This window comes from Hoplias malabaricus, chromosome 8, assembly GCF_029633855.1.
Source record: "Hoplias malabaricus isolate fHopMal1 chromosome 8, fHopMal1.hap1, whole genome shotgun sequence".
Lineage (NCBI taxonomy): Eukaryota > Metazoa > Chordata > Actinopteri > Characiformes > Erythrinidae > Hoplias > Hoplias malabaricus.
The window spans coordinates 40,966,751-41,038,839 of NC_089807.1; positions in this window are offsets into that span (position 1 = coordinate 40,966,751).

Here is a 72,089-nt window from a genome sequence, read left to right on the forward strand (position 1 = left end):
CTGGAATAACGTTAAATAGTGAAATTAAGTTCAAATGTTTTACAGCCGTCGCTCTGTGTTTAGTCAAATGTGTAAAACGTGCACCAGCAGCGGTTACCTGCTCTTTAACGTTTTAATTCATTGTGCAATTAATACAACTCCATTTACCGTCTCTAATATCCATTTTACATTCTCCCAATAACATCCATCTAATCCAAACATCTGGATCAGATCTCCTCAAATGTGTGCGTGTAGGAAAAGAGCGGAGGGGCGTTCCTGTTAGATATTTGTGAACCCTGCACTGAATGGATCTAAACCCTGCGTTGGAGAACGTCCTCCTGGTGCCGAAAGCTTCTGCAAAGATTTCACACGGTGTAAAGAGCAGCTGGAATCCTTAAAATCTGTTAAAATCTGATTCATTCACCACTCTTATGTAAACATATGATGCAGATGAGTTATTAGACCTCAGACCTCCAGAGCAGGAGATTAAAACGAGCTGCGTTTGAAGTTGGAGTGACCTCTAGGGACAGTCTGGAGACTAATGTGACCAAGAGCCATCAACTACAGGAAGACGAGTGTAAAACCATGCAGGAGTAAAAGCATGCGAGGACAGGCAGAAGGGCCGACAGCCAATCAGAAAGCAGCTGGCAGAATCCTGATTGTGGAGCCAGGTTAATGGTCTAAAGGTATCAGACTCTCCGTCTGCGTGTGGGTGGAGCCTGTGAGGCTGAGACTTCCCCAGACTGCACTGTGTTTGTTGTAAATATGCAAATATCATGTAAATGAGTCTATAATTAACTCTTTGGTCATGCCTCCCACTTAAAAATATCCAAATAAATAATATAAATCACACGATCATCTACTGCACAAAATGACCTCGCGTTGACAGTTCACACACACACACACACACACACACACACACACACAGAGGCAATTACACTGCTGATGTCATGCCTTAGTGTATGTCAAGATGAGCGAGGTCAGACACACACACACACACACACAAACACACACGGCCCTTTACAGCCAAAGAGTGGCACAGTGGAGCCACTGCTGCTTTCTGCGCTCCTCAATTATGCAGCAGAGTTTTTGACCTGCTGCACGGATCTCTCCTCTCCTGAATTATGAATGCTCCTCTTGATTGAGGTGGGTTACTCTCCACTCATCCCTCTCTCCCTCCCTCTCTCCGCTCCTCTAAAAGAAGAGGCGCCACCGCTCCTGCCGGCCCAGAAACGATTGCACTGAGTTTGCAGTGAAAGGCTTTGGAAAATTAAAGTGTTGGGGAAGGGCATTAGAAGCGATTAGCGGTGGTAATTTTCATTTCGTACCATTTCTTTTTAAAGGAGGGATGGGCGTGTGAGTGTGTGTGTTAGAGAGTTGGGGGCTATGGGGTGTGTGGGGTGGGGGGGGGGGGGGGTTACGATATGGAGATGTTGCTAAATAATTTAGGGAGTGGCTCGACTTGGAGAGGAACAACCTTCTTCTGAAATCCAGGCTAAAAACAAAATATCAAAATAAAATCTTTTTTTTTTTCTGAGTTAATTTCCCTTCTTTTCAGTAAAATCCCACTGAACTGAAACAGACCCTTGCAATAATAACACACTGTATTAATAACCCCCCCCCTTCGCCAGATAATATCATACCTTTTTTAATTAGGTTTCTTTGTTAGCGCTGGCCCTATCAGTGCGGGGACCAACCAGTAATTAATTTGATTCAAAATGGCGTTTGAAATGTAGTCGCGTGGCTCTGAAACAATCCCACCATCTCAGAAACATCTTCAAAAGTGCAGCCGAAATAAAGGCGATTTTCATCTCCTTTCAATTAATTGACTTTTTATATATTTATTTGTTTGAAACAACCAATAATTTCAGCTGGATTTAGATCTACATCACGACAGAGGAGGGCTTCTCCTTCACTGTATATGACTTTAATAATAATAATAATAATAATAATAATAATAATACATTTACATGTCAATTATTATTATTATTATTACTATTACTATTATTATATTAATTATATTAATAAGCACCTACCATTTCATAACTGCACTGTGTTTCATTTAATGCAAATTTTAATGTAAATTGATGAATTAAATGCATTAAACCTTTTGAACAAATGCATAAATAACACCAGATTTTACACAGGATTTTAGCCGTTATTTCCATCACAGTATCATTAATTAATGCAAATAAATAAAGGAACCAAAGACGTAAAACTGACATAAAACCTTAATAATCCATCGTCTGGACAACATTAGTGAGGTCATGGAGGGGTGGATTTTGTAAAATACTACTATGTGAAAACCATTGTTAATTATCATAATTCAAAGCAATGCACAGACATTAAAGGAATAAACATCTAAAACCAAACCCTGAAAGTGATGTTAATGTTAATGTTAAACATCAGAGAGATAAGAGCAAGGTCTGCATTTGAGAACTCTTCAGTTCCTAGGTTTTTATCACTTTGAGTTCTGTAATAAATTGTGTGAGATTTGAACTGATGTGTTCAGTTTGTGTAATTTATAAACAGCATTTAGTTATTATTTTTAAATACAGTTCAGTTAAATACAGTTTTTTGAACACAGTTCAAAACACACGAACAAAAAAGATAAACCTATAAACAGTGTCTGAACGTTATCAATTACTTTAAATAAATCCGACGCCCTCAGGAACGACGTGCTCTGTGTTCGTACGAAGGGAAGTGACTGGACGAGCTGGAGATATAAAAGTGATGCAACACTTACACCACATTTACCACAGGGATATTAGCCCGATCTCCGAGGCGCAGTAAAAGGCATCACACGGTGGTACTGTAGCAGCTGTTTGGACTTGGGTGGGGTGGGGGGGGGTCATGTTTCCTCACTAAGATCTCTCTGTTCTTTAAGCAGTGGAGCCGTGTCTCAGTCTCAGAGCCGAGAGGAAGTTATCACTGACATCGGCTCCGAGTGTTTATTATTAGCAGTGAAATGTTTGCTGTAAATCATTATTATTATTATTATTATTATGTACAGTTATATATATTTAATGAGGCACAGTTTATAGAGAAAAGAGAGCATCACTGTTCAGAGAGATTTTGAAAATGAGTGTCATTTTTATCTACATTTATTTAGTGAAAAAAATGACTGACTTTTTTAGAAAATATTAAATATAATTTAATTTAAAAATGTATAATAAAAGAGATATAAAAATGTATTTTCAAAACAAAGACCTTTCCAAATAATAATAATAATAATACTCTATTTTTATTAATTTTCTCAAAAATGTATTTGTGGGAAATTATAAAAGGTTTTATTTATTTATTTATTTATTTATTAATTTATTTAAATGCATGTTTACAGCAGAAATGTCACTGTTATGAATGAGTAAATACTTCATTGGTTCATAGGTTCTGTGCTGTGCTTTTTACAGAGCTTTTTATTAAGGTTCAAACTTTAAAAATGATATTAATAACAATATTAAAAGGGCCTCTTTTCCAGTCTGTGAATTTACAGCAGGGATATTTCACTAACTTCACCATTCAGAATAGGAATAAAAACCTGAGTGGCTCATGTTTTCTGCTCAGTGAATTAACAGCCGCGTTGAAGGCTACTTTTCATCGCAGTCGAGTGCCTTCGGCTCATGGAGCATTAGTAACAGCTCCAAGGGTCTCAGTGAGGACAGAAACATCTAAATCAATTCACTCTGGTTCCCTCCGTGGTCCCCCGGACCTTGGCGTGCTGATTCTACCCCCCCACCCACGATCCCGCAGGGCTGATCCCAGCCTTATGAAGCCTGATGAACACAGCTGACTCGGCCTTAATTGTGATTTATAGTTTCGGCTGGAGGATGATCGCGGAGGATGAAATTAATGAAGTTAATTGGTCTGTTTTCATCAGGATATTTCAGCATCATCAAAATACTACATTAACATGGCCATCTCAGAACTCCTAGTATACATTCTTCGACACACTTCTACACACACACTCCTGATTTTCCACACTGTTGGAGCCGGTAAAGGCCTCAGGAACAGAGACAAAGTAGCCACGACAAGCTCCGTCAGGATAATCAGAGGCAGGTGCTGTAGCCTAAATCCATACCCAGGAAAAGTAAAAACGTACCGTCCCCAGAAACAGTTTGAGTGCAAATCTGAAGTCCTGGGAGAGTCTGCTGTGGTCAGTGGAACATTCTCAGAACATCCAGCGTGTCTGAGAACAGGAGCCCAAGTGTGTTATGGATCATTCTGGTTTTAAATAAAAAGCTACATCTTCAGAATCAGTGGTGTGACCCAGACAAGGCACGAAAGTACAGATCCCTGAGTATTTCCATGGAGTTCAGCTGGAATTTTACACAAACTAACTTCTGTTTTTATAGATGTTTGGTTTCACATAAAAATACTTGATTATACATTTTAAATAACATTAGCAGGCAACAAATTATTCGTATTTTGTGTGTGTTGGTTTAACCCATTCCAGATCTCTCCTCGTAACATTTGAAAGGTTTATAAATGACATATGAACCTTAATTGATTAAGTTGTAAACACATTAAAAATGATTAATAATCATTTGTAGCCCAGCGATAGAAAGGGCAACAGTGACCTCTTTTTTTGGACTAAAACTGAAAGTATCAGTTCTCACTGAAAACGTCAAGGTCAAGAAAAAGCTCAGACCTGAGAATGTGAGTTTATTCATTTCACATTTTAAGGTGCACACCACATTATAATTAACGTATAATAAAAGACACTGCGTTGACGATTACTTTATTAAACCTGGTGGTTAAATGGTTAAACTCATTAACAAATATATGATGAAGACGACAGGATTAGCGTCGACTGATGGAATAAACAATGCGGGGTCAGTATTCGGCAAGATCTGAGGTTTAACTGTAGATGAATGTGGGTTCACTATTTGGCAAACAATGTCAGTGTTGCCCTTTCTGTCAGTGTGTTATAGCTGGTTATTAATGACTTTTTAATGCATTAATAACATATTTAATAAATAATAATAACAATTTATAAACCTTTACAGGTGTCTTCTCATTCTAAAGTGGTGTCAAAACCCTCTTCCCTCTCTTTTCTAGTGTGAAAGCTTTTTTCTATTTATTTTTCTCAATAAGGGTTTGATGGTAGCTCTACATTCTTTTAAGACACATATTTTTATAGTGAAAATTAACATAAATAACATAACAATTTATAAACTTTTATAGGTGTCGTCTCATTCTAAAGTGGTACCATTAATTGTTTTATGTATTTATTGTAATTATTTCAGATATTTTTACAAGCAACACCCTTTCTGAGAACATCAGGAATAAACTTAATTCAGGAGGCAAACTTTGTACGGTGATTGAGATTTTACTGTGACATTAACTCATTTCTCCTGTGAGGACAACAGTCATAAGGGACACTATCTGAGTTTAATCAATAGCAGTGAACTCCAGATGTTGACAGTTAACAGTGAAGCGACGGTCAGATCGGGAACTGAGGTTAGGTTTCAGGGTCCTACATGTGGTTTTCAACACACTGTTTTTCTCACTCTGTCCCGTCCTTCTACACGTCTTTAACGTGAATCAAAACCAGGGGAAACCAATGAACATGAGCTTCACCAGAAAAAAATCCTGTTTACATCAGTTTTATTCTTTTAACTTAATACTTTAACTCACAAATATCTTTGACTCTACAAAACCAACACTGACGGGGACTGACTTTAAAAAATCTTTGAGTAAACACCGAAGTAAATGTGGGCCATCTCCTGAGCTCAAGGTCAAGGCTTATAATCCTACAGCTGTGAATAATACACATCTTAATGTTTATGACGATACCAGCCCTGGAATAATTGATATTTCTAAAAGCCACAAATCAGTAACATGTTTCTGTTGTGTTCTGTGACTGTGATCAATCTCAGACGTTATTGATAAATGTCGTAAAGAGTTTATTAGTAACTGGAAGCACGGAAAATGACTTTAATGAGCGGTGGGAAATCATTTGAACAATAATTCACACCACCAGAGGGTTTGGGAAATACAAAGAGACAAATCCCACTAAAATGAATGTAAAATATGAACAGAGTTAATGCCTTTAACAAAGTGGTATTTTAATGCTGGGAAATAAAGACCCTGTAAAATGAGTTTAGTCTCAGTGTAACTTCATTCCAATTCAAACATTTGCTTTAATCACAATAAAGGGGCAGTTTCTGAGCAGCTGAGGGGCAGTTTCTGACTGGTTCAGGGGCGGTTTCTGACCAGAGACAGATGTGTACAGGAACTGTTCGTGACATGAGGAGGGTCAGGAGTGCAGTGGGGCAGCTGGGAAAACAGGGCTGTCTGACCACCTCTCGCTTTAATCTCACTCATCCCTCACACACACACACACACCTGGGAGTCTGCCTAATGTCAGCTCAGTGGATTCAGCAGTGGATATTAACTACCGCAGGAGGAGACAACACAGAGACAGCACATTGTGTGTGTGTGTGTGTGTGTGTGTGTGTGTGTGTGTGTGTGTGTTCATAGTGCAAGGGCACAATGCAATAATATATAATAACATTATATATTAATAAACAACCAACCAACAAACATCAATAAATAAATCCCTAATCCTCATATTTATGTTAATTTTCACTATAAAAATATGTGTCTTAAAAGAATGTGGAGCTACCAACAAACGCTTACTGAGAAAAAGAAATAGAAAACAGCATTCACACTAGAAAAGAGAGGGAGGAGGAGGGTTTAGACACCACTTTAGAATGAGACGACATCTATAAAGGTTTATAAATGGTTATACAATCTGTTCCTTAATGGTTATTAAATACGTTATTAAAGCATTAAAAGTCATTAATAACCAGCTGTAACACACTGACAGAAAGGGCAACACTGACGTTGTTTGCCAAATAGTGAACCCACATTCATCTACAGTTTTAAACCTCAGATCTTGCCAAATACTGACCTCACTTTGTCTTTTCCATGAGTCGACACTAATCCTGTCGTCTTCATCATATATTTATTAATGAGTTTAACCATTTAAACACCAGGTTTAATAAATTATCTGTCAATTCAGTGCCTTTTATTATACATTAATTATAATGTGGTGCGCACCTTAAAATGTGAAATGAATAAACTCACATTCTCAGGTCTGAGCTTTTTTCAGTGAGATCTGATACTTTCAGTTTTAGACAAAAAAAAAAAGAGATCACTGTTGCCCTTTCTATCTTTGAGTAACAAATGATTATTAGCGACCTAATTAATTACCATGTATTAAAGCCATTTACAAACCTTTATGAATGTAGTTTTAGTTTAAAGCGTCTAAAAAGTGGTTCTATCTGAGGTTAATTGATTAAACTTTCTGTTTAAAGGGTTAAACTCATTAACAAATATGTGTTGGAGCCGACAGGGTTAATATCGAATGATGGAGAAGACAAAGTGAGGTCGGTCACCGTGTAGATGGACGTGGGTTCACTATTTGGCAAAGAGCAGGTCACTGTTGCACTTTTATCTAAGAGTTATAAAAGATTATTTATGATTTTCGTGCATTTACAAATTAATTAATGACCACTGATAAACAGATAGTAAACAATTCATGAACCTTTATAAGTGTAGTCTGATGGTAAAGTGGTACTGGGCTTTGTTAACAGAGGAGTCTAAACGGGCCACAGGGATTATCTACAAAATGCAGCCCACCTCCACTGCACTACTGTACATTTAAAGATGAATTAATACGGTGTACAGTTATGTATCTTAGGTTTGGTCTAAATCCTCCTTCCTGTCGTACAGCAACAGAAAATATCTTACAACACTTAAAGGAAAAGTGAGATTTAAAGCTTAGACGGAGTATGGAGTTAATAACGTCACGCCACAGTGAATTATGGGGCCGCTCTCCACTGTGAGAGGAAACACTGAGCTCTGTATTTACTCTGTTAGCCTGAGGTTGTTGCTGTTTGAATGTCGGTGTGTTAGAAAGCAGTGGAACTAAACCTGTTAATGCAGCTTTAAACTGAAACCTGTCTGTCACTGCTGCAGCCAGACGACGCCAAAACCCTCTACTGTAGAAAACACTGTAGATCCTTCAGCTAACACTTTATTCCCAGCGCCCGTGTGCAGATCATTAAAAAACCCTCAGTCTGAGCACCAGTCCGCATCTGAATACACTGTGTTAAATATCTAGAGCTTGTGCTGCTGATACATTGCGTTAACACATGTAAAAGTAGATGTAATGATGTTGTATTACAAGAATCATGTGTGTTGATTACATTGAACATATTCACATTAATTCTCACAGTTCTCAACCTTAACCCAGGCTAATTTCACCCAGCCATAACTCTCCTCACCATAACACAGCTAACGTAATCTAAAGTATGTGGTTTATAACAATGTGGTGAATTCCTCTTGAATTTATACACATTTCACCAAAAAAAATCACTTCCCAGGATTCATACAACCTCTGCCCTAACCTTAAACTCAATGCCAAACCTAACCCTACCCCTAACCCCAGTCTTAACCCATAAATAACCCCATTCCAAGCCCCGTTTCATTGTTCCCAGCACCGTGTCTGTGATTCTTCTTCGTGGAAATAAAAAACAGCGCCACCGGTGGACAGGAGCTCATTTAGAGATCATAAATTAACCAATGGTCAATACATTACAATGTTGTGAATATTCATTGATTTGTTTATTACTTTAAATATGTATTTATTTCCTTTTTCAATGTGTACACACAATTTTCTATTGAGGTCTTATCCACTGATTTCTCAAGTTAGTATCTGAAATGTATATTTAATAAAGCTCTTGTGTTCAGATCTTTCACCACCGCTGTTTTCATTGTGACTTTATTATTATTATTGGCTTTTTAATCTAAAAAAAATGATTGTAAAAATCAATTTGTATAAAACCTCTGCAAAACAGTTTTCAGTAAAATGTCAAATCTAAAATGATCACTGGAATAATTAATTCATTCATTCATTAATTTAGATATTTCTATGTCCAAGTACATTGGAGGCATTTGTAATTTATCTTTTCATCATAAAGTTAACCCACGTATTGAGTGTTATATCGTGGCATACACAGGGCAAGGCAAATGCACGTATATTTTCTCTCAAGCGTAGTGTCAGATCACAACACACATTCTATCTTCTGTTCATGAAAATGTCAAGGACAAAACACTGACTAAAGGTGGTATCAACACTGAACGAGCAGCCGTTACAATGAGTTACTAAACCAGACCTCCAAAAGTGACATGGCCTCATTTTAAATGTGTGATGCATGTGCTATAAGCCATCGTCTTATGAGGCGAGAACTCGAGAGCATGTATTTGTCAAAGAGCCCTGGCTCTGCTTCTCGTCCTGTCTCCAATAATTCAAAGAAAATGACAAGAAACACAACATTCCTCGCGGGACAACAACAGTGTCCCATAACTCCACTCTGTCTGCTTTTGGAACAGCTTGTGTTCGCTGATGGGGTCGAGAGACGTGGCCACAAAACGGAAACACCCCAGGAACCGCAGCCATTAGAGTCTCTTTTCTGCTATCTTTCAAACTAGCGCCCCTTACACACACACACACACACACACACACATACAGATGTACAAACAAACACAGAAGCACGTATGATACATGACCTCCATGAAGAGAGCTGTAGATGAGGAGAGGCAATCTAGAGAAAATGCACAAACACACACACACACACACACACTTGTCGGGGCCGCACAAAACTCCTGACGTTGATTTGAAATAAATGGAGACTGATGATCAGTCGATGACAATTCCCGTAATCATTAAGCTGGGAGTGATTCATCAGGGGAGTGGGACGGGGGGCTCCCGTGTCACATTTATCCCGAGCACGCTGTGATTTTTAAAAGGATTGATTACAATCCAGCTGCTTTTTTCCCCCCACGCTCCTAAATGTAGGATAATCAGGTATTTAGCCCCCCTCCCAATCCCAACCCCCCCACTCCCACCCCCCAAAAAAAAGATGTGAGAGAAAAAAATATCCAAAGTGAAGAGCTGAAAACCACAGCATCTAATTCCCCCACACACACCTCCCCCAGCCAACTTTCTCCTGCGCTCTGATGGCTGTCTGGGGGACTGTAATGACGTTGGAGAGCGCTCTGTTGTATTAGACAGGGGAGGATGTGAAATAAGTGCTTTAAGCTGTTTTAACTGTACCACCATCTTTTATTATTATTTCTTTTTACCCTGACAGGGTTCATCTAGTTTACACAAGAATTCCCCATTAGAAGTGTCACTCAGCGCCAGGCTGGATGGTGTTTTTCCCTCCCTCAACCCATAATAAGCTTCTCTGAAGGCTTATAACACATGTGCGTTTTTGTTTTCGAACATTTGTTAAGCCGACTTCAACATTACTTACATTGAGCTGTAATAACGCAGGCATGAGTTTAACAACTCGTGTATGTGATCAGAGACTGACGTACCTGAAGGGTGTATCATTGTATGTGACATTTAATACACGGAGCCTTTATTACACATGTATAAACATTGACTAATATATCGCGGCTGTCCGGTTAAAAACACGTATCTCCAATTTCCATGTGTTAAATGTGGGCATTAATCTCTGTCTCTTCAGCAGCTGATATCAAACTGACCAATGAAAAGCTGCAAGATCACAACTTTAACGAGTTTCTCCATTGGCTGCTAGAGCTGTCCGTCAAAAACACATATCCCCCCCCTCCCCCGTTCTCCCGGCGCTGTCCGAGTGTCCGCGCTAAAACTGACGACTGATCTCACGCTTACTCATCACAATAGACTCTGCTTTTGCTGAAACACTGATTCACAGCGGCAGTGCTGGAGGAGAATACACTGCAGGGCTGTGGTCGCTCTGAGGTGGACGTGGCTCACTGGAATCCACTAAAAAAAATCTGTGTTTGTCAGTATTCGCTGTTTACAACACGCAGCTCCATTTTACATATGAAAATTTCTAAGCTGTAACGGGTGTAAATCACATTATCTGTCGTTTATTTTTATTGTTACCCTCAGAGAAATACAGTCTTTTCCTGCTTATATATGTGTGTGTATATATATATATAGAGAGAGAGTCCTGGCGGCATGGTGGTGCATCAGGTAGGTGTCACAGTCACACAGCTGCAGGAACCTGGAGGTTCTGGGTTCGAGTCTCGCTCCGGGTGACTGTCTGTGAGGAGTGGTGTGTGTTCTCCCTGTGTCTGCGTGGGTTTCCTCCGAAAGCCGTTGGTAGATGGATTGGTGACTCAAAAGTGTCCGTTAGTGTGAGTGTGTGTCACCCTGTGAAGGACTGCCAACCCCTCCAGGGTGTGTTCCCACGTGGTGCCCAATGATTCCAGGTAGGCTCTGGACCCACCTCTGCCCTGAACTGGATAAGCGTTACAGACAATGAATGAATGTATAAAAGAGTCTTTGAACCTATAATGACACACATTTGTTCTGTTAATAACACAGTGTAATATAACTTAAATCAAACGTTCATAAATGTTAATTTAATAACCTATTCACCACGGTCTAGTCACACTTTCCAACAGAGTACATGGCATATTTCAGTGTTAAATACTGTTATGAGCTGTGTGCAATGTTGGATATATGTACCATATACACTCTCAGACTCAGCACATGCAATAAAAAAGCAGTATGTAATAATAACTATGACATTTGTCTCTATAAACCCGTATAATAACTTTTAGTTTGCTTTGCTGTAAGTATATAGAACTATAAACCAGGGTACATTTATGAAGGTACTGTATTTTATCTTCTGTGTTGATTAGGCTCTGTCTGAATGTTATGGGCTTTCTGTATAATCAGAAATAGACACAGATGCACAACAGGCAATTACAGCTGAACTCCGCACTCAGGCTGGGAATAAAGGGTCCAGCACTGAAGGAGATGGATGTATTGAGTGAGAATTATACATGTTTTTGTAAAAGAGTAGATGTTTTCTGCAGTCTTATTCAACTACCTGGTCAATTATAGAGCATTTTACAAGATATTCCATCCATTAACCTAATAAAAAGATAAATAAATAATGTAACATTTACACAATTATCCACATTTCAATTATGTAACAGTTGTAGGTGAATGCATTGCTAAGATTCTTGGCCAGGACTTTTATTATAGCCATGCAAGGAAGGCAAATGTTGTTGTCTAGTGGTGTGCTGCTGAACGAAAGCTCAGGTTCAGAACTAAACTTTTAGAAATAAAGGGGCTACAACGGGTTTTTTGAGGGATGCCATAGAAGAAAAACGAAGATGATATGTTTAAATGGGTAAAGAGTTAACGATGGATGGATGATGGATTTGAAAGGTTGTTCACACACATTTTTTAAACAAAAATGGTTCTTTATGGAACCAAATTCTTTTTTTTTAGTGTGTAGACGTCCTTCAGCATCTGAAGCAATTAAAGAAGTTTTATAAGCGTCTATTACTTGTTTCTGTTCGAGGATGTATTTCTAAATGCATTTACTTACAGAGGAGGAGTAAGAGTAAGGCAAAACCTAGTGTGTTCATTCATTCATTCATTCATTATCTGTAACCGCTTATCCAGTTGAGGGTCGCGGTGCGTCCAGAGCCTACCTGGAATCATTGGGCGCAAGGCAGGAATACACCCTGGAGGGGGCGCCAGTCCTTCACAGGGCAACACACACTCACACACACACATTCACTCACACCTCACCCGGAGGAAACCCACATAGACACAGGGAGAACACACCACACTCCTCACAGACAGTCACCCGGAATCGAACCCACAACCTCCAGGTCCCTGGAGCTGTGTGACTGCGACACACTACCTGCTGTGCCACCCTGCCGCCTCTAGTGTGTTCATCTATGTTTAAAAGTCCCTCACAATGTTTTATCAAAAGTCTTAATAGCCCTCTGAACAAATCAAATATAATAAATATTATATAATAAATAAATAAAATTACAGTCTGAGAGAAGGCCAACCACAACAAAAGCATTTCACACATTTTCACAACGAGCAGAGAGAAGGTCTCCTGGACCTTGGTTGGTCAGCGGTGGACGGTGTTAGGAGCAGTTTAGGAACCAGAACTGTGTTGAAGAGAGTTTGAAAAGTGTTTGTGGGAAGCATCCCACACTTCACCTTTGTGTATCGAGTTGCACATCTTTGCTGTGTCCTTGGGTGGGACACAGAGAAATGAACAAAAACAGACGAAAGGGAAAAAAAGGCGTCCGGAGAAATCCAGCCCAGGTTCAGCTCTCCCCCTGAAGACACATTCAATAACTAATTTTTCAGCCCACCACTTAAATCCAGGAGATTTGTTATGAGAGCTGAACTGAAAGCACGGAGTGAAGCCACAAAAGAATACGACGCTTGTTTTCACGCAAGGTTATCAAAACACCGGCGGATAATTTGGGGTAATATGTCATTTTTCAGTCCGGCTATTAGCCCTCTTCCTGGAGCTTCTAGAAGGCTCTAATTGAAACCAGGCCCTGTGTGTGTGTGTGTGTGTGTGTGTGTGTGAGAGGAGAAGAATACCATTCATCATTTCTGGTTTTCAAATATAAGGCTTTGAGAGAGAGCAGCTGGGAGCTTGATGAAATTTAACGGTAAATCAAAGCGTTCACTGAAGAAGGAGGGAAAAAAATAAAATCTCTAAACTTCACATTAAACTTCACGTTCATTTCTTCTCCTCCTCCCGGTCCCGGTCCTCCACGCTGGCTTCCTTCTTTTTTTTTTCTTTATAAGTCCGATGAATATTAAATGGCATGTCAAGACATCTTTATATGAATGAATTATTAAAGCGCAGACACTCGGCCGGTTTGAAACATGACACTCCGAAGGCACTTTGTACAAACAGTCCTGGCTGCACTTTGGAGGGGAAACAGTGAAACAGTGCGGAGTTCAAACCCAGGTCGCTTTCATTAATGTTGCAGTGTAAAAGCAAACCCAACCAAAAAAAAAGGAAAAGTGAGCAGCCGAGCACTCGAATGTCACAAGGGTCCCGAGGAGAAGAAAAATGCTCTTTTTACCAAACCAGAGCCCAAGGAAAACAGCAGCCTGGCGTCCATTTGCGGGGCTTAAACCTCACAATATCTATGGACGTGGCAGAGCACCGGACAGGCCATCTGTTCTATCGGGTTAGCTAAACAGCCATGAGCTAATCTCTGTGAGCTGAGCCTCCCAGGTATCATAACTCAACACAAAACAATGCTTTCATTCTGACAGAATGTCATACTTCATATTATGGCATGATGAAGAAAGAGAACAGAGAGAGAGAGAGAGAGAGAGAGAGGGAGAGAGAGACAGAGGGAGAGAGCACTACAATCACACTCGTCTCTGGAGAGATTCTGCAGCTTCAATGATTTTTGACACGAGCAATAGCTGATGACAGTAGACATGAACTGTCACCTATGGAGGTGTGTACATGTGTGTAAGAGTGTAGCTGTGTGTGTGTGTGTGTGTGGTTGGCAACCCACCTGGGCTTTTTCAAGGGGAAAAAAATGCATACCCCAGCGTTCAGGACCCTTGGATGGAATATAAACACTGCACTTTCCACACGTTCCATAAAAGCTACAGACATCATCATAAAGAGCAGATGCATGAAGTGGATCAAATAATACGTGGACGTTCTACGTACTAAAAACACAATGCTTTGTGAGTGTGATTTGTTAGTGCAGGTGATGCGTGCCGCTGGGAATTTTCTTCCAGAGTTGCGCTCGTACGAGACTTTGATCCACGGAAAAACCACGAGTCCGAACCAACGTCTAACGGCGTCTGAAATCTAACGCTGCCTGTTAGCAACGGATCACGCTGTGCGTAATCTTCAGGGGCAACGAGGCTTGGGAATGTTTCACTAAAAACAGAACAGATACGTACACTTTCTTCCGATATTTCATAATTCGGAAAGCCTCATCTTTGGTGGGGGATGCTTCTTTGAATTAGCTTCAATCAACAGTGAGGCCATTTTCTAAACACAGATCAGACCTCCAGCTCCACTGACTAAACATGTGCATTTTCATTTCTAGCTCTAGACTGTGGTTCAGCTGTTGCTCTGCATACTTTGCTCCCCACAGAGCAGAGAGTTTACTATTTGAATGGTGGGACATTCTGCTGATGTGGGGCTGGTGTGTTAGTGTGTGTTGTGCTGGTGCTGAGCTACTGTCTCTTGACTTTCCATTTACAAGGTGGAGCACAGAGTGACCGTGAGTGGACACAGGGATTAAAAAATGTTCCAGAATAAATGTAGTCGCTCCATATTCTCAGTGCACACTATATATAGCGACGTTTCTAGACCCTGGTTCATCAGAACACCTCAGGATCTCAAGCCCTGATCCGTGTAGTGAAGGTTGCATCTGAAACCAGAGAAAACACTACACTTACACAACACCAAACAGAGATGGGTCCAGACTGGGATTAAGATTCTCTGATTTAGAGCCTATTACAGTGTAATTCAAACCTCAGCATTAGCTTGAGCACATCTGTTATTCCAGGGACATTCCCGCTCCCAGTCTTCAGATGTCGGCCAAGCCAAACACACGCAGAGGCAGGCTGAAGAGCGGCTGGGACTGTCCTTTAAGGCCGGAGTTAAATGGCTTCGCACGGGAGCGCTGCTGTCTTTTCCGTGTTCAGGATCCAGCTGTGAGCTCTGGGACGTACAATCTGAAGGAATAATATATAAGCATCTCCAGTCTGGCAGCTTGTGAAGTGTGTGTCAGCTGAAGCTAGTCCATGTCCTCTTCTGTTTGGCCGTAATAACAACCAGCTGCTTGACCCCATTACCTCCTTTCAGTGAACGCACACTCACAGATCCCGACTGAAACAGTGCAGGCGGATCTGACTTCTTTCACTGTCTGAGTCGTCTGAGAAACTCGCTCTTTCATGTTTTACATTTAATCGCTCATGTGCTCATTAAATCCCACTGTCTGAAAAACAGAACCCTGTGTGAGTTTCTAAAAAAGTGTGGAAATGAATCAATATAAAGAGAAATACAGAAATAAACGTATTTTACAGAAACAAGGCTTGGAGTCACATGCAGATTCATTCATTCATTCATTCATTTGTTCATTCGTTCACTCATTCATTCAGTAATTAATCCACCCAATTCATTCATTCATTCATTCATTCATTCATTCATTCATTCATTCATTGGTTTATTCATTCATCCATTCACCCACCACCTACCCATTCATTCATTCATTCATTCATTCGTTCATTCATTCATTCATTCATTCATTCATTCATCAATCCCTCCAAATACATTCATTCATTCATTCATTCATTCATTTGTTCATTGGTTTATTCATTCATCCACCCACCCACCTATTCATTCAATCATTCATTCACCTATTTGTTCATTCATTCACACATTCTTTCATCAACTCATTCATTTGTTCATTCATTCATATATTCATTAATTGATTAATTAATTAATCCATGCATGTTTTGTGAGCATAACATCCTGACAGTGTCACACACTCACCCAGTCACTCACACACTCACCCAGTCACTCACACACTCACCCAGTCACTCACACACTCACACCTGTGGACACAGCCTCTCCACCTACCAACATGTGTTTTAACTGTGGGGGGAAAGCAGAGCATCAGGAGGAAACCCACGCAGACACAGGGAGAACACACCACACTCCTCACAGACAGTGACCTGAGTGACTCCAGGGTCCAGAAGCCATTCATTTCCTTCCAGAGAGAAAAACACCTTACACCTTGCAGTCCTTATTTGGGCACGTGTTTAAGTGCAAAATGCACCATGACTTCAGAAGTCCACAAAACACACCAAAAGAACCGCTCAGGGTCCTAAACCTAACCCTCCAACTGAGACGAGGACAGTGTCTCGCCCCGTGTCTCCTCCAGGACGAGATGTTTCTCAGAGTTAAACAGGGTGAGCGCTGGTGTGGATAATGACCGTGTTCGGGTCATTAACCTCACAGTTAAAGGACTCCTGAAGAATGCAGGAGCTGATTGGCTGATTGATTTCATCTGCGAGCTGCCGTCCACTGCTCCGGCTATTACTCACACACGCTCGGAGCGACGTCCATCGACCAGGCCACCGTCCGAACAAAGGAAACCCCATTACCCAGGCAGCGTAATTCCTTTCTGTGCCGTGCATTCGCTGCTTTGTAAATAGCCGCAACAGGTGCCTAAAGTAGGAAAAAGGCCATTTCCATTTTCCCAATAACTCATGTTCATGTCATTTCAGCCATTTTTCATCTTTCGACTCATATTTCAGTGTTTCCAAGCATTTTCCTGCATGACTCTTGGGTTGTGTGTTTACAGAAATGGACTGCGTTGGAGCGTGATGCTTGGAGGAGGTGCGTATGAATCAATGACTGTACATGGAAATATAGTAAAAGCTATTAAAACTGATTTGGAAATGTCCAAAATTATTAATATTTAATTTCACCACAGGAATTCCAACGTTAGAGAGCAATATTCAAAATTATTATGGCCCTAAATGTTTCAGAATCGGGCAGCACGGTGGCACAGCAGGTAGTGTCGCAGTCACACAGCTCCAGGGACCTGGCTCCGGGTGACTCTCTGTGAGGAGTTGGTGTGTTCTCTCTGTGTCTGCGTGGGTTTCCTCCGGGTGCTCCGGTTTCCTCCCACAGTCCAAAAACACACGTTGGTAGGTGGATTGGTGATTCAAAAGTGTCCGTAGGTGTGAGTGTGTGAGTGAATGTGTGTGTGTGTGTTGCCCTGTGAAGGACTGGCGCCCCCTCCAGGGTGTATTCCCGCCTTGCGCCAAATGATTCCAGGTAGACTCTGGACCCACCGCGACCCTGAACTGGATAAGCAGTTACAGATAATGAATGAATGAATGTTTCAGAATCTGGCTTGAGACTGGAAGGTCGTTGCTTCTATCCCCTGGATCATCAGGAAAAATAAGTGTTGAGTGAAGGGACAGTGCCTTCTCCTCCATCAACATCCACAGCTGAATTGCCTGCCAGCTGCTGCTCTGGGTGTGTGTATATTCACTGAGCACTAGTGTGTTTGTGTGTTCATTCATTCATCCATTCATTGACTGTAACTGCTTCATCCTGGTCAAAGTCATGGTGGGTCACCAGAGCCATCGTACCCCTCTCAGAGAGTTCCACACACTCACCTAGTCGCTCACACACACACACACACACACCCCTCTGGACACTTCTGATTAAATATGCACTGAGTGATTATCATTAAAAACCAGAGGTGAGGATATAAACCTGACAGGTCACGCTGTCGCCTCCTTGTGCGAGTGAGCGGAAGGTCTCCGGCCCGTGTTGTGTTTCCGTGTACAGTTAATTGAAACTCTCTCCCTAAGAAGCTGGGGCCTGCAAATAGCTTGATCAATACGCAGTGTGATGTGTAAATTGATCTTTAAAGCAGTCATCTCGCTTAGTGAAGTGTTCAATCAGACTAATTCAGCGCAGCCTGGGCCTCGTGTGGGCTCCGGCCAATTCATTTGCTGAATTTTCAATGAAAGGATTCCCAATGTCGTTTACCACATCGGCGCTGCGCTGAGGACGAGGGGCTGCATTCTGTCAGCTAGAAAAATGGGCGTTCTATACTCTCTCTCTCTCTCTCTCTCTCTCTCTCCATCTCTTCTTTCATCCCTCCTAACAACTCCCAATACCGAACATTCATTTCATTCTTACTCCATGCCAAAAAAGGAGTCCAAAAAGAGACTACTTATTCCATTTCATTCCACAAAGGTGACGAATGAACAGAATGAATCGCAGACATTGAAAGGGGAATCAAAAGAACGGAAAGAATCCCGTATTCAAAAACCACGTCTGCTGCGTACACGACGCGCTATTAAAATGGGCACAATAGCGCTTAATAAAAAATGCTCAAGAACAGCATTTCAATTTCACAGACGCATTCATAACTGTGTTATGAGAAAGACTTACATAACGACATTATTTAATAGTATTATATTAAAAGTAAAGCGGAGGTAAGATTACATCAGAAGAGCCAGGCTTGTTTAACCTTAAACCTCACTAATACGGAGTTTAATCCTGAACTTTTAGAAGTTAACACACATGAGAAACACTATGGGCCTGTCCCTAAACCCAGATTACGCTTAGGTGTATTTTCAGTGATGCTGGGATTGACTACATACCTGGAATTAAACTCTAAATATCCAAAGGATAGAATTGTTTTTGCTAGTTGAGTTGCTGGACATGAGCCTATTTGCACTTTTTCACTACAAGGTACGGACACAACTCGGCACGGATCTACACATTTTTGATCCTTGGTCCCTGGATGCTTTCCCACTACCACAGCCCCCCGTCCCCAAAATGTATCGTATATCATCTCAAAACCCTACAGCTAACGGGAAAAGTTGGTTTTGGAAACCTTTGGGCTTTGGCGGTTACATTAAGCGGTGTTTACTCATGGTGTATTGGCGTGTTGTTGTTGTTTGGGACTGAACACAGCTCCGTCATCAGTTCAGACAGATCAGTAGAGTTTGTTCCTTCCTTGTTGCAGCGTCCAGCTCTCGCTGGATTCTTTCGTCGGCCACCGATCCAAGGAGCGTTTGAACCTCTTCAAAAGACCACGGCGTCATTTTACGAGCTGACGTCGTGAGTCGGATAAAAACAAACGTGATCTCTGCTGCAGCTGGAGATTTTACAGATGGAGAGTTGGTGCTGGTCGTCTGCGTCGCGTGGCGTAGAGTGACGACTCTCTCTGGACGATCAGCGCTCTGCAAGGTTTACACGCCACGGTTTAGTCCCTACTCGACTCGCTCTGAACCACGAGAGAACAGCCACTAAACAAGAACCCGCTTCCAGAACCAGGACCTGATTCACCTGCTGGAGGATCAGAAAGGCCATGTAGTAGGGACCATGCAGTGAAAAAAACTATCATAAATTCAGTTGTGAGTCAGGTGTGAGTTAGAGGGGAATCAAGCTTCTCCAGCCTTAGGACTGAAGTGATGGATTTTCATCTCCATGAGTTTGTGATCCAGAGCTAAACATTCAATTTCAATACCTGACCTCCCTAATGCTCTCATGGCTGAACGCAATGCAACTTTCACAGCAATGTCCCGACATCAAGTATAAGGCCTTCCCAGAAGACATCAAGGGTTGTAATGTTTTAAATAGACACAGCTTTAAATTCATGCTGGAAAATGATAGCCAAAAAGATATCAATCACTGTTAGTTCCCAGTCTTTCTTCTCTCTCTCTCTCTCTCTCTCTCTCTCTCTCTCTCTCTCTCTCTCTCTCTCTCTCTCTTTCTCTCTCTCTCTCTCTCTCTCTCTCTCTCACACACACACACACACACACACACACACACACACACACACACACACACACAGAGACACATGCAGCATCTGGCAGCAAAGCTATTAACAATAATGGTGGGATGATGTCTGTTTATACATTATAGATTTTAAGTGCGCACCCCCTCTCCAAAATTCTCCACCCCCTGAACATAGAGTGGATTCATCAAGTGCTTAAGACATGCTGTGTGGTAAAAAAAAGAGTGTGTGTGTGTGTGTGTGTGTTTAACAGGCTCTGGAGAAGTGAAGAGAGAGAGGCCAGAGGGAGTGAGGCAATATCACATGGGGATCAGAGCTATCATCACTGACGCCAAGTTCCAGACACACACACACACACACACACACACACACACACACACACACTGCGATCACAGATAGCCCACAGGGGGGTCATTACTACACTGGCTTTGTGTCATTTCCTGTAATGGAACATCAGCTTCTGGGTACTTTTTAATACGCTGCATTATTCCAGTTCATGAACAAAAGCGTGTGATACCTGTTCGTCCGGAGTTCCTACTGAAATGAAGGGTATTAATTAGGACACCGGGTCCCTTTTACACTGTAACAGACTCTACTCTTCTGGGAGCAGCACCATAAATGGAACATTGCTGTAAGGATTTGATGGAAGCAGATAATTACACCTGAAACTGAAAGAGAGAGAGAGCATGAAGTCCACTTGTCTCCTGTTTTATTCGCACTGAAAGGTCAGTGGGTGTAAATATAAACGCATTGTACACCGGTCAGCGCAGGATGGCCATCTCTCGTCGTCTGATCCGCGCGGTCAGCGCTGCGTTCAGACCTTTAACCTGAAACACAGTTTCACTAAAACGACAACGAGCTGCAGGGCAGCACCACGCTTCAGCCACTGACCCTTAACAGAAACAGAGCTCTTTTATTTATTACTCCTCATCATCATTCACCGGCTCTTTCACAACCTGCACCTGACCGTCTCACAACACACACTCATACTGACCGTCTCACTGCTCTCTCTCACAACACAACCTCATACTGACCGTCTCACTGCTCTCTCTCACAACACAACCTCATACTGACTGTCTCACTGCTCTCTCTCACAACACAACCTCATACTGACCGTCTCACTGCTCTCTCTCACAACACACACTCATACTGACCGTCTCACTGCTCTCTCTCACAACACAACCTCATACTGACCGTCTCACTGCTCTCTCTCACAACACACACTCATACTGACCGTCTCACTGCTCTCTCTCACAACACAACCTCATACTGACCGTCTCACAACACACCCTCATACTGACTGTCTCACTGCTCTCTCTCACAACACACACTCATACTGACCGTCTCACTGCTCTCTCTCACAACACAACCTCATACTGACCGTCTCACTGCTCTCTCTCACAACACAACCTCATACTGACCGTCTCACTGCTCTCTCTCACAACACAACCTCATACTGACCGTCTCACTGCTCTCTCTCACAACACAACCTCATACTGACCATCTCACTGCTCTCTCTCACAACACACACTCATACTGACCGTCTCACTGCTCTCTCTCACAACACACACTCATACTGACCGTCTCACTGCTCTCTCTCACAACACAACCTCATACTGACCGTCTCACTGCTCTCTCTCACAACACAACCTCATACTGACCGTCTCACTGCTCTCTCTCACAACACACACTCATACTGACCGTCTCACTGCTCTCTCTCACAACACACACTCATACTGACCGTCTCACTGCTCTCTCTCACAACACACACTCATACTGACCGTCTCACTGCTCTCTCTCACAACACAACCTCATACTGACCGTCTCACTGCTCTCTCTCACAACACACACTCATACTGACCGTCTCACTGCTCTCTCTCACAACACACACTCATACTGACCGTCTCACTGCTCTCTCTCACAACACACACTCATACTGACCGTCTCACTGCTCTCTCTCACAACACAACCTCATACTGACCGTCTCACTGCTCTCTCTCACAACACAACCTCATACTGACCGTCTCACTGCTCTCTCTCACAACACACACTCATACTGACCGTCTCACTGCTCTCTCTCACAACACACACTCATACTGACCGTCTCACTGCTCTCTCTCACAACACACACTCATACTGACCGTCTCACTGCTCTCTCTCACAACACACACTCATACTGACCGTCTCACTGCTCTCTCTCACAACACACACTCATACTGACCGTCTCACTGCTCTCTCTCACAACACACACTCATACTGACCATCTCACTGCTCTCTCTCAAAACACACACTCATACTGACCGTCTCACAACACACACTCATACTGACCGTCTCACTGCTCTCTCTCACAACACAACCTCATACTGACCGTCTCACTGCTCTCTCTCACAACACACACTCATACTGACCGTCTCACTGCTCTCTCTCACAACACACACTCATACTGACCGTCTCACTGCTCTCTCTCACAACACACACTCATACTGACCGTCTCACTGCTCTCTCTCACAACACACACTCATACTGACCGTCTCACTGCTCTCTCTCACAACACACACTCATACTGACCGTCTCACAACACACACTCATACTGACCGTCTCACTGCTCTCTCTCACAACACAACCTCATACTGACCGTCTCACAACACACACTCATACTGACCGTCTCACTGCTCTCTCTCACAACACACATTCATACTGACCGTCTCACTGCTCTCTCTCACAACGCAACCTCATACTGACCGTCTCACTGCTCTCTCTCACAACACACACTCATACTGACTGTCTCACTGCTCTCTCTCACAACACACACTCATACTGACCGTCTCACAACACACACTCATACTGACCGTCTCACTGCTCTCTCTCACAACACAACCTCATACTGACCGTCTCACTGCTCTCTCTCACAACACACACTCATACTGACCGTCTCACTGCTCTCTCTTACAACACACACTCATACTGACCGTCTCACAACACAAGCTCATACTGACCGTCTCACTGCTCTCTCTCACAACACAAGCTCATACTGACCGTCTCACTGCTCTCTCTCACAACACAACCTCATACTGACCGTCTCACTGCTCTCTCTCACAACACAAGCTCATACTGACCGTCTCACTGCTCTCTCTTACAACACACACTCATACTGACCGTCTCACAACACACACTCATACTGACCGTCTCACTGCTCTCTCTTACAACACACACTCATACTGACCGTCTCACAACACAACCTCATACTGACCGTCTCACTGCTCTCTCTCACAACACAACCTCATACTGACCGTCTCACTGCTCTCTCTCACAACACACACTCATACTGACCGTCTCACAACACACACTCATACTGACCGTCTCACTGCTCTCTCTCACAACACAACCTCATACTGACCGTCTCACAACACACACTCATACTGACCGTCTCACTGCTCTCTCTCACAACACAACCTCATACTGACCGTCTCACAACACACACTCATACTGACCGTCTCACTGCTTTCTCTCACAACACACATTCATACTGACCGTCTCACTGCTCTCTCTCACTACACACCCTCATACTGACCGTCTCACAACACACACACATACTGACCGTCTCACAACACACACTCATACTGACCGTCTCACAACACACACTCATACTGACCGTCTCACTGCTTTCTCTCACAACACACATTCATACTGACCGTCTCACTGCTCTCTCTCACAACACAACCTCATACTGACCGTCTCACAACACACACTCATACTGACCGTCTCACAACACACACTCATACTGACCGTCTCACTGCTCTCTCTCACAACACAACCTCATACTGACCGTCTCACAACACACACTCATACTGACCGTCTCACTGCTCTCTCTCACAACACAACCTCATACTGACCGTCTCACAACACACACTCATACTGACCGTCTCACTGCTCTCTCTCACAACACACATTCATACTGACCGTCTCACTGCTCTCTCTCACAACACAACCTCATACTGACTGTCTCACAACACACATTCATACTGACCGTCTCACAACACACACTCATACTGACCGTCTCACAACACACACTCATACTGACCGTCTCACTGCTCTCTCTCACAACACAACCTCATACTGACTGTCTCACTGCTCTCTCTCACAACACAACCTCATACTGACCGTCTCACTGCTCTCTCTCACAACACAACCTCATACTGACCGTCTCACTGCTCTCTCTCACAACACACCCTCATACTGACCGTCTTACTGCCCCCTCTCACAACACACACTCATACTGACCGTCTCACTGCCCCCTCTCACAACACACACTCATTCTGACCGTCTCACTGCCCCCTCTCACAACACACCCAGACCCAGATCTAAACAAAATGGGAATTGATTAATGAGGCCTATGATGTGAAAGTTGCCATAGAGAGAGAGAGAGAGAGAGAGAGAGAGAGAGAGAGAGAGAGAGAGAGAGAGAAAGAGACAACTTTATAGATTTTTTTTTCCTGGTGAAAATGATCTCAACTTCCCACTTCAAGGACACAGTGGGGGTTTCCTTTTGAATCAAGGCAAATGCAAACCCACCCACAGGTAGGGAGGTAACAGAGGAGAGGTAAACGAGAGGAGAGAGAGAGGGAGGGAGGGAAAGAGAATACTAAACAGGTACACAAATGTAAGACTGAAGAGAGAAAACGTTGAGCTCCATCACACGCTGGTGAGGAGCTTCACTGTGAAAACTGATGCAAAACTGTATTTGTTCAGTGCTGTCATCTCACACACACACACACACACCACTATTGTAACTCTACAGCAGCAGTGACTGATGTATGTAAATCATCCCTTTGGTAATTATCTGACCACTACACACTGGTTTTCTGGGCTACAACACAGAAACCCCCTGGAAGACCAGAAGGAACAGCACTGGTCTCAAATAAACCCAGCAGTGGTCAGTCAGTGTGATTCAGACCAACAGAAACAGCACAGGTACAATCTACGGTAGACCGATCCATAAGAGCCCTGCGGTCAGGAGAAAATCTGTAGAAGAGAAACATCCACAGCCAATCACACACAAGCTCCAGATTTAGAAACCGTCCTCTGACATGTAACCAATACAGATTGATCCACACAAACCCTTCTGTGTTAATGAATGTGGTGATTAGTCTCCTGTGCAGACCCACCAACCAATCACGGCACAGAACCACACATCCGTCCACCAACAATGGGTTTGAAAGTGTATATTTTGATTTAGCAGCTCCCAACATTCCCAGGACCACATTAAGACCCCAAGTAGGTTGCAGCCCCTGCTCCAGAGGATGTGTTTATTACTTTATTATGTACCATATCCATTACTTTTAAAGCTGTACAACTGACATTTGCAGTGTTTAAATTTCATGACGAATGAACCAATAGAAATGGGTGAATTGAATGAATATCTCGTTGCTTAAAGCTAAAGTGTACAGTAAATTTCACCAAACGGAAAAATATTACAGGCCCAGAGGGAAAATGAATACACTGTTTACCCAGAAGTCTCTGTACGGTTGTGTAGTTAATGCTGGTGTGTGTGTGTGTGTGATCGGATCTCTCTGATGCAGGGTGGCTCCAGCCGTGCTGGTTCATGACTCTGTTTAAAAGATGAATGTAAATAATCTTTTTTCTTTGTGATTTGCGCATGTGATGCAACTCTGACACAGGAGCCTGAAAACGAGGAGCGGAGGAGATAATGAAAGATAAAGCCTGAATGTATTCCTTTTCATGTTCAGTTGTCTGACGCTCACTCTCACTCCTCCTCACTTCACCCAAGAACACGCAGCACTTTTCTTTCCCTCTGTTTTGACATAACCTCCTTTCTTTCAGCAAATCTGTCAGTGCGCAGCACTTTGATTCCCCTACAGTACACACACCATCTCACGCCAGGCCATCAGCAGGCACAACACACACACACACACACACTCTCTCTCTCTCATATACACACACACACACATTCATTCATTCATCTGTAACCGCTTATCCAATTCAGGGTCGCGGTGGGTCCAGAGCCTACCTGGAATTATTGGGCGCAAGGCGGGGAATACACCCTGGAGGGGGCGCCAGTCCTTCACAGGGCAACACACACACACACACACAAAACCATTATTATCTTCATCTTATTCTTCTACTTCTTCCAAATCCTTATCATATTTTTTAACTACATCATCCTCATCATCATCAGTGAACATTAATGTAGAGGTTGACTGTAGATTGATTCTTGGATGAGGTCCGCAGCTTCCAGGTTCATGTCATTAGCCCCAGGCTTTCCTCCTGACTCCGAGCGGAAGTCATTAGTGTTCGGTGTCGTGTTCAGAGACGTCACACACTCAGCGAAGTTCACACAGAAGTGACACTGACAGACGCTCAAATAAATCTTCTCACATGACCCCGCGCCACAGGATTCATGACACAACCCTCGTCCTTTTCTACTTCCAGAGAGTGTATTTCTAGCTTCTTCACACCCACTATACACTGAGGTCAGTGTAGACAGTGTGAGACGCCACTCCAGAACCGCACAGTGGACTTGGAACAAAAAACAGAAACCAAGAAGCAATAAGTTAAACCAGAAAACAGCCCCTGCACCAACAGCAATTATAATCACCCACAAAGATACACAAATAAATAAATCATATATTATTAGCTATAAAATCAACAATAATTGACCATAAATTAACCTTATGAACCCTATATATATAGCTATTTTGCTATTCCGTTTATTTTTCAGTGCCTCTTTCAGTTGCATTTAAACAGTAATTATGTGACATATTGAATATGGCTATGTTGTTTTATTTTCTAAAGAACCTTAGCTACTCAAATATGTAATCACTTGAGGTTTTCATGCTGACCGATAAATCAATTTTTCTATAAATTTGTCATGTTTTGACCAAAAATTTTACCTGTGCTTTCTAACGGTATACGGAGCTCACAGACGCATTCAGACATTCAAGACTTACAAAGCTGATTATATAAGGTGTGTTTCTACCCCGCAATGAGCGGGGTTCGAGTTCAAAGGGTTAATCACCATCATGTGACCGATACAGGAGAACAGCTGACAATAATTTACACATATTCCAATAACAAATAACTCCTAAATCATCAGTCAGAAAAACGTGAATCAACTTAATCAACACCCAATGAATAAATTAATCAATAAAACAAATGAAACAAATAAACTCTCATAAATTAACTGACAATTACTATATCTTCATTAGGTGTAGTAATTATTTGATCATTATTAAATCACAAAAAAAAAAACCAAACAAAATGTGTAACTAATAATGCGTTGATCACACAACTCTAATCTATTGGGATCTAATTCATAACATTTTTGATTAAATTTAAATTATAATTTAATAAATTATAAACAGTATATGATCCTACACTAAATAAAAATAAAAAATAAAAATCAATAGAGACAGCCTCTACATCACCCAATTTTACCAATGAAACACATACCACAGTCTCTCAGTTTAAACCTAAAACAGTGCAGTGGGGAATTGTGTGGATCTCATGTGTTTTGGTGCCCTCTGTGTTCTCCGTGTTCCACTCTCTGTTAAAACAGCACAGACACCACTATGTGCCTCATTTGGAAGAATATGTCATGAACAACCCACATGCGCATTTCTGACACAGAACACAGGAGGTGGTAAACAAAGTCTCATATGAAGCCTGTGCTTTAGGGGAAAAACCTGTTGCATTGAATTTTACACTGCCCCATCTTCTAGATATGTCTCAGGGAAGTGTACAAAAAGCTACAAACATCACAGGTACTGTGTAAATGTATTTGGAAACATTGCTAATACAAGGATAGCTATTGATTAATTAAGGTGTTAACTAAGGTCATGGGTTGCAACGTTTTTGAGCCCTCTATCTGACACATACACACACATCTTCGGTATCTAGATTCCTCTGCTATTTATTTTAAACATTGTAATATTTACAAAACTACAACTTTATATCGAACAAAACCAAATAATCTGAATCAATTTTACTGTGAAGTGGTTGCATGTGACGTACACTATGTAACTTATTCATTTGCCATTTTGCATCCCCATTACAATAGCACTTTGGGGACCTCTGTACTAAGGTATTCATTTAGTATTTATTTAGTATTTATTGAGTAAATGTGTGGTACAGCAAAAGTACTGTGTAAACAGCTTGCAAAGTGCCCACTTGGAATCTACAGTTCACTATGTTTCTTCACCGTTTGCTGCTCTCCAGTCGGTTTGCTCTCTCAAAATGGGTCTAAAATGTTTAGGAAGCCCCAGTTAACCCTGTGAAGGGTTAAAAACAAGTTGTCTCTGTCTGGTATGCTAGGCTTTCTCTCTGTCTTTCACTCTCTGCTCATGGAAAAGCAGAGGGATCTGGTGTTTTTAGACAATGAGGAGAACTCCAAACTTTTACTGCTCTGTAAGTGGGTGATATTGACTTTTTTTTCTTGTTTATTACTTAAAGTAGTACCAAACTCAGGACACGGCTAACTGCATTACTGACAGTGCTACAAAACTAAACATTCAAATTACACATGCGTTTCTGTGGTACTTCAAACAGTGAATAAAAACTTTCAGACAAGTTACACTTCAGTCAACAACAAACAGAAGTCGTTATTTTCCCCTCAAACACACCATTCCAACGTTAAGACGTGGAGCTCCTGAACGCGAACAAAGCTGACAGCAGCATTTCTCCAAAATCATAGACATCCCCTTTAAGCGTTGTTTGAGTATTAGAGAATCCAAATTAATAATTCAGGTCTCTACTGCATGGTCTAATAATAGCATAATAAGGCGCATCATACACATATACACCACTCAAACTTCAAACTACAACTAGAAGCTGCTTCAGCTCCACACTCATAAACCATGGCCCATGTGCTGTGTTTGAGTTAACAGTAAAACGAAAGTTAAAGACGGTGTCATCACCTTTTGGAGAAGCTCAAAGTGAGAAACATTGTTGCTGTTTTCTCCAGCAGAGCGAACCGGAGCGAGATAACTGACCAACTCCCTACAGCGCCACCCTGTGACAGAGCAGTGTGGCTTAGCTGGACGTATATTTTGGCAGTGTTAGCTGATACCATAACATTATAACATGTTCTTTCATTTTCTTATTTTAAAGACTGCCTCAAAAATGGGTTTGTACCTTTCAGGGGGTCCAAAGTGTTCTCAGGGGTGTCCTGGACCCCTTGGCACCCCCTGAATTTTCATCTTGTTTGTAACTTTTGAGTATGGCATAAGTATAAGTATCAAGCTGGGGACTTTCTCACCCTGACAGCAGACTTGGAAACAATCTGACCCTGGCAGTAAAGCTGGGAGCAGCAGAGTGGAGAGGTTGTCACCCCAACAGTGGAGCTGATAACTGTGAGGCAGCGGCTGTGGTATCGGAGATGACTCTGTGGCGGTGGAATGTGACTGGGCAGTGAGCCTTCAGGGAAGTTTATCCTCCAGCTGGCTTTAGAACTGTGCGCCTGTGTTGTTTACTGTGGATTAGTAATTATAAAGAGTCCTTGAGTTTGAAAAATGCGCTGTAGACATTAAACGTATTACTGTCTTATTATCATTCTTCATTCCAACAGCAACTCACAAGTACTCAGTCACGATGACGTTCACAGAAAACACTCTCAGACATGAGACGCGCTTGAAAAATGCTGAAGTACGCAGCATTGGGTTCACTGCCATAAAAGCAGACAGCCGTCCCTCGCCAAATAGTTTCCTTCAGTTTAATGGATAACGACTCGGGCCTGTTACGTCAAACACGAACGCTAATAAACCCCATTCCTAATTAAGAGAAATAAAAACAATAGAGGATCCTGAAGCCAATGCCAGCTATACGTGTGTTTCAAGTGAGAACTGAGGAGACGTCGATACCCTTCCTCTGATGATACGTGAAGAATCAGAGCTAACTCCATCTTCATTATTCTACTGCTCCTCAGTCTCCGGGAGGAGGAGGACGTTAAGAGGAGAATAATATAAAGCGTCCTAGAGAAAGATAACTTTAAAAATGAATATAAATATAAATATATCAAGCAAAGACAGTCCACATGTATTTCATAATAGAAAACACTATAATATAAAAGCACACATTCAGCGTTATGGATGGAAATATAAGATTTGGATTGAGTTATCAATATCAAAGGCCCGTGCCGTCTCACACAGACGTAAGAAATAAAATCTGATTTAGTATTTATTTATTATTTATGAGTTAAAGGCTGAACGGCCTGGTTTTGACAAAAGAGCGGAGAACTTTTTTTTTTGTTGCTTGTGAATTCAGAGTAGACAGAGGTGATTAAGTTTTGAGTGAATGGGTGAGTGTGTGAGGCTATCCACAGGTGTGTGTGTGTGTGTGTGTGTGTGAGTGACTAAGTGAGTGTGTGGTGTGATAAATCAGATGATAAAGTTTTGAGTGAATGGGTGAGTGTGTGAGAGTATTCACAGGTGTGAGTGTGAGAGTGACTGGGTGAGTGTGTGAACCTGTCCTCAGGTGTGTGTGTCTGTGTGTGTGTGTGAATGACTGAGTGAGTGTGAGAGTGACTGGGCAAGTGTGTGAATGACTGAGTGAGTGTGTGAGTGACTGAGTGAGTGTGTGAGTGACTGAGTGAGTGTGTGAGTGAATGGGCAAGTGTGTGAGTGACTGGGCAAGTGTGTGAGGGACTGGGTGAGTGTGTGAATGACTGAGTAAGTGTGTGAGTGACTGGGCAAGTGTGTGAGTGACTGGGCAAGTGTGTGAGTGACTGGGTGAGTGTGTGAGTGACTGGGTGAGTGTGTGAGTGACTGGGTGAGTGACTGGATAAGTGTGTGAATGACTGGGTGAGTGTGTGAGTGACTGGGCAAGTGTGTGAGTGACCGAGTGAGTGTGTGAGTGACTGGGTGAGTGTGTGAGTGATTGAGTAAGTATGTGAGTGACTGGGCAAGTGTGTGAGTGACTGAGTGAGTGTGTGAGTGACTGAGTGAGTGTCTGAGTGACTGGGCAAGTGTGTGAGTGAATGGGCAAGTGTGTGAGTGACTGGGCAAGTGTGTGAGTGACTGAGTGAGTGTGTGAGTGACTGGGTGAGTGTGTGAGTGACTGGGTGAGTGACTGGATAAGTGTGTGAATGACTGGGTGAGTGTGTGAGTGACTGGGCAAGTGTGTGAGTGACTGAGTGAGTGTGTGAGTGACTGGGTGAGTGTGTGAGTGACTGGGCAAGTGTGTGAATGACTGAGTGAGTGTGTGAATGACTGACTGTGTGTGTGAGTGACTGAGCAAGTGTGTGAATGACTGAGTGAGTGTTTGAGTGACTGGGTGAGTGTGTGATGTTATATACTGGTGCTCAGTTCAGGATTCCAATGCTTTTTGGTTTGTTCTGAATGAATGAATTAATGAATGGATGAATAAATAAAGATTACGCTTCTTCAACACCCTGAGCTACACTCAATATCTAAAAAAAAAAACACTTGTTACCAGGGAGACACCTGCAGAAGTGTGAAGTAAACCTACCAGAGTCAGTGGTGAATCTGCCTGGGTTCAGAATCTGTATTCAAACCCTTATGGACATGGAAATATGAGCAAGTTCAGGGAAACCCTCTGCCACAGCCGTCCGTCACAGCGAGCCCAAGTGGACGACGTGTCTGTTTGATAGAAACAGTTCAAACTTGTGGGAAAACTGAATAAATAAACAGTCCCATACATGGAGTCATACAAGAAAAACAGAGTTAGGCAAAGTTTTCTCAAAGTTGAGTGAACTAATGTCCCCAAGAAGAGCTGTGAGAAAAGTTCCCTTATATTTTAGGCTGACTTCTCAATTTCTGCAGCGCACACCTGCCACACAATATGGAGCCAGGGTCCCTATGGGGAACTGTCACTGCATAATTCACACTCGCAGGTCTATGTAATATATAGAGAGCGCTGGGAATACACAGAGTCTCTATGCAGCGTGTGTGAATGTTTCTGGGCTGAGAAGAGGGAGGGCGAGGGATGGTCAGAGACATGCAGACAGGCAGAGAAAGAGAAGTGTGTGTGTGTGTGTGTGTCCTAGGACAGCGGTGTCCATGAGGTTAATGAAAAGTGACAATGCCAGATAGCCTCTCCATTCATGTCTCTTTGGAGAGTGTCTTGGAGATGGAGCAAGCCCCAAAACTTCTTGTTCTCCTTTAACAAGGTCAAAGCCACATTCGAGTGCCATTCACGCCCCCTCATACCTCCCCCCGAAAGCCCCCCAAAAGCCCTCTGAAAGCCACCCGAAAGGCAGGAGAGGCCAGGTCTGAGCACCACTCACATCTCCCGTCAGCCCTGAGGATGTGCTGGTGAACCGGCACTGAGCAGCCAATCGCAAAGTGATTAACTCCAAGTTTCATTATTTTAGCTGCAAAATAAAAAAAAGAAGAAAAAAAAAGAGCAAGGCCACATTAAGCTCCGTTAATCGATGCTGGAGTCAAAAGGTTCGGCCAAAGCGAGTTTAAGAAACAGCATGGGGTGCACTTTTTAAGACCTACATTAGTGTGTATTAAATACGTGTGTGTGTGTGTGTGTTTAAGAGCGCATGTGTTTTGTTCTCCTTGCTCACACTTTTAATTCTGATTAAAAATGGGCTGTTAATGAAGCATGAATAGACTAATTGGTGCTGTCATCAAGGCAGCAGGAGACAAAGTACTTGACATTTGGAACAAGCCATGAAGGGATGACATCCGCATCCACACAAGAGAGAGAAAAAAAAAAGAGCTAGGAACATCTCCGAGAAGTTCTTAAGACCTGCCCGAGACAACGGAAACTTTCAGAACGCATTAATTAACCGAAAGGACAAAAGCTGCTCGTCTGAAAAGTTTCAGGGCTTGGACTGAGGAAATTAATGATGTGTGATGATGGAGCGAAAAAACAGAACCAAACCAGCTTCCCGTCTGGAATTGACATGTGCTCGTAATATCTTCAGTTACAACCGGGCAACTGCATTATTCTAATTCTGCGTAATCCCATTTTAATTTAGATTAACTTTAGATTAACTGCTTAGCGTTTATTCATGTAAACTACTGCTGTGAATGAAACAAAAGGGCACCTATTGCTTTATTGTGTCTTGGTTAATTATAATTGTATTTATCCTTCGTTTAACCGATATGAAAAACCCTTAAGTGGAGCTGTGTCAAAATTAGGGCAGATACTAAAACAGATTCTTTGCTGAACTTTTGAAGGGAGTGAGGTGATTAACCAGGGTGTTTAAAAAGCACTGACAATAAAACAGTGAGGGCTAATCACAACAAACACTCGGACAGTGCTCGGTGTACGGCATGCAGCACGGGGTTCGCGTGTTTCACAAAAACAAAGCCTTGCACTCTCCGTGTCCGTTTTATTTTGGGACTATTTTGACCCAGAGCTCTTAGGCGTTATCTGTTATTGTGAACGTGTATAAGCCCTGTGTCTCTGCTTTGCATTGTTGGTCATTTATAGCTCAAAAGGTGTTTGAAGGTTCTAGCAAAGCTGAAGTTCTGAGCTGTTCGAAGGAACACACCGTGTTTGTAACCTGCCTCTGCATCCTCACAGTTATAATGAATTGACTTTTCCAATTTACACGTTTAACACGTTTATTGGAGGAACACTGCGGCGTCGGGACGCTACGTCAAGTGCAATTACTGCATGAATTTGAGGTAAACTAATATTTCAAAAAGACTTAAGTAAAACACAAAATCTAAAATAAAACTGAGGTGAACAGAAACGAAGTACAATCACAGAACAGTTGTCATTCTCTCGCTCCATTCGTTTCTAGGCTAAAAGTGAGTAACGCCGTGGCACTATGAGTGTTTAATAGTGTAAGAGAGTTTCAGAAGGGAAAGGTTTACAGATATAAACTTTAAAAGTTATAAAACATTAAAAATGTATGACAATATAAACAAGTAAATTCATAACGATATTAACGTATAAAATATAAAGACTGACAAATGTAACGATAAAAATGTGATCAAAAAGTAAAAATATGCAAATATAAGTCCATTAAATAGTAAAGCAGCCAATAAACGAAAATACAAAATGCATAGAATGAAAATTAAAAAGCTATACAGGTTTAAAGACGTACGAAAATGAAGATATAAAGATGTGAGCCGGTGTTAAAGCAGATCACTCGCTCTGCCTCTAATCCTAATGCTGTGAAGGTGTTTTTTTTTTGTGTCTTCTTCTTCTTTCTCTTCTCCAACACAAGGAGACTCAGATGCCGTGCTCCTGATCTCTGTAAATGTCACGCCATTGTCACCTGCTCTCCATTCAGCCCCTGAGTGTCAACAATAGTCAACTCTCTCGCTTCTGCAGAGTGAAAGACACCTCTTTATTCTGCGCCATTAATACCAAACGCTCCCAGTGAAAAGAGTCGAATGTGTTCGCCACAGAGGCAGGCGCCTAATAATAAACACCTACACACTCAATTTTCTAGTTTTAAAATAGTGTAGAAGATACAACCCACTGAGAAAAGAGTATATATTTGATATGTTCTTATATGTTTCCCTATTACATTAAATATATACATATTGTGAAATGCACAAACACACACACACACTCTAGTGAAAGTCAACACGCAAATTAATCCAAGTCTAAGTGCAACAGCACAATAATTGAAGCCATAGCAGCGTTTCTTTTAAGGACGCTCCTTCCAACATTGGAAGTTTCCAACAATGCAATTATGTCATTAGGCCACAAATCAATGCAGTGATTTGAGCTAATCTTTCTTAATTCAATAGTGAAGATATGCTTTTATGCACTTAAAACCACTCAGTTCCCCACGGAAGGCACATTTAGATCAAGACGTCAGAGGCCAATCAAGGCCAAGACAAAGAAAACATTAAAAATATGTCATGACAAATCTGAGGAGGGTTTCCCCTCACTCCGCAGCCCTCCCTCGTCTCCCACACGGACTCCTAAAGAGCTTCAAACCCGAATATAATCAGACTTCAAAAATCAAAGGGTGAATTTACTTAAATGTAAAGATCAAGCGGTTCAGCTCAGCTTCCAGTGATTTGAGCTAGTTGACTGTCTAACACCGTCTGCTCAATTCAGTTTTACAGCTGCACTTTTACAGAAATGAAGGCTCTAGTCCAGGAGCAGGAGGACGAACCACAGAGTCGAAGCATCACTCAGAGCCATGAAATCCTTAGGACCATGACATAGAAACTCTGAAAGGAAGCAGGGCTCCAAGTGCAAAAGTCTGGACTCAAAAGGAGAACCTCAAACATGATGAAGAACTCCCTAAGGTCATAGAGAACCAAGACTCCAATTATAAAACTCGCTATTAACAGGAGGGAGACACACTGACTCTAGGCAAGACTCTAAATGACAAACACTAAAGTGTGAGGACGAACAAGGGAAAGAAACCCAAACCTTTAAAAGAGACCTTGAGCAGAACCAAGGCTCTGACACAGAGACCATACTCCTCTGAGCCTCTCACTCTCTCCCATTAGGTTTATATTCAATACAGATGTTATAGAAGGAGTTTAGTGAAGGAAGTAGTTCTGTATAAAACCAAGAACATGAAATTGAGTGATTACACGGTTAGATTCCTGGTAAAATATCTTCTTTTCTATAACAACAAATATGTTTTAAATGGTTCATAAAGAACCTTTTTATTTGAGTGTTTCAGTATTGAGTCACATCAAGTTATTTCTAATTGACTATTTATTATTAAACCAATAGTCTCATCTACCGCAGATAACGATAAAACCAAGGAGAAAAATGAATGAACCCAACAACACAACAATTTTATCTAAAAGATGTGTTCCTCTGTTTTAAAACACTTCTTTTAACTACATTTGGATGTATACATTTACGTTATATTTACTGTGTTTGTTTTATTGCCTCACACTCAATAATATACATCAGTTTATTGTTGGTTTGAATCCATATTTCTCTTTATATATAATTATTCATACAATAGCTATATTTAATACAATAATTTGGCTACATTTCTGTTAAATTAAAGGTTTAAAAAATGGTTTAATATATAGCTAAAAAGGTTCTGTTTTGTTTATTTACATTGGGGTTAAAAAAGAGAAAAAAAAATCAATTTATTGTGTTTTAATCAATTGATTATAAATATTTCTTTAATTTTATTTGTTTATAACAGTTTTTAAAGCACAATAATAAAAAAAAAACAATATAATAATAGTTCATATAATAATAATAATAATAATAATAATTCCATACAGCTTATATAATTTCCATATTGCTAGAGTTATTGCAGCACGCTCAGAAAATGAAACCACTCTGTTTCTCTCCAGTTTCCTGATTATTTTTACACTACAAACACATTGTTTACACATTTTTTCTTTGAATGCATTTGATTCAGATGTGTTCAGTGGCTCTGTGTTTTAAAATACATTACAGTAACACAATCTTTACTTAAAAAAATTAACAGTAATTAAGATTTTCATGTGAAACCAGTGCAAATGTGAAATAAGTCAAATAAAAACAACATAATTTCAGTTTATTTAAACAGCATTTGTGTTAAATAATAATAATAATAATGGATAGTTACACTTTAATGGAAGTATGTGCTCATTAATTATATTTAACACATTATTACACATTACTGAATGTTTAAACACTATATTAGTTCATTATTAACGAATCAGAGTGACGATAACAAACCCTTTAGCTCTTAGTAGTGAGAATTTCATTAACTTGACTCAGGACACCGTCATTAAACGGTAGCTAAGACAGAATTAAGCATTAAACCAAATACTAATTATGTTACAGACACTAAAATAATGTTAGTGGTCATTACTGTAATAGTGAGGTAGGCTTTAAGTTAATTAACTTAATGAACATTATTGTAATGTGCTACAACACTAAAGAAATTACACCAAATCCATGGAAGTGATTTAAAGCAAATGTTAAAATGGATAAACAATTGATGGCAGTTGGTTTAGAAAACAATACATTTGTAAATATTATTAATGAGGATATAGAATTAGAACAGTCACGGTTTTTGGACTGTGCACTAAACACAAACAGAAATGCAGCTGTTGAAGTTGTACATTATAATGTTTTTTTTAAAAAGCAGTGGTCCTAAATAAGTTAAACACACGAGTGCACGGCCCACCGCGAGGACTGCCCTGCCGCAGGTGAAGGAGGAAAGTATCAATGCAGTCATTCAGCAAAGATCTGCGTTAATGCTCCTTGGGCTGATACCCTTTGAACGTGATTGCTCCCGGGAGCTGATTGCAGAGCTGAGGAAAGCGTGATTAGAGAGAGAGAAAGTTCTCAAAATACTCACAGTTCAAAGCCAAAGAAATTGTAATCGGGCTGTTCAGCTTCCCTCCGTCGTTTAATGACTCTATCACTGAGATTTCTCTCAACGCAACACAGAAAGCCCTGACATAATCGAGAACGGAAATGGAGAGAACTCAAGCCTGAGCCTGAACTTTGTCCTGGACGAATAAATATTGGAATATCCCTCTCTCTGCATTGTTTTTTTCTTTTTTGCTCTGAGTGTAACGTGATTGATTGATTGATAATTTATGAGGCTGTTAATTATTGATATCCTAATTAGCGGAAAGTTGGAGACACGGTTATGTCATGGGTACTTTAGTGGCGCCTGAGTGCTTCACCGCTGCTGCTGTGAGGGGAAGGGGAAATAAATAAATATCTGAATAAATAAATATATAAATATATAAAAACCCACCTCTGGGGTTGAAAATAAAATCCTGCTAACTCTCGCCTGGCTCTGTGGGCCTTTTTTAAACTGAATTTTCACAATAATGAAACATTTACCAACATTTTATCAAAGTTTTATATGCTTTCAAATGTTAATTACAGTATGTAGGAGCAGAACTCCAAGCAAAAGAGACGATCCAGTGTTGTCCCTGGAGGTGACTTTAAGAAAGGGACACAGGGATTGCTCTGTAACCAACATCTGCATTTGATTTAACCTGTAATTTAACCTCAGTCACTTTAACTTAAGCTATTTTTACAAAGGGCACCTTAACACCAACTTAAAAACTAATTTATAAGCAATAATCATCATCATCATGAAATCTATATTGTATTTTCCAATGTAATAAAACTATAGAATTTATAGTTCCAAAATTATGACACCAATGTTTATTTAGAGGTCACCAGTAGCTTAAAAGTTTAAGATACTGCAAAATATAAAATAAACAATAAAAGAAACAACCAAAAATATGTATCTCCTATTTCTTTACAAGAGAAAAAAAATGTTCTTAAGTTTTAATGTAAGTTATTATTAACATAAACTCTTCAGTATGATTCTAAGGCATTTCTATTGTTCCATTCATCGCAAAATGTTCACAATGCAAAAAGATTGATATTAAATTTCATTAACTACGAGAGGAATTTGGACATTACTAACATATCCATGTCGGTATCAATACTGTTTGAGAATTAACTGCTTTACATTTTACAGATTTAAAATCTTTGCAAGCCTTAGATTTAATCTAATACACATTAATAATTAAATTAAATTAAATAAAAAAGACCCAAATGTATCAATTAATCAACATAATTCATTAAAAAAAAAAAAAAAAGATTTGCTCTGTGTGAAATAATGAACCACCGAACCATTTAAAACCACATTCTGTAGAAAAATATCATAGTATTGAAAACAACAACAGTGAATTAGTCATAAACACATTCAGTAGGTAATCACAATAGCACTGTCATAAAAGCACTGAAATCAAAGTCTTATCTGGAAGTTATTTAACTTAGAAAATATCTATGCTAAATAAAATAATGTTTTGTTGAATTTCTTTGGGAAAAAAGAAAACACAAACAGGAAACTGAATATATATATATATATTTACATAGAGTTTGTTTGAGTTTTTAAGTAACTAAATAAATAAATAAATAAGTATGTATGTACACCCCGCACCCCCAAGGTAAAATGATTATATACTTTATTATGGTTTGCTTGTATTTTTGGCCGTGTGCTGAAAGGCATGAATGTTTTTCTGAGGCCAAACATGAATCAGTAATTAGATGCATTCTGTCTGTAATTTCTGTGCATCATAAGAAAGATTGTAATACATCAGAGAAGCTAAAATAAATAAGCACATGTTAAAATAATGAACCACTACATAATTTAATATGACCTTCAACGCAAATATGTTGTAGAATTATAATAATAAACGAAATTAGTCATAAACATATTCCGTATGTAAATTGGTTCTAAAAAGATGGCTATTTAGCGATACGTACGCAAGAGGAACCCTGAATGTTATTATTCTTTGAGAGTACTATGCAAATAACATTGTGCAGAAAGCCACTATGTTGTTTGTCATCTTGGTGTATATTTAGTTGTTATGTTTGTGAGATGTGCTGTCCACTTTCTGTCTGTTCTTTTAGAAGAGGACCTCAATGGAAATACGGCTTTATTGTGTTTTAATCCTCAATGATTTAAAATGTATAATGACTTCTGTGCAATGTTGGGGATATTTAAATGATTAAATCAATCAATCAATCAGTCACAAATGTTACTGTACCGTGTTTATTTCTCATATTCTGAAATTGAATTCTGGAATTATTATTTATTCAGCAGTCAACTTCAAGTAATTACAATGTTTCTTACACTGAAATTATAGTAAAAGTGAAATAATGTCTTATCTAGAATGTATTTATGTTCCACAACTGTCTGAAAGCATTGTTTAATGATGAAATGCAGGGTTTTTAGATACACACAAACATTTTAGGATTCAGTACATCGCAGACTGCTGTTTGTTTACTCACTTTAGGCGGTTCAGGACGTGCTGTTAATTATATTAAACATGTCACAAGTCCACTGACCAAAACATATCCATTCTCTAATGTACTGCACATACAATCCTCACCAAAGTGTCCTGGACAAATCAAATCAAATGCTTTATTTGTTTTTACAGATTTTATCTAAAATACAGCATTTCAGAGCCATATATCAAACTACATGTGATGTGATTTAAACTATGAACGTTATATGATGTACTGATGTGTTAAATTCAGGCACTGAGCAGGAATTGTGCAGTAAAAATAAAGGATGTGTACATTTAGAGAATAAATAACAACACCAACTACACTGTCAGAAAAAGAAGGTACTGTGAAATTACATTATTTTTATTAAAAACGGAAACGGTGTAATGTTCCTTTAAAAGGTACAGCAGTGGTGTTAGAGTCCAGTTGTGTTCCCTAAAGGTACATTACATCCTCATCTCCAGAAGGAGAAGGGGATCTCTGTACGATTTCTTTTAAACGGTGTATAATAAAACAACAAAAAATATATATGTCCTTGAGATGAAATTGGGTGTATGAGGTTAACGCAATATAAAAATGTACATTTAATACATAAAGCTATGGTTATGTTCCCTTACTAAAGAAACTGAATGTATACACCTTGAGGGTACCACCACAGTAAGAGATTTCCTGAGACAGTATTTGTTTGTAATATAAAAGCACCACAACATTTGCCCAAAGCCGCATTTCGAGACCCTGTAAAAAGAAAAGACCTTCAGCTTTTCAGTTGCTGTGAATTAGCAGAGATCCATGGTATTGAGTCGTGCGACCGTAAACGGAGAGACGGAGACAAAGACGCGTATGGATTAATCTTTGTAAAACACAGGGGTTAATTGTCCGTGGCAGAGAGGCGAGAGGCTGCGAGAGAACTGCGCTTTGGCGTCTGTTTCCTGCGCAAAAGGGTGACAGAGACGAAGGAGAGAAAGTTGTCCCGCATCAATAATGAACGCCAAATTAAGCACAGAGGCACGGTTACTCACAGAAAGGTCAAAGAGAAGCAATAATGATTTTTTAATGACATTTTGAAAGGAGACCATTTGCATTCAGCTCAGGCGTCATCACTTAGACGTGCAGTAAGCAAATGAAGACCTCAGGCATTAACGCACTGGACGGGTCAGTTCGGGTTCGGACCACGAAGCCAGTGTGGAGGATGTGATGATACACGATCAGAGGGAAATGATACTGCACAGGTGTGACACACCTTCAGAAGACACAGCAGCGGTCACTGAGCTCTCAAAAAGTTTCGCTACATTCTGTTTCAAGAAGGAAAGGTTGAAAATGAGAATGTAGACATAACCGTTTAGACATAAGCAGTGAAAACGAGGAGTGAAATATAATACCATTTAATAATATACAGTTGTGATGGACGAAGGTACACTCTTAGAAAAAAATAAGGCGTCATGTTACAGGAACGTTATTCTCACTAAAGGTGCAACCAGTGTAAATGTCCGATTAAAGTCCAGTTGTGTTCCCTAAAGGGTCGTTACATTCTCTTCTCCAGAAGGAGAGGGGGGTATATGTATAATAATAAAAGTCTTGGAAACTCTAAAATCTACAATTAATATAGAATAAGGTACAATTGTGTTCCCGAACTAAATGAACTCAATACGGGCCCTTGAGGGTACTCTAACAGTGACAGTGTTTATGACTGTGTACAGTAACAGTCCCAAACTAAAAGTATAAGAGACATAAAAGAGGGAGGAGCTGGAGTCGATGAGTGAAAGAGGAAAGAGTTGAAGTAGAAGAAGGTGGAGCTGGAGTAGAAGAGAGAGGAGCTGGAGTTGATGAGTGAAAGAGGGAAGAGCTGAAGTTGAAGAGGGAGGAGCTGAAGAGAAGAACAGGGAGGAGCTGGAGAAGAAGCAGCAGGAGCTGGTGTAGAAGAGGGAGGAACTGGAGTAGAAGAAGGAGGAGCTGGAGAAGAAGCGGGAGGAGCTGGAGTAGAAGAAGGAGGAGCTAGTGTAGAAGGGGGGGGGGGGCTGGAGTAGAAGAAGTAGGACCTGGTGTAGAAGAAGGAGGAGCTGGATTAGAAGAAGTAGGACCTGGTGTAGAAGAAGGAGGAGCTGAAGTAGAAGAGGGAGGAGCTGGAGTAGAAGAAGGGGGAGTTGGAGTAGAAGAAGGAGGAGCTGGATTAGAAGAGGGAGGAGCTGGTGTAGAAGAAGGAGGAGCTGGAGTAGAAGAAGGAGGAGCTGGTGTAGAAGAAGGAGGAGCTGGTGTAGAAGAAGGAGGAGCTAGAGTAGAAGAAGGAGGAGCTGGAGTAGAAGAAGGAGGAGCTGGTGTAGAAGAAGGAGGAGCTGGAGTAGAAGAAGGAGGAGTTGGAGTAGAAGAAGGAGGAGCTAGAGTAGAAGAAGGAGGAGCTGGAGTAGAAGAAGGAGGAGCTGGAGTAGAAGAAGGAGGAGCTGGTGTAGAAGAAGGAGGAGCTGGAGTAGAAGAAGGAGGAGTTGGAGTAGAAGAAGGAGGAGCTGGATTAGAAGAGGGAGGGGCTGGTGTAGAAGAAGGAGGAGCTGGAGAAGAAGAAGGAGGAGCTGGAGTAAAAATATCAATACTGTGCTGGCTCAGGTGTGCTTTGGTGCTAGAAAATGTTATCAAGAACAAAGAGAAAGATATTTACTTTAAAAGAGTTCCTCAATAATGCATCAAGCTCAGCATTATTAATAAACCACAGCTCTCTAAGCATGTGCTGCATCGCTTTGCTTACAAACTAAACCCTGATCTACATCATCTGCATTTTGCTCCTTTAACTCCATCCAGCTCCTCAGCTGCGAATACATTCCCCCAAGAACTAGTTCATCCCTCTTTCATTCAAGCTCCTTCTCTTTTTGATTTACTCCTCCATCTTTTACTTTAGCTCCACCCTCCGTCTCTCCAATTCCTCCTTATTCCATTCCAGCTCCTCCCTGGGGTAAAAGAGTCTGTAGGAGGTGTACAAGACTAAAGCACTTGGGTAAAAGGGGCTTGTCTGTTTTGCCTCTCTTTCAGATGCTTTAACCCCAGCTCTTGCATCTATTTATCTCTCCTTCACACAAAGAATGGAGAGCGACCAGTTTCCTAACGCTCACACGGCTGCACATTCCCAGACGTACGGTAGGAATCACTGAGTCCGGCGGGTAACAGTTCAGATAAGTGTACGTCTAATAGAGGGAGTGAACACTGAGCGGACAGATCAATCACGTCTTTCATTTCTCCCTTTCTAAAAACTCTATAAGCGCTTTTTTAGGACACGGTCGAGGCCATTCAGAGCGGCACAACAAAGTAGCCATCACCGTCTTCTAGGTTTCTTTTCTGGGTGACTTGGGCTACATGGTGAAATACTTATACATACACACACAAACAGACAGACAAAGGTGGACACCAGTCTGCGCGACAGTAAGCAACGGGACAGTGGTGCAGTTCAGCTCCTCCATGTAATTGAAGGTGACACAGCATCTGAATGACAACAACTCGTGCCTTAATCAGAGCCCTGCGTTAAAAGGATCACTAATCTCACCGTTATATCCAATTATCACACATGGCCGGCCTAATGCACCGAGTGTGGGGTGATGATTATATATTTATTTAGTGATAGACAGGCGGAGAAGAGGGAGGGGGTGTTTCTTCTTAACACACTCATGCATACACACACACACACCACACACACACACACACACACACAGTACAGGACAAGACTGAAACACTCCATATGGTACAGTTACTGGAAGCTGGTGGAAGGTAGAGACATAAGCAAAATTCGAGCACTTTCAAACAACAAGGTAAAATACACAGAGAAAGAAGAGATCGAATAAAACAGGAAGAAGAAATTAAAATCAGAGAGAGAGAGAGATAGAGAGAGAGAGAGAGAGAGAGAGAGAGAGAGATGAGAAACAAAGAAATACAAAGAATGTGAAAGAACAAAGAGACAGTGAAAGAAAGAAAGAAAGTGAAAGAGAAAGCAAGAAAGTGAGGGAAGAGAAGGAGAGGGGGGGACAGAAGTGAGGGTGAAGTGTCATCCAGCCCTGAGCGAACAGGCCTTGGTCCATTAGAGCTGAGTGCGAAGGAGAATCCTTCATCGTCCCTCAAAGCAGAACATAATCCCACCAAAGACCCCCCTCTTAAAGCCGTCGTGTTCAGAGACAGCAGCATATGGCGGCGCTGGTATTAATGTGTTATCCTCCGCGAGGCTCTCGAGGCAGAGCTGCATTGATTTCCTATGAGGGAAAAGCTTCTAGGATGCTATCGGTGCTCAGAAATAAAGCACAGGCAGAGAACAGCCAAACCTGCCACCTCCAAAAACCAGGCCCTCCCCCTCCCCCTTCCCCCACATCAGGACCGTGATGCTGTGGCTGGTGAATGTACAGTAATTACCGCAGCATGGAGCTGGTGTTTCAGAGCCACTCATCAGACCCTCATTGTGAGCACTTTCTAAAAGTTACGTCAGGAATAAAATCCCAGCTATTATTTCTTTCTTTTTTTCTCTAGGACAAGACAGCTGTTTTTCCTTTCAGCCTCTAATAACGCAGCTTCACTTACCCATCAGACGCTCGCCTTTCCGCAGCGGCGCGCCGGAGTTAACCCTGACGTTCCCGCACCTGTCCAACACACAGAGAAACAGCCTCGGTTTGACCCGGCAGATGTGGAATATGAAAGCATGCCAAATACTGAGTTTTAAGAGGAGTTTCAAGAGAAACACTTCCACTAGCATCAGAGCTGCGTAGTAACTAATGCTACATTTACTGGTGGACCTAATGGTGCTGTGGGGCTTGGTCTTTGTGGTATTTTGGAAGCCAGAGCTGTGAAAACTTTAAACGGATACAGACGCAGTTAGAAACAAGGTCTTAATAAAACTTTGATTGATGTATTCCGAGCCCATTCCGAAGTCACATTGACATGAACTGGATTCCGCTTTTTACCATCACATATGAAAGTGGCTCAAATCAGATCAGAAAATGTCAGGTTCAATGTGGGTTTTTGCTGTTCACACTGTCAAACAAATCACAAATCTGTGTCACATGAAAAAGAAGATCAGATCTGGGGAACTTTTATCTGCTGTGTGCTGGTGTCTTTTTAAACACGCTGTATCCACGTGGACCACCCCCTAATCTGGTTCATTCAAGGACATTCCCCTCCTCTGCTGATAGATACTCTTTGCCTTAGGTAGTCCTACTGCAGTATTTACTCTACTCTGTGACAGACAGCTCCGCTCCAGGTGACTGTCTGTGAGGAGTGTGGTGTGTTCTCCCTGTGTCTGCGTGGGTTTCCTCCGGGTGACTGTCTGTGAGGAGTGTGGTGTGTTCTCCCTGTGTCTGCGTGGGTTTCCTCCGGGTGACTGTCTGTGAGGAGTGTGGTGTGTTCTTCCTGTGTCTGTGTGGGTTTCCTTTGGGTGACTGTCTGTGAGGAGTGTGGTGTGTTCTCTCTGTGTCTGCGTGGGTTTCCTCCGGGTGACTGTCTGTGAGGAGTGTGGTGTGTTCTCTCTGTGTCTGCGTGGGTTTCCTCCGGGTGACTGTCTTTGAGGAGTGTGGTGTGTTCTCCGTGTCTGCGTGGGTTTCCTCTGGGTGACTGTCTGTGAGGAGTGTGGTGTGTTCTCTCTGTGTCTGTGTGGGTTTACTCCGGGTGACTGTCTGTGAGGAGTGTGGTGTGTTCTCCCTGTGTCTGCGTGGGTTTCCTCCGGGTGACTGTCTTTGAGGAGTGTGGTGTGTTCTCCATGTCTGCGTGTGTTTCCTCCGGGTGACTGTCTCTGAGGAGTGTGGTGTGTTCTTCCTGTGTCTGTGTGGGTTTCCTTTGGGTGACTGTCTGTGAGGAGTGTGGTGTGTTCTCTCTGTGTCTGCGTGGGTTTCCTCCGGGTGACTGTCTGTGAGGAGTGTGGTGTGTTCTCTGTGTCTGCGTGGGTTTCCTCCGGGTGACTGTCTGTGAGGAGTGTGGTGTGTTCTCCCTGTGTCTGCGTGGGTTTCCTCCGGGTGACTGTCTTTGAGGAGTGTGGTGTGTTCTCCGTGTCTGCGTGGGTTTCCTCTGGGTGACTGTCTGTGAGGAGTGTGGTGTGTTCTCTCTGTGTCTGTGTGGGTTTACTCCGGGTGACTGTCTGTGAGGAGTGTGGTGTGTTCTCCCTGTGTCTGCGTGGGTTTCCTCCGGGTGACTGTCTTTGAGGAGTGTGGTGTGTTCTCCATGTCTGCGTGTGTTTCCTCCGGGTGACTGTCTCTGAGGAGTGTGGTGTGTTCTCCCTGTGTCTGCGTGGGCTTCCTCCAGGTGACTGTCTATGAGGAGTGTGGTGTGTTCTACCTGTGTCTGCGTGGGTTTCCTCCGGGTGCTCCGGTTTCCTCCTACGCTTCAAAAACACACGTCTGTAGGTGGATTGGAGACTCAAAAGTGTCCATAAGTGTGAGTGAGTGTCGCCCTGTGAAGGACTGGCGCCCCCTCCAGTTTTTGTTCCCCCCTTGTGCCCAGTGATTCCGAGAAGGCTCCAGACCCACCGTCGCCCTGAACTGGATAAGGTTTACAGATAATGAATGACTGAATGTAAAAGTCACTCATTATTTGACCAAGTAAGACTACCTTCATTGGAGGATGGGTTTAGACTCCTGTACCCATCTCTGACAAGACTTTTTACTCATCCAAGAAGAACATAAGCCTGCGGAGTAAACTGAGAAGGAGGAGTGTGTTTCAAATCCATGTCATTCCTTGGTTCTTTAATGAAGTGGATGATCATCAAGGCGCATTTCCCCAGGATCCGTTTCCTTCGTTGTGAGGAATCTGAGCTGAAACTGTATCAGCTCCAAAAACATGACCGTGAAACTCGAACCGGCAGAGATTATCACTCTTCCTGGACTTGTTGCAACTATTATACAGCAGTTCAAAAGTTTGGAAGCAAGAATATGGCAGTGTTACTGCAAGTAAAACCAAACGTGAGTTTAGAATGAATTTTCATAGAAAGTTTTAGCTTTGTGCTATAGTTTTATTGCCATTGTACAGCAGTACAGTGTAACTTCGCCTCACAATTGCGGACCATGGATACATGCATACACACACACACTAACACAGTGAGCACACATACACCAAAGGCAGCAGCAGCAGCAGCCATCACAGCAACTGAGAACTGTTATCGGCACATCAGCCATGGATATTGAGGGAGAAGAAAGCACTGTTCCTTCACTCGTCCCATGACCCTTTTGTCACAATCCAAGGCTGCCTATAGTAAACGTCTTGTACAGAATATACTGTGCACTGCAGCATTATCCCCTCTATGACAATTATAGATGTATCTGTCCAGTTTGTATGCTACATTCTTAAATGATTCTTAAAAGCTTACCTTTATATTAAATCTTTCTCGGTTTCAAGTCTCTCGCTGTTTGTTTGTTTGCATTCAAAAAGCTTTTCACATGAGGTTTGACCCTAATGTGACCTTAGACCAGGATCTAGTCAACAATTGGCTACTGCAAACTGACTGGCACACTGAAAAAATAAGCTCCACCCACAAAATCACAATTGTGACAAACTGCAGATTGATAAAAACAAGAAAGAACTGATGTATTATGTGCCTTTGCAGGATGGTCTTAATTTTGGGAGAAAGAGACAAGTCTTCGGCAGATGCTGCCACATCGAGGTGCGTACACTTCATTGTGTGAGTGAGATTTATTACTTGCGTGTGTCAATCACTTGTCCAGTAGCCAATGACTGACAAGATTCACCCTTCGTGTCAAATGAGGTCAAAACACAATTGAAAAGCTCTTAGAACGGAAAACAGAGACACGTTACTGAGGAAGACTCGGTGAAAACATTGAAGTAAAGTAAAGATGGAAATGTTAACTACAGAAATATTGTTTTTTTTTTATTCACGTCACTAAAACCTTTCACATTAAAGACAGCGCTCTTAAGCTTCTTGATTTTGGAATCAACGTTTGGTTCGGAGAAGTTCTGGCCTCATTTTGACACGTCCTTGTCACGTCGAGCGCATACAAGCACTAAAATGACAAGAGAAAACAAGAGGAAACGTAGGCGTCCGCAACACCAGCCTTTTATATCGTAATCATCCACATGAAACAAGACCCTGCGGAGTAAACGGAGAAGGAGGAGTGTGTTTCAAATCCATGTCACTCCTTGGTTCTTTAATGAAGTGGATGATCATCAAGGCGCATTTCCCCGGGATCTGTTTCCTTGGTTGTGAGGAATACGAGCTGAAACTGTATCAGCTCCAAAAACGTGCCCGTGAAACTCGAACCGGCAGAGATTAGCACTCTTCCTGGACTTGTTGCAACTATTATACAGCAGTTCAAAAGTTTGGAAACATAAACCCACATGAATAATCACATGCTAGATATAATTATTACAGTTTTTTTATTGTATACTACATTCTCTATTTGCGTATACTGTATACTGCATACTGTACATTGTATATCCTTTATACTGCAAGCTATATCATTATATAGAGCATACTGTACTAGTACGATAGCATCATGCTACTTTGTTATAAACTGTCCCACTATACACAGCACACAACACTACGGATCTCAAACTGCATACTGTAAGATTACATACTGCAAACAGCATATTCTACCACTATATACTGTACTGCACCAGTGCTATACTCTACTATACTATAAACTGTGCAGTTATGTACTATGTACTGCATACTGCACAACTATATACTGTATCCTGCAAAGAGTATGTACTGCACACATTGGTGTGCCACATTCATTCATTGTCTGTAAGCGCTTATCCGGTTCAGAGTTGTGGGGGATCTGGAGCCTACCCAGAATCACTGAGCGCAAGAACACACCCTGGAGTAGGCGCCAGGGCAACAGGGCAACACACACTCACATATTCACTCACACCTATAGACACCTTTGAGTCACCAATCCACCTACCAACGTGTGTTTTTGGATGCACCTGGAGTAAACCCACGCAGGCACTGGGAAAACACGCCAAACTTCTTGGTATACCACCTTATTGTAATACAGCTTCTAATATGTAACGATATTCAGTAAACGCAAAGAAGCACACAACAGTCACATGACTTTCAGGAGGTTGTAGACTTAAATCATCGTAAAGAGCAAAGCAAATACGAGGAAATCATGGTATACACGAAGGCACAAAGACAAATGTAGCCAGGGAAAAATACTATTTAAATTAAAGTGTTGATTACTGCATATGTTTTATTAAATTATTTTGGACATGAAGAGGGAAGCCAAAGAGGGAAGTTCAAGAATCAGAAGTTCATAGCCAGTCATATATTACTTACAGGAGTTTTGCTGAACTGTAAAACTCTCCCTTAACACAACGGCATTCGCTCAGAAGCCCTGCTCTGAACAGGCTCCTTCAGGGATTAAAGAAATTGAGAGAGCAACCCTCGGTGAGAGAGTGAGCCCAGGATCCACGGGAGCGACAGCAGCACTGAGAGGAACACTGCATTATTCTGTTTGTCCTAATAAATGTATGTTAAAACAATCCATTTCAAAAGAGGGCTGCATTATTGATATGGATTGAGCGAGCCCTCGAGTGTGGGAATCATAAACGCCTCATCTAAATTCACCGGGCCTCACGCGCAAACACGCAGCGTAGTGTCCCGCGGCCTCGGCCCCTGCTATTTTACCACACTTTATTTTCCCTTTATTTGATATACATCTCTTATTTCCTTTTCATAAAAAGGAGAAGAGCAGAGGGAGGAATTGACGACTGAAAGCTTGAGTGGAATTTCAAAGCAGGAGAAATAAAACCTGCTGAAAGGTTACGGGTTTTTCTTTTTTGAGGAAGGGGATGATACCATAGAATCAAGATCTACAGCTGAAAGCTACAGAGCACTGTAACACCACTTAAATATATACACCCAACTCTTCACTATCCCCCGTGGCCTGCCGTAATCCCTCTTTCCACAGGTCACATAAAACAAGCCGGGGATATAATCAAAAGACATAAAGAACACCAAGAGCACGTTCGGCTGAATAATGCAGACACTCACTGACTCTTCTTCAACATCTTACTTTAATTTCATTAAGAAGAGTCACTTAAGAGCGGCGTCATACATTGTTAAGTGATTCCTATCGTGTTGTTGGCCTTTAAATAGTGCTAAGATATGCAAATGAGCCTAGAGTCAATCACTAACCTTGTCTGGGTTTCTGAAGTTAAACTTAAATGGGAATTAATGCAAATTGTTATTTTGGATCTTTTCTATTGGTCAGTTCTGTGAAAAAAAATAAATAAATGAATAAATAAATAAAATAAAGAAAACAACATAAAAATAAATAAACACAAAATAAATAAATAACATAAAGAAAATAACATACAAAAAAATAAAAAAAAACATAAAAATAAATAAATACAAAGTAAAGAAAGAAAAAAGAAAGAAAAAAAGAAAGAAAATAAAGGAAATAACGTACGAATAAATAAATAAATAAATAAATAAATAAATAATCATGATTAAAGTTATACTATTTTTTTTCACTATTTTATTTTCATACCTTTTGAAGTTTTTTTTTTTTTTTTTTAGGTTTTTTTTAATGTGTTTTGTATTAGAATGCTTTTAAATATATATTTATTTAATAGTAGACTAACAAATCAGTTCATTTATTAATTTACTCCTTCATCCTCTTGCTGTAGGTGGTGCTGGATGAGACTGAGTTGTTTCTACAGTATTTACAGTATCTTCTACAGACCCCTTTATAACGGATATTGGATGTTTCGCTGATCTTTTACCTAATCTTTGATTGTTTTTCTAAGCTGCTCAGCTTTGACCTCCATATGATGAAACCCTCGGTAAATAAAGGATGAGATGGAAGGTCAGTGATAACATCATCGAGGTTTGACCCTGACACGACGAGCAGCTTCAAACACTCCACTGCGGCGGCTTCACCTTTGTAGTCGGATGCCGGTTCAATTGCATTTTTTGCTGCGTAAATGTCAGGGGCTCGATACGAGACGGTGATGACATCACAGCCATCAGGGTTATCTGGGTTCGGCTGTGTTTAACCCTTCTCGCTGCTCTTGGTTTCTGCTGCTGAATCTGGGAGAAGGCTAGATCACGAAAGTAATTTTTATTGTAATTGACACAGTGCAGAGAGAATGATTTCAGCATCCTCCACGTGCTGAGGGAAACCCTTGACCTACTGTCTCCTGCACTCATCTTTCTCATGAACCGATGGGAGAAATGGAAACCAGCAGCGGTTAATGCATTATATCTATCACAGGGCAGGGGTGGGTAGAGTATTTAACCTTGTACTAATGCAGAATAATTGATAAAATAAAATTAGAAAATTCTGAATTCACCCAGAATTCACACATCTCTTCATTAGAACCAGCTCTGGAGCAGCTTCAGACAAGTCTTTTTCTATTTCCACTGAATGGTACCTAGGCCTACTCTGCTCAGCGGTGAAGCTAGGGTTAGAAGAACCCGCTTCCAGAACCAGGACCCGATTTACTAAATGGAAAAACAGAAAAGCAGAGTAGGGTCCTGTAGAATAGTAGTGTAGGGAAAACGCAGTGGAAAAGCAACAGTAGATGAACATGGCCAATGGCAAGAACTGACTACAGGGCTATGACCGAGCATCAGATATTCTACCATCTCTGACATGGCCTTAACTGTTCCATTCACACATTTCAATACAGTTAGTTCGTTCACGTCATTTGTAAAAATAATAAATAGTCACTAAATAGTTCATGATGTTAGTTGATGTTAAAAAAATGATATGAGTAGTACTTTTCTCCCCACAGTGGCTCTAGATATTGACATCAGCTGCTAATGTAGTTATCAGAGGCTGGCTCTAGTGGCTAGACAGCTAAAGAGCACAGGAGCCCACTAAGACAAAAGCACAGTGGCCTGTTTTAACTGGAGACAAGAGGAAAAGGGCCACGCTTCAGCCTAGCGGGACGGTGTTAGCGTTAGTGGCTAGTCACGTAGCAAAGCAGTGGTGTGCAGCAGTGTGCAGCTGACTGGATGAGTGATTACGGCCATAATTAATGAGACACCGGACTGTCGGGGCGAGAGAGATGCTGGGACAACGACACGGTTTAACCCCGACATGTTCAGGTCTCCCTAGGGCATTGGTCAGACACTCGGCTAAAACCAACAGCGCACACACACACACACACGAGTACTGCTTAAACTTTAATCACACACTGAGACAGAGAGAGCAGGGTGGGGAGAGAGATAGAGAGAGAAAGTAAAAGGTTATTCCTACGTGACACTGCCCCCTGTTTAATAACTGCTGTCATAGCAAGATGCAACAATGAGATTGAACAATAATATTTTATACAAAGAATTAAATATTACAAACATGCTGACAAACTATAAAACTTAAAAATTATAAAATCGTAAAGTAAAAGGAGAAAGAGGCAGAGAGAGTAATAACAGCACTGAGTAAAAATGGAGAAAAAAAATAGCGTCAAGCGAAAGCGACTAAAAAAACATAACTCACCGCTGTGCACTCAGGGTCGGGGTGAACTGCGAGCGGCTCATTGTCATTTAAAGCAACGCTGATGTGAGGCTTGTGGGGCTTTGACCAAAGCTTTTAAACTGTGTTCATTTGTGGAGACGGTGGAGAACGTATCTCATTTAATTTAGATGAAAGCCTGTGTTTTCACTTTATTTTTGTCACATTTACTAACATTTTAAACTGCTGAACAAGACGTTTTGAGCATTTATACTGAGATCAGTGCTCAGAAAGACGCTGCACCTTGTTTCTTAATGTGTATTTCCCAGTGTACTGTAATTAAAGTGTCTTTTGTTATGTCTATTAAATCTGTATTTAATTTGCCACGGACTGCAGAAGGAAATGATCTCGTGAGCTAAAACAAACGATTATTTTTTTCATTTACAGTTAATGATTCCTCCACAAGGTCCCTGACAAAATAAAGACAACAAAGCTAAACTAAAAATCCAGATACCCACACTTTCATTTGTGGCTTTAAATTCAAGGACAAAGAAAGAAAGAAAGAAAAAAAAAACCTTTTGATTATCAATGCATATATTTTAATTACAAATGTGTGAGAGTCAGATACGAGTCTCATTAAGATCTAAATCCAGGCGGCTCATGAGTGAACAGGGGTTAATGCAACAGCTAAAAACACAGAGTCTGGAACATTCAGACTAAATGACAGTACTTCAGAGAGAGAGAGAGATGGAAGAGAAAGAGGATCACTAGATCACATCTCATCCTGGAACCCAACTTTGTGGCAATTCTCAACGTCGAGGAGCTCTCAGCCGTAATTGCTTTAACATTTGTTCCAGGTCAAGTAGTTAAGTGTGAGTAATGACGTGTCAAAGCCGTACAGTAACGCCGTCAATAGAGCAATTACCACTTAGCCGGAGATTATTAAGACACAAAAGCGCATTATCTACGGCGCAAAACACAATAACAAAGAAACTGGGTCATGGAACGGGACGCAACCTTTTTTTTTCCTGTTTTTGTGACGGGTCCAGGTAAACACACGTGAAGATTTGTGAAATGATTCCTGCTGCGTTAAGGAAATTGAGTGACATTCCAATTACCAGACAGAGATTTTTATGAGGGGTAACTATGCAATGCCATACTCATGTGCTGCTAATCTGTGAGACATTAGACCTGGTCGAATAAATGTGCGTTATCGTGATTATATTGTGATTATAGCACACTATCATCATTTATGTCTATTATCTGAAACAATAACGAGGCCAAAAATGATTAGCAATAATATTTATTTACACTCTACGATGGAAAATAGATCTTCGCTTGCAAACTCCAAGTTTCTCTCCAGTTAAGACATTTCTAACCGTTATCTAGATCGCCACCAATCACTTGAAGCTACCAAACTTCTGCTCTTCTGAGAAGCCTTTACGTTAGATGCTGAAATCACTGCTGTTAGAATTTAATTGCATTAAGCCATAGGAGCAATAACGAGGCCAGGCTGGGCCATTTGTTCTCGTACAAAAGTATTGAATGGGGATCCATGACTCCAGAACAGGGCTCCAATGCTACACAGCACATTTCTGAAGGGGCTGTATCACCCAGTAGTTAATGTCTGGCATTGAGCATGGTGACTTTAGGCTCATGTGTGGCTGCTCCAACCATCCCATTTAGTTTCCTTTTCAGCTTTATTTTAAGGAGTTAAACAAGCTTAAAACCGTACCTGGATTAAAAGAAACACACTGAATCCTTACAACACCTCTCAGCCAATCACACTGCATGGTCAGAACTGTACGGAATGGCCTTTTTTTAGGGATTCTGAGCTTCAGCGGAAATATTCAGCTAATATTTCTATACTTTTGGTGTTGTTGTGTGTTGTCATTCAGCAAATCTGCATTCCCCAACGACTTTAAGATCCCAAATTCCAGGCGTCACTTGCTGTATAAGTCTTGCTGGGCAACCCATGCAAGCACAAGTATACCCAAGATAACCAGAGCTACATGGAGGAGGTCTAATTCCAGTTAAGAAGCTGAAGGGATGAACTGTGCCCTGTTTTAGCAATTTACACTGGATTAGGCTTCATTTGTACAGTGGCTTATGTTGGGAAGTCTGAATATGGGTGAACTTGCGGGTTTCCAGTAGCAGGTGCTGGTTTTTAACCACCATAGAGCCTCAGTTTGGGTGGAGTGGAGCACTACTTTGATTCATAGCCTACATTTAATGAAAAGACAAAACTTAAATCTCAAAACAAAACAAGAACACCTACCAAACCAATGAATATTCGAATTGCCAAATATTCAGGCCCAGCCCTAGTAATCATCAAGGCCTGTTTGAAAAGGCTGAACATGAACATCACAGTCTCATCCAGGAGGAGGAACCCTCTTCAAATCAAAGCCTGTGCACAATGGCAGGGCTACTGAAATATCCCATGGCTTCAAATGGATCTCATCATCCAGTGTGTTTAATTAACTGACACCGGCCAGAGAACTCCCCCCTTTAAATCGCAGGGAGACTAAGGCCTGAACAAAATCTACAATGAAGCAGACACCTCAATCTTATTAGAAACCGACCTCTGTAATCGCCCCCTCTTCCTCTGGCTCTTCACATTTTGACCTTCAAGAGGTGGGAGACAATTAACGAGGAGAATATGAAAACGAGTCTCGCTGGGCCGGACATCCTCCACCTGTCCAGGGGGTGGAGCGATCAACTGCATACATACTCATGCGTGTATATATATAATAAATTAATGTTCTCCTTCTCTCTATTTCCAGAGGAGATGGAGCTGGTAGGGGCTACTCAATCGGCCACAACAGAGGGTTGTGAGCAGCGGGGAGTTGAGATAATTGAGTCAGAATTGGTTTCCCCACGACAATGAAACTTTGTTCTTTACAATTAGAGGCTCCACAACCAACTCAGAGCAACATTTCATGTGCGTTCCTTTAAAAAAGAAAAAGGAGCAGCTCCCTTTGGTCTTTGCTTCTTTGCCGCTCTGTTATTAGCCAGAGGTTGTGCTCGATGGCGTCCGGATGATTGGAGAGTTCCCCTTCCTCGCTTCACCAGGGTTTAAATGCCTCTAAGCTTTATTGTGATGGCACATTAGAGGATCACTAACGAGGTGCCCCGATCACTGGGAGATCCACGTTCACCAGGATTTGTACGGAGCGAATATGGCACGAGGAACATCATCAAAACCAAAGAACAACGGAGACGCTCATGACCTATTCATATCCATCACTCCACCAGTGAGTTCAGCGTTTGAAGAAAGATGGGCTTTAAACTCTATCCATATTTCTGCATTTGTTACGGTTTAAAGGAGAAGAAGGATCTCAGTAAAGCTCAGATTTCAAGCTTGAAACAGCCCCTTCTCCCTCTTCTCAAGTAGTAAAAAGTTGATCACAAATTTTAGTGAGACACTGAGCTCCGATTTTAACTGAAACTGAAGAGTAACTTCATTATTTAAAGAGAAATCCCACTGATCTTTTTAAATGTCTTCTAAATGTAGAGAGTTTAGATGCAAAATGCTTGACTGCAGGGAAAATGACACATATCTTGACGGTGGTGTTAATAGAAATTCACAATAATGTTTTTTTTTTAAATGAACATTTAAGAGTTTACCTTAAGAGTGATGATACGTAAATCAAACATAACTCTAAATACTACATCACATGAAGTGCAAATAACACTGTATGTGAACAGAAGTCTTATAAACCATATTTAATACAACATGGACATCAATAGCTCTGGAAACAAGGGTTGATTCCGGATAGTTTTGTAGATCAGACACAGCAGTGCTGCTGGAGTTTTTAAACCCTGTGTCCACTCTCTGTCCACTCTGTGAGACACTCCTCCCTCGTTGGTCCACCTTGTAGATGTAGAGTCAGAGACAGTAGCTCATCTGTCGCTGCACAGTGTGTGTCGCTCGTCCTCTAGTCCTTCATCAGTGACGCTGTCGGCTGGTTGTTTTTGGTCGGTGGACTGTTCTCAGTCCAGACACTAAGGGAGTTTAAAAACTCCAGCAGCACTGCTGTGTCTGATCCACTCTACACCAGCACAACACACACTAACACTGAGAATGATCCACCACCACATCACACCTGCTCTGTGGGTGTCCTGAGAGGGTCCTGAGCTTTGGTGAACAGGGTGAAAGGGGACTAAGAAAGCATGCAGGGCTTAAGGTAGACTAGGGTCTGTAATTGTAGAACGACAAAGTGCTCTGCGATCAGTGGAGTTGAGAGAATGGACAGTGAGTGTAGAAACAAAGATATCATTTTAATGTAATGTCTGATGGTTGTATAAATGGTCCACGAAGGTTTGTGGATACTGAGATACTGAAGAATTATCTTTAAATACACCACCCCTGTGACAGTGTAGGGCCTTGTTCTGAGAGGATACGTACTCAACCATCTTCCACAGGCCTCTAATATCTCCCGACTCTCTTTGTTTCCATCACATTCATTTCAAACCTCGCTGGCTTCAGCATGACTTGCCTTCTCCAAAACAAGCACGTCTCATTAGCGTTATTAATCTACACATACTACCACCCCCATACTTTTATCTTTTGAAAAATGTGCAATTAGAAGCTAAACGATTCGCCAAGAACAGCCAAGCCAAACACGACCCTGAGCTTAATGTCGAGACACTGAAGCCAAATGAAATAAAGCCCTGCGCTGTGTTCATAACCCTCAGAGTCATCATCTCACAATCTCATCACAGGGACTTATATTTCAGCGTTTATATGGACAAATGACGACAAATGAAGGTTTCTGAGTGGGATGGGCTCTGAAACAACCTTCCTGCTTGGAAAATAATATGAGAAAAATGAAGGTATATTTGTTAAAACAGCAGAAATATGAATACGTATGTGTTCTTTATGTTGAATGCGAGCCAGAAGACTACAATAACAGTATATAACTCATATCTCGGGCTTTAGCTGCTGCTCCCACGTTCGTTTCTGTCTGACTGCAGCTGCAATGAAAGAATGGAGTTATTTCACCTTCCTGACTGACCATTTTTTCAGTTTATTCCTTCCTTCCTTGCTGCATTCATTTGTTCTTTTCTTTTATCTTTTTTCTTCGTCTCTTTTTGTTTCGTGAACAGAACCTTGGAAATTGGACCAGAATTGATTGATTCTTTGAGTTATTTTTCTCAGTTACCATTGTGGAGATGTATCTAAGTAATTCGTTCATTCATTCATTCATTCATTCATTCATATATAACTGCTTCATCTTGATCCAAGTCACTGTGGGTCTGAGTCACCCACACACTCACACCTCTGGACAATTTCACACGTTCACCCAGTCACCCACACACTCACACCTGTGGACAATTTCACATGTTCACCCAGTCACCCACACACTCACACCTGTAGACAATTTTACACGTTCACCCAGTCACCCACACACTCACACCTGTAGACAATTTCACACGGTCACCCAGTCACCCACACACTCACACCTGTAGACAATTTCACACGTTCACCCAGTCACCCACACACTCACACCTGTGGACCATTTCACATGTTCACCCAGTCACCCACACACTCACACCTGTGGACCATTTCACACGTTCACCCAGTCACCCACACACTCACACCTGTGGACAATTTCACATGTTCACCCAGTCACTCACACACTCACACCAGTGGACAATTACACATGTTCACCCAGTCACCCACACACTCACACCTGTGGACAATTTCACATGTTCACCCAGTCACCCACACACTCACACCTGTGCACAATTTCACACGATCACCCAGTCACCCATACACTCACATCTGTGGACAATTTCACACATTCACCCAGTCACTCACACACTCACACCTGTGGACAATTTCACACATTCACCCAGTCACCCACACACTCACACCTGTGGACCATTTCACACATTCACCCAGTCACCCACACACTCACACCTGTGGACAATTTCACACATTTACCCAGTCACTCATACCTGTGGACAATTTCACACGTTCACCCAGTCACCCACACACTCACACCTGTGGACAATTTCACACATTCACCCAGTCACCCACACACTCACACCTGTGGACAATTTAACACGATCACCCAGTCACCCATACACTCACACCTGTGGGCAATTTAACATGATCACCCAGTCACCCATACACTCACACCTGTGGACAATTTCACATGTTCACCCAGTCTCCCACACACTCACACCTGTGGAAAATTTCACATGTTCACCCAGTCACTCACACACTCACACCTGTGGACAATTTCACATGTTCACCCAGTCACCCACACACTCACACCTGTGGACCATTTCACACGTTCACCCAGTCACCCACACACTCACACCTGTGGACCATTTCACATGTTCACCCAGTCACCCACACACTCACACCTGTGGACCATTTCACACGTTCACCCAGTCACCCACACACTCACACCTGTGGACAATTTCACATGTTCACCCAGTCACTCACACACTCACACCTGTGGACAATTACACATGTTCACCCAGTCACCCACACACTCACACCTGTGCACAATTTCACACGATCACCCAGTCACCCATACACTCACATCTGTGGACAATTTCACACATTCACCCAGTCACTCACACACTCACACCTGTGGACAATTTCACACATTCACCCAGTCACCCACACACTCACACCTGTGGACCATTTCACACATTCACCCAGTCACCCACACACTCACACCTGTGGACAATTTCACACATTTACCCAGTCACTCATACCTGTGGACAATTTTACACGTTCACCCAGTCACTCACACACTCACACCTGTGGACAATTTCACACGTTCACCCAGTCACCCACACACTCACACCTGTGGACAATTTCACACATTCACCCAGTCACCCACACACTCACACCTGTGGACAATTTAACACGATCACCCAGTCACCCATACACTCACACCTGTGGGCAATTTAACATGATCACCCAGTCACCCATACACTCACACCTGTGGACAATTTCACATGTTCACCCAGTCTCCCACACACTCACACCTGTGGAAAATTTCACATGTTCACCCAGTCACTCACACACTCACACCTGTGGACAATTTCACATGTTCACCCAGTCACCCACACACTCACACCTGTGGACAATTTCACATGTTCACCCAGTCACCCACACACTCACACCTGTGCACAATTTCACATGTTCACCCAGTCACCCACACACTCACATCTGTGGAAAATTTCACACGATCACCCAGTCACCCATACACTCACATCTGTGGACAATTTCACACATTCACCCAGTCACTCACACACTCACACCTGTGGACAATTTCACACATTCACCCAGTCACCCACTCACTCACACCTGTGGACCATTTCACACATTCACCCAGTCACCCACACACTCACACCTGTGGACAATTTCACACATTTACCCAGTCACTCACACCTGTGGACAATTTTACACGTTCACCCAGTCACTCACACACTCACACCTGTGGACAATTTCACACGTTCACCCAGTCACCCACACACTCACACCTGTGGACAATTTCACACGTTCACCCAGTCCCCCACACACTCACACCTGTGGACAATTTCACACGTTCACCCAGTCACCCACACACTCACACCTGTGCACAATTTCACATGTTCACCCAGTCACCCACACACTCACACCTGTGGACAATTTCACATGTTCACCCAGTCACCCACACACTCACACCTGTGGACAATTTCACATGTTCACCCAGTCACCCACACACTCACACCTGTGGACAATTTCACATGTTCACCCAGTCACCCACACACTCACACCTGTGGACAATTTCACATGTTCACCCAGTCACCCACACACTCACATCTGTGGACAATTTCACATGTTCACCCAGTCACCCACACACTCACATCTGTGGACAATTTAACACGTTCACCCAGTCACCCACACACTCACACCTGTGGACAATTTCACATGTTCACCCAGTCACCCACACACTCACACCGAGGCCCTGGAGCTGAGTGAGAGCGACACCAGCCACAGTGCACTGATAGACAGATTCTACAGTGATTGTGTTTTATAATAAAATAAGAGCTGTGTTTGAGACGATGGGAGATCAGTGGTGTGTGAAGTGAAGTATTCTGCTACGGCAGCGGTAAGAAAAAGAGTTCCAGTGTTCATCGTTTTCAGGCAGCGGCTCTATCAGACTCCAGCCCCTTGCGAGCAGAGCCTTGGTAATATTCTGCGGCCAGGAATATTCTCATGATCCTCCCGAAAGTGACAGCCATGTGCTGGGCTTAATTCGACCCAGAGGAGAAAGTGCTGCATCACTGAACTTAACCACAGGCCGTTGCTATGGAACCCGAAGCATCTGTGACTTAAGTCTGGTCCCTGAGGAACCGGAGGGATCACAGAGCCATGTCTTCACTTCCTTCTCACTTCTCTCCCATTTTAATCCACTCAAAACATACGCCTCACTTAAACTCCAATTCCTGCAGATAAAGTCAACTAGTAAAAGTAAACACACACTCCCAAACAACAAGGGCCAACATAGAAACTCAGTACTAGTTTATTCTTCCTGTTTTAGATCCGTCTGACCTTAAATTTCACGGGGAACCTCTGGTCTACCAGTATAAAGGAAAGATTCCTGGAATCATGGAATTGAGGAATGACATTTGAGAATCTTAAAAGCCTCCAAGATGTTCCTTACAAACACACAATCCAGCACCCTTCACTTTGAACAATGCTGCCATACGGTCAGTGTTATGCACTGTTAGCCCTTTTAGCATGAGCAGGGTGTGCTGTCTTCCCCGCTTCTGTTTACATTTAATTACACCCAATGTCTGCATTTACAGGTCTGAGGCGAGGCTGCAGTGGGCCGCAGTCCTATAGGTAAATGTCCAGCACGAGATCAGGAAATGGTCAGCTGAATATTAAGCATTTACAGCATTTACTGATGTCTAGTAACATTTGTCAGTTATAGACATTGATTGGCTCACACTTACTGGACAAAGAGTGGGTTAAATATTGTTTGTTTGGTTATTGCTAAATTATAACAGCTTTTTCAATAATTAAATACAGTATGTGCCATTTTTCTTGTTAATTTAACTACAGAGGTTTTCTTAAAATCTTTAAAAAATAGAAATACAAAAATAGAATTTGGAGAAAAAAAGAGACTGTGAAAATGGGAAATTAAAATAGTTTCTAGAGGGCCCTACATGTGCTACCACCGATCCAGACCCCTGGACTCTGAGGAAGGTTGAAACTCAAAAGGGGGCATGCCTGGTGAGGAGAAACTCCAACCAGGAGGAACAGGGAGGCCTTGCCCTTAAGGGGGAGGGTGTCTAGCACCCTGAGCAACCTTAAAAGACAACCTGGAGAGACAACTGTCAACTCACAAAAGGTGTAACATGAGCCGAGTCCACGCAGATGGTAGAGACTCGGCCCAAATGAGGATCAAACTGCATCCTACATCTGAGAAGCTGAGGGTTATTCCTTGAGGTCACATATTCAGGTTCCAGAGGGTGTGAGGTGCTCTCGCGCTTAAGGGCAAGGCCTCACTGTTCCTCCTGGCTGGAGTTTCCATTTCACCAATTGTCCCCTCTTTTGAATTTCGAGTCTGAGGGATGGATTTGCGGTGGAGCAGGCAGAGCTCCAAGCAAAAGCTCCAAAATCAATGGTTTAACTCAGTCACAAAGTCTAGGGAGTGTCCTAAATTCATCCCATTATTTTATATTCACATAATTCCAACACTATTTATTTAGCAGCGTTTAAACACCACATCCATCACCAAACCTTAATAAAAATGAATAAACATTTCAGTAAAAGCCCATGGAGGGTTTAACATCCATTAAAGGAAACACAGGGAACGGCTTGTAAGCACCAGACTACGGACTAAGGACGAGAAAGATGATGAAAGAAAGACAGAAAAAGGGAAAGAGTGGTCAGAAAATGGAGACGAAGGAGAGAGAGAGGTAGAGAGAGAGAGAGAGGGTGAGATGGGTGAGAGAGGTAGCTCAGAAAGCCCATTTGAATCAAGAGCTTTCCAGAAATATGCATTTGGCGATGGCAGGGGTTCAGGCCTGTTGCTAGGGTGAAAGTAGGAATTGACGGGTGGCGGGGGAGTGGTAGCTGATTGGCTGGTGATGTGTTTGGGGGCGGGGGCAGCCATTGTGTATGAAAAAATAAGTACTCTCCCCAAAATGGGGAATAATAGAAAATACTCCACCCATCCCGAGCACTGTTTCTGACCGCTCTCATCCAAAAGAAGGGAAAAAATGATGTGTTTGTTAGCGCACTCCCTCTCCTCCTTTTTCTGTACTATTTCTATACAGCTCTTACATACGGTGTCCATATATAACATTTATCTTTTTTTTAAATGAATGCTGTATTCAACACCTTCTCTCTCTCTCTCTCTCTCTCTCTCTCTCTCTCTCTGTTCCCCTGACCCACTTCTTCTAAGGTTTTTATTTTTCTGTTTCCCCCCACTTTTTTGGGATGAACCCCCCGCAAAAAAAAAAAAAAAACACAATATTAGCATAACTGATTTTTCATGCAGCTCTTATTAATTAATATCACATCTGCACATGTTGCAGCGTCGTCAGAACCTCCTCACAGGGGGGTCCAATCAGACGGGCCACGATAAAAGAGAGAAAGAAAAAAAAGAAAGGAAAAAAGAGAGAGAAAGACGTAAGAAGCACTTTTTTTTTTTGCATTTCTTTCTCTGCTATTGAAATTCAAAAAGCTGAGCCCATTGCACAAACTCTGCATTAATGTGAGGGCGGTGGTCACAGGGGTAGCAACGAGTGTGTGTTTGTGTGTGTGTTTTTGTGTGTGTAGCCCTGCTGTAAACATTAAACAACAAAAACAAATGAATATATAAATCAATCCAAAGAGTTTTAACACTGTACTAAATCCAAAGAAGCACAAACAATGGGTTCCTGTCAATACTCTCTTTCTCTCTCTCTCTCTCTCTCTCTCTCTCTCCAGTTCTTTCCAAAACTAAAGTAGTTACAGAAAATAGGTTGAATTGAAGAAGCAGAACGTGTGTGTGGTTCGGTGTGAAAGGCCCTGTTCTATAAACCAAATTGTTCACAGCGGTGGTGAATGGAACCAGACGTTGGCTTCTGAAGAGTACGAAGTTATCGCATGAAATTGTTATTAATAGTTCTTTATCTACAGCCTAACATTTATTTTTGTTCATTTTTGAAAAGGCTTTGTCCTAAAATGCCGTGGTGAAGAAGTACAAACGTGAAGGGCATCGTGAGGAATAATTGTTTTCAAATGTAAGGTATTCGTTGTTGTTGTTGTTGTTCTGGTTTTGATGCTTTTCCATATTTTTTTCTATGAAATATCCACCTTAAACCCTCCTCACAATCCATCAGTGTTGGGACAGACACACGCAGCGTGCACCAAAGCAACACGTTAATGTATTAATTTATTCATCTCATGTTTACCGCTGTTTGACCATCATCATCGTCGTCATCGTCACTGCTCACTGAATCTCAGAGGAGGGCTGTGGAGAACCCACTGAATTAGGTCGAGAGTTAAAAAAAAGAAAAAAAAAGAAATACGAATGAATCTGTCCTTCCGTGCTCCACATGAGCAGCTGGTGAACATTTGTTTGGATGGGGATGAGTTTGATGTGTGTGTGTGTGTGTGTGAGTGTGTGTGTGTGTGTGTGTGTGTGTGCCGGTGATGCTGATATACACAACCACATTGCGTTTCCTCCATACATCACAGTAATGTGAACTCCTGACACAGTGTGTGTGTGTGTGTGTGTGTGTTTGATAGACTCGAGTTGGGAGCACAATTAGCACTGATTCACTCGTCTACAGTAGCAAACACAATCCAAAATAATGACTCTCTGCCTCGTGCATATTTGCATAATAATAATATCGCTACCTTAAACGAGTCGGGGGAGAAACTATTTTTCTTCTTCTTCCTTTTGACAATGACTCTGCGTGGTGGTGGTGGTGTGTGTGTGTGAGTGTGTGTGTGTGTGTGTGTGTTGGTGCACATTGATTTCTCTCATTTGTGTGCTGCCGTAAAGCTGTTTCAACTCTGCATGCAGCACAAGAGTAAGAGACACAAACAAACAAACAAACAAACAAACAAACAGACAATAAGTTCATAACAAGGTGCAATTAAAAAAAAAAAAGTAAATAAATAAAGAAAGTCACCTAGTGTTAAGACATATCTACTGGGTGTCTACTCATGCTGGGGTGTGTGTGTGTGTGTGTGTGTGTGTGTGTGTGTCCGTAGGTGTTCCTTTTTTTGTTGTCCCATTGGTAGGACATAATGCCCGCACCAATAACAATAATAAGACAATCGAATAAACAAAATAAAAACATAAAATAGCCAAATAATAAAATACAGTTGTAAAAATGAGCTTTGTGAGTTGCTGTTGTGATGCAGCACAGTGCAACAGAGACCACCCACTGATTCTTTTCCTGTCAAAATATTTATTTAAAGTAATTCTTAATATAAAACTACACAGAAGCCGAAAAACAAATTGTTATAAGTTTAAACATCCTCACCATTTAGAGCCAATCCCCCTTTTTTACAGCTTCAACAACTAGAACCAGTTCATTCACAGGAGCTTCTCCATCTGAGAAGAGTCACATGGTCTGGACTCTGGTTCAATGAATTTTGCAAACTATTCTTCTCACAGTTTCAGTGTGGGCTTCTTCGCTCAAAGCCCACGTCCTTTCAGACCCATATCGCTGAGGTTCCCTCTCACTGTGGAAGAGAAGCCCTGGACACAGGGACCCGTGGATGTGTTTGGATCTGGATTTGGGGCTGAGCTTGGTATTCTCCTCTCTCTCAGAGAGTAAAGGGGTTTTATGACACATATGGGGTGACTCCAGGTCTCGGGCGGCGTGAGGAGTTACAGTACTTGTCTAGTTTGGAAATTCGTACGCAATTTGTTGATTCTTTTTACTTTTTCCCCAGAAATATTGAAAACCTGGCATTTTCTAGATGGTTAGATTTGACCCAAAAAAAAAAGATAAATGCTGCATGTGAGTGTGTGTGCGTGTGAGAGTAAGTGTGTGTGTGTGTGAGTAAGTGTGTGTGTGTGTATGTGTGTGAGTAAGTGTGTGTGTGTGTATGTGTGTGAGTAAGTGTGTGTGTTTGTGAGTGAATGAGTGTGTGTGTGTGTGCGCGCAAGTGATTGTGTGTGTGTGTGCGAGTGAGTGTGTGATTGTGTGTGAGTGTGTAAGTGTGTGTGTGAGTGTGTGTGTGTGTGTGTGTGTGTATGTGTGTGAGTAAGTGTGTGTGTGTGTGTATGTGTGTGTGTGTATGTGTGTGTGTGAGAGTAAGTGTGTGTGTGTGAGTGTGTAAGTGTGTGTGTGTGTGTATGTGTGTGTGTGAGTGTGTGTGTGAGTGAGTGAGTGTGTGTGCGTGTGTGTGTGTGTGTGTGTGTGAGTGTGTGTGTGTATGTGAGTGTGAGTGTGTGTGTGTGTGTGTGTTAGTGTGAGTGTGTGTGTGTATGTCAGTGTGAGTGTGAGTGAGTGTGTGTGTGTGAGTGAGTGTGTGTGTGTGCGTGTGTGTGTGTGAGTGTATGTTTGTGTGTGTGTGTGTGTGAGAGTGTGTGCGTGCGTGTGTGTGTGTGCAAAATATTTCAAGCTAACACATAAAAACGAAAATAATAAAATAAATAAGTAACTAATAATTCACTAATAAAACGTCACATCAAGGGTTAATAAACAAATAATAACGTGTCAGAGACTGGTAACACATGTCTTGTGTGTGTGTTTGTGTGTGTGTGTGTGTGTCCTGTAGTGCCCCAGGTGTGTGTGGTGGGACAGTAGAGGCAGCGATGGGCGACAAGAAAAGTGACAGAACATGAAACTGGGCACAATACAGGAGCACAAGTGTGAAAAATGTATTCATGAGGAGTGTTTGTGTGTGTGCGCGCGCGTGTGTGTGTGTGTGTGTGTGTGTGTGCATGTGCAGGGCCTCACACAGGGGCCGGGCGAGGCTGAGTTTGTGATGGATGAGCTAGCCACACTGTTGGACAGGTAATACAGCACTCTGGGAAAGGAGGAAAAAAAAGTTATATAAATAAATGGAGGAAGCAGGTAAATGAAAGGACACAAGGAAGTGTCCAATTGTCCAGGGAGAGGACACCAGCGTTAAAAGAGTCGTGGGAACACCGTTCCTCTGTTCACATGAACACATATTTCTCAGGGAGTCTTTAATATGAACAGAACACCACTCGGGTGTCGGTGAGGGACATCGTAAAAATACCTGCTGGAGACAGTTTTAGTGAATGACCAGCTCTTGTGGGGTTTTTAAGAGTTTATTTCTATCAATCATCTGTAAACAGGTTTTAAAACTCGTTATATAGGGTTTAAAATCAGTTTATAACTGGTCATTAATAACAATAATAATACTGACCTCTGACCTCATTTGCCAAAAAATGAGCCCACATACATCTGCATTGTTAAACCTCAGATCTTGCCACATACTGACCTCACTTTTCCTCCTCTGTCAGTCAACATTAACCCTGTCAGCTCCAGCACGTATTTTTACCATTTTAACCATTTAATGCAGTGTCTTTTTAAGCATTAATGATAATGTGGTGCACTTTAACATGTCAAATGACGAAATTCACATTCCCAAGTCTTTTCTTTACGACAAGAAAGAGGTCACTGTTTATCCCTCCCTATATCTGTGTTACAAATGATTATTAATTACTTTTAAGGTGTTTACAACGTAATCATTAATATCCAGGGTGTAGGCCATGGCCTAATGTTTAGAGAAGAGGGCCTGGGAGTGAAAGGTCATTGGTTTGATTCCTACGAGTGGCAGGGAAACTGGGGGAGGTGGGAGTGAAGGAACAGCACTGTGTGTGTGTTCACTGACACAGAAGGGTTAAATACAGGAGACACATTTCGTTGTATGTTGTACATTGGCTAACAATTGCGCATTAGTATTAAGGGCAGTCTTATTTTAAAGTGTAACCACATACGGATGCTAGGTGTGAGATAAATACCACACTACGGTCAGTGCAGTGGTCAGTATCCTTCCACAGTTCTAATTTGCACTCTACTGTATCTTCTACTGTTATCAATATTTGATATAAACCTGCGGGGCATTGGTTAAAATAACTGCAGGCATCAAAGCATTTTTTTGTTCTTTTCTGTTCTTTTTTTGGAGGGAAGACTTGCGTTGCGTCAACACTGGAGAATACAATGAATAATAATATAAAACTAATAAAGCAGTACACTATGTTCAACAAGCAACAACTATTAAATTAGGGCACAGGAAAATCTCTCAGACACACAACATTGCCTTTCCCAACCTGCACATTTTACAAGAGAAATTAAAGCAGAACAAACGTTACCAACTTGTAATGACTGATGATGTTTATGTGAGAGCGCAGAGACGAGGTTAACCACATCAAAACAGACACAACAAGCGAATAAATAAGAGCGCTGAGTTCAATTGGAGAAAACGAGAACGGAGAAGAAAGAGAACAGAGCGAAAACGGCTAAAAACCAGAGCTCCTCGCTCCTCACTGCTGTGCACTCGGGGTCGGGGTGAACAGCGAGCGGCTCATTATCATTTAAAGGAACAGGTGCGTTCTGAACAGGGGCTGTTTACACAGGGGGAGAACACTGCTGTGGGGCTCGTGGGGTTTGGACCAAAGCAGGTCACAGACATTTCATTAAGAAACAGAACTGTGTTCCACTGTGGAGGGTTCCAAGAGGAGGGTTTCTTTTATTCCAGGGATTCTGTGCCACAACACTACAATATCTGCCACTCTTGGACAAAGGAAATAATGGAAGCAGAAATAAGCCATGACTGGAAGATCTGAGAGTATGAGGTGGAGTTTAAAGTGGAGTAACTTTGACAGCTAATGGTGTGCTGTGGTGTAGATGTATGATTACGAATGGCAGGCCGAAGAAAAGAGGCATTACAGGTGCATCCACTGAGGGTGGGACAGAGGTGTTCAATGCTGCGAATGTGGAAAGAAGTAGAAAAAAAAAAGAAATAGATGAATGTGTTAAAAAAACAAACAAAAAAAAAAAACGCTGAGATTCTTCGTCCTCTGAAAGTGTGGAGAAGTCAGAATGTCAGAAATGAAGCTTTTATTGTAAAGTTGAATATATACAGAGCTAAAGGGACACTGGTATTCCTTTATGTTTAACCCTTTCATTCATCCATTATCTCATTTAATTGTTCATTCATACATTCATTCATTATCTGTAACCCTTATCCAATTCAGGGTCGTGGTGGGTCCAGAGTCTACCTGGAATCATTGGGCACAAGGTGGGAATACACCCTGGAGGGGGCGCCAGTCCTTCACAGGGCAACACAGACACACTCACACACTCACACCTACGGACAATTTCGAGTCACCAATCCACCTACCAACATGTGTTTTTGGACTGTGGGAGGAAACCAGAGCACCCGGAGGAAACCCACGCGGACACAGGGAGAACACACCACACTCCTCACAGACAGTCACCCGGAGGAAACCCACGCAGACACAGGGAGAACACACCACACTCCTCACAGACAGTCACCCGGAGGAAACCCACGCAGACACAGGGAGAACACACCACACTCCTCACAGACAGTCAACCGGAAAAAACCCACGCAGACACAGGGAGAACACACCACACTCCTCACAGACAGTCACCCGGAGGAAACCCACTTGGACACAGGGAGAACACACCACACTCCTCACAGACAGTCACCCGGAGCGAGAAACAAACCCACAACCTCCAGGCCCCTGGAGCTGTGTGACTGCGACACTACTTGCTGCGCCTCATTTAATTGTTAATTTAAACAATGTTTAAAGCTGTGAGTAGTCTCTGTTAGGCCCATAAGGCTAAATATATCTAGCTAACAGTTATCTCAGGAGGCACCATTCATTTCATTGTTGCATAGAGGTGGTTTAAAACTTTGTGTAAATAAATGTTACATTTGTCTACAAAGTTATATTTCTGTATCTTATAAATGTGTACATTGGCACTGGTTTCTGCATCACCAGATATGTTCATGCACCATATAACTGCATTGGCCTATAACTCCCATATCAGTGTATCCCTATCTATTAAGGAGCTAATGAGGGTAATACACAACATCAGACCCCCAGCTTGATGGAGTTAGTTTTCAGAGCCCTGTGTGTAGGGTTATGTCAGTTGTCCAAGCTCATGTGGAGGTCGTTTTGTGTTAGAAATTGTTTCCTAAGAGCCATATTCGTGTTTTCGAATATCATATTTCTTTGCATAATTGTACATCTTCCCAATCTACAGTAGAGCCCCCCCTCACCCACACACACACATGTGCACTTTATTTTGCCTGAGTGCATTGAGATCTAATGGACTTTCTCTTCTCCTTCTTCTTCTCCCCTTTCCCTTTTCTCTACAGCGGTCTGTCGTCCGTGGGGAGGGGCTCTGGACGTTTTTCCGCTCGCAAGCACACGGACTGTCCTCCATTGCTCCGTCCCACTCCCTGGTGAGCTCCTGGACAGGGGGCTTCTGGCTGCTCTTTGTCAGCAGCAGAGTGTCTTCTCCTTTTATTTGTGCAGTGACTGTGTCGTCCACACACCTCCGCACACGTCTCCGCCCATGCTCTCTCCCTCTCCCTCTCTTTCTCTCTCGAGCTGTCCCTCACGCTGATGGGGTGCTCCAGTGGACCCCAAGCACCCCCCCAAACACACACCATACCCCCCCCCCCCCCAGCTCCTTTGTCAAGAACATGACACCACTACAGTGTAGGACGCTCCACCTCCAGAGAGAGAGAAACTACTTTCTCAGAGAAGCTCAGAGAAAGTTCTGCGGCCTGGTTCTTTCTTTCTCTGGCTCAGTTTACAAAACCTCAGCTCTGAAATAAGTCGAGAAAACACTAACACACTGCACTTTAATGACAGGCGTGGGTTTGAGTGTATGAAGCCACACACGGTTCTTGGAAATTCTCACAAAGTGATGAAGCCCAATCCTAATCCGTTTTGGGTTTGAGTTTAAATACAAGAACTAATTATTCAGCATCAGTACGCATGCAATTAAATCCTCACAGCCATGTTCCATCTAGTCTAAAGCAGTCCCACAAAATTAAATTCAAGCTACTGATTTACACCCCTGACTTCAGGAGAAACAATGGCTCCACGTTGCCAGGGAGCACGCTGACGTCTGTCAAGGTCAGGACAAGGCTGAAACACAGAAGACGGTTCAAAGCCTACAGTCCTTGCATGATAATATCACCCCGCACGGCACCACGGCTCCTCAAAGTGACCAAAGTGAAAGGGACACGACTACAGGAGGAGGTCAGCAGTCAGAGACGGCGAGGCTAGCCCTCGAAGCGTAATATTAAGGTGGCAGCTCTGCTGACGGTTGCTCTCTTTTGTGGCGTTAAGCCTTGGATGGCTGCTGGCGTGTTAATAGCACATCTGTGTTCCCTGGAGTTTCGGGACTTTCTCTGCTTCTGGCCTGGGGGCTTTCAAATGCTAACAAGATAACAACTTCAAAGGCCCGGAGAGGCACACCAGCTCCGCGTGGTCATACTTGTGTTTCGGACGTGTTTCCGGCCTTGTTTACGCGCCTCAGAGCGGACAGCCACGTTTGATGTGCCGCTCGGCTTCTTAGAGAGCAGATAACCCCCCAGCATTCGCTTAAAACCTTTCAAACCTAAAGGGCTATCGTAGGAGAGTCACATAAGATGAGGACTAATCCAAATCAGGCCTTCTGAAGTGAGTCGAGACCCGGTGTCCCGCTACGCCATGGAGATCCAGAGCTGTTTATTATTAGGACAAGGTTTGTCATGGAAAACAAGCATAGTGCACTTCAGATTCCTCACAGTGCGGACGTTTATAATGAAAAGCCATGATGACAAACAGCGGGTAAATGGGATTTATGCTCAACATGACAACGCTTAGGGGGAAAAAAATAGAACACTAGAAATGTCCTGTCATCAGGCGATTTTCAATCTCGGTGTCTGTCTACGCTTGAAAAGGAACGACTAACAACTTCAGAGTATGGAAAAAAAATAAACACAAAACAACAAACAACGTCAACAAACAACATCAACAGACAATGAAAACACCCCCAATTACACGGCACGGGAAAAGCTCGGCAAAACAATGCCGCTTCCTCTTCAGCTGCACTTGCCCTCCGTTTCGGGGGTCATCTCTGACGGCTGGTGAGGAGAAGTGCTCTTAAGCAAATGACTCCAAATGTGTTTTAAGGGTTTTCTTCTCACCCCCCACCACTTCCCACCGAGGCAGGAGAGCGAGGCAGCATGGGGATAGAGGCACACCTGCTTTCCACTGTGCTCTCCGGGAGTTCTGTGATCAGGGGACTGGGATAATTTTTCCCTTTAATGCTCACCACGAACGCTGTAAACTGCCTTCATCTCCGACAAAGCTCTGATGAGACGCCAGCCAACGCTGCGTGTGACGGCGACGTGCGAGGGGCTTCGGCTTGGCGTGTGACGTGGCTGGGCGTTGTTGGGGTTTGTACGTGTGTCTAATGAGAACACACTGGGAAAGTTGCTTGAAAATATGGGTGTTCAGAAGTTTGGGTGCTGCTGATCAAACTGGGACATGTTTGTGGTAAGTGATAAGTACAGATCCACTGAGGAAAACACACTGTAAAAGGCTTATTTAAATGCACCACTGCTCTTTAGATGTTGAGGGTGATGCCCTGGGTGTTTAATTGTGTATTAATCTACGCTGCTATGTGCAGAAATGCCACACTGGAGCTTCCTTCCTGTACATATGTAGAAAATGAGGGAAGCCTACTCTAATGTACACGCATTTCTAAGCATTGACTCTCTAATGCTAATGCTAATGCTAATGTTTGCCCCATTTTAGCTATTCCAGGAGCAGACACATGGTTCGGAATAATGCAGGAAAATAAATGCATAATTAATGAGCCCTCTCATGAATATTAATGCTCGCGGTT